This window comes from Myotis nattereri, assembly GCF_964212035.1.
Source record: "Myotis nattereri genome assembly, chromosome: 3".
Lineage (NCBI taxonomy): Eukaryota > Metazoa > Chordata > Mammalia > Chiroptera > Vespertilionidae > Myotis > Myotis nattereri.
The window spans coordinates 11,920,856-11,992,944 of NC_138077.1; the positions used below are offsets into that span (position 1 = coordinate 11,920,856).

Genomic DNA, 72,089 nt, shown 5'->3' on the forward strand with positions numbered 1-72,089 from the left:
CATTAACGTACTACATTTTTTAAATGCCAGTTCATATCATCTGAACAACATCAAGTAGCTTTCAAGACTAACTTATTTTTAGGCAAATATCTTTGACTATTCCACCCATTACTATATGCTGGAGATAGAGATGACAGTACTTAAAAAAAAAACAAGATTTGAAGGATGTATTTTAAGGGCCAGTGAGCAGTACCTTCAATAATCTTCAGAATGTGGAACGCGATTGTGTGTGAGTATAGCAAGCAGAGATCAGGTCTGAAAATGAAACTGAAAAACAATAATTTCCAGGGGGTGTAGACTGTTTTTATCCAAATGTCAAAAGAATGTAAAATAAGAGGTTTGAAAATGATTTTCTCCCTCAACAGAGTAGAGACTATGCTTCATTTCACAGCTGCCTAGCTACAACAAGGTAGCTGTGTTTGCAACACAGTGGATGGTGGCTTAGAAAAGAAATGCAATAAAATCTATGCCAGAGCCAAGAATAAAATCTGGAGAAAATGCCTTTAGTTAATCACCCTAATCACTCCTCCTCCTGTGTATCAGAGAAGGGCTCACCTTTGAGCTCAGTTTTATGACTATCGATTATTTAAATTATCCAGGAGAAGTGTTGTAATGCTAAGCCCATATCCCTAGTTTTAACTTGAAGACAAGAGCTACCTTTTTTTTAATGCTTTCCACTTTTTCCCTTCTCAGTTGAAGGCATAATAATAATTTGTAAGGCTTTCAATTCACGCTTCAAAGTTTTTAACGACCATTGTATTATAAGACATAAAATTGTTTGAAAGGGAACAAAAATGAAACAAGAAATGTGAGTCCCACTGTGATGATGCCATTGTGCAGAATATGGACAATGGTGATACTGCAGCAACTGAGTATTTAACTCCTCTATGGAGACATTTATTGCCAAGAAGGCAAATAAAACCAGAACTCATACATATCATTTTTAATCAGAAATTAATCCTACATGAGCATATCTGATGGCTAGAGACCATTTTGATCTAAGCAAAGGAGAAAAATCCATTGTCAAATACTTTGGACCTTGTGATGCTGCTCATTTCTCTAACACGGCTCTGTGGAAATGAGGCCGTATGATGTTGTGGGGAGTCACTTGCCAGGTACCTCTGGGATTCAAATCATGATACTAAAGAATTTTAAAAACCCCAAATGCTTATACAAATATTGTGGCATCTCAGACAGGCTCCACCACAAAACACTAGGATTTCAGTATCACCTGGAGAGGGGAAAAGGAGAAGTCCACGCATGAGACCATTAGATACTCAACTCTGTTGTAAGAGTAGCCAATAAATTGATATATTTTGTTTAGGGTTATGTAGAGAAGTCCCCTTATGCCCACAGGCTAAGGAGGGTCAATAGAAAGGATGGGAGATAGACCAATAGGAACATAAACGACAAAACTGTTTCCCAATGATGCCCAGAGGGGAATGACAATCCAGTAGCTGGCAGTACAGGAAGGATGATAGAGAATCATGAGGGAGTCGAGGGAGTCATCGGTGCCTGGGCCTCATAGCTGGAATTCAGGGTTGGGTTCCAGGCGCTACAGGAAACTGCAGTGCTAGAGACACAGAGACACAAACCCAACCCCACGACCTGGGCTGCCTCAACAGAAGGATGCACTGGTTGTCCAGGCACAGAGATGACCAGGACAGTGTCTGTCATAATTATATCACATTCTACTTCCTGGTGGAACTAAATCTCCCAATTTACCCTTCGGCTGAATCAGAATTGGTATCAAGGTCAGGAGTAAAGAATGCTTGCTGCTACTCACTTCAGTCAAGGAAAGGAAATGCTTGAAAAAACACAAAGAGCCTGGTCAGCCTGACTCAGTGGTGAGCATCGATCTATGAACCAGAAGGTCATGGTTCAATTCCCAGTCAGGGCACATGCCTTGGTTGGGGTTCAATTCCTGATGTGGGGAATGCAGGAGGCAACCAATCAATGATTTTCTCTCATCATTGCTGTTTCTTTCTCTCTCTCTTTCTCTCTCTCTCTCTCTCTCTCTCTCTCTCTCTCTCTCTCTCTCTCATCTCTATCTCTTTCTCTCTCCCTTCCTCTCTGAAGTCAATAGAAATATATTTTTAATTAAAAAAACACAAAGAATAACTAATATATATATATAGTTTACCTTACATTTTTAAAAGTGCTTCTGTACTTTCCTTGAAAGTACTAATGTAATCTTCTAATCTAAATTCAATACATAAGCACTTCAGCACCAAGCATAAATGAGGTCAGTATTATTATTTCACTTTGACAGTATATAAGAAATTAGATATTCAAGGGTTAAAATTAAAAGAAAAGACTCTTGTTTAAAATTATTACATAGTTAGAAACCAAAATAAATATAGAAATCAGTTTGTTCAAAGTGTACAATAATTCATCATTGTATAAAACATGTTATATTACATGACCTTTATCTTCTGACTGCATTTAAATTGCACCCACCGGTGCCTTCGCTGGAGTGTGAAAATGGATGGTGCACACCATTCATCTTTATTACTCTTCCAGTTACGTGACTCAGTAGGTTCCCCTTCGAATAATGGTCTCCGACGGAATACATTCAAACCGAGGCTGTGACATTGATGAAAGACATTAGCTTTATGATCAGTAAGTTATTGACAGTAGGTTTACTGTACTGAAACTATGGCTATTCTAACCACGTTTGATCAATAAAGCCATAACATTATTTACAAGTGCAAAGCCCCCTAGGGCTTCAGGAATTCAGTTTAATTTATTAAATAGAGGGAAAAAAAGTCCCAAGAAAGTGATGGTGAGTATAGTTCTAAAATACTTTTATCAAATTGCAGCAATAGACCTTTGTGCAACTGATTGAAGGTGGGTTATTTTAACCAAGCAGGAGCTCTCTGGTTTCTCAGAGTCACAACCACTTCTTGATTCTGAGGTCTGTGTTGTTTGCTGTTTGTTACTCAGGGTGTGTTATTAAACTCAGCCGGCCCAGGCCCCACAGTTTGCCCCTGCTCTCTATCCTGGACCGAAGAAAGATCCGGCTTTGTTTTGCTAGTGTCCTTTCATAGTCCTTGATGCCTCTCACGTCACTTGCAAAGCTTTGGTAAAGGACACATGGAGCTATGACAAAAGCAGGGGACACTCACCTAGCCAGCCAGACCAACCGCCTCAACCCACACTGTCAACGGGAACAGCGACTACGCCCTTTATTCGTGTTTCATGTGCAAATATCCATGAAATCAATATGCTGTTTTTAAATGCCTAGAGTGATGTCCACTATATATTTTTTAAATACCAAATGTATTAAGAACCAGTTATTCTTTTTTTAATATATTCCAACATTTTTCAAGGAAAAAACTAAAGGCGTTTTAGTATCATGATGTTATTATTTATCATAACTTCATAGGCTAGGTATGTAGTTTGCAAAACAAAACTCAAAGATGAGGTCCTTGTAAAGTAGAGATAATAGCCCCCTGAGAATACAATATTTTGCTGAAGATTCCTTTTTCTGGAAGCCTATTTTTCTTCTTCACTGGCTTTGATTAAAATTCTAGAAATAGATGTAACCTTACTATAGTAGGCAAAATGTAAAGCAGACCATATTAATTTGTCACCAAGCTTTAAATATTTCTTCTCTGGTCTTGTACAAAACAAGTCTCATCTACCATGTGTTTTCATTCGTCTGGCTCCTTTCAGGTATTGATCTTTGGGTTCTTTCTTCAAGCACATGTATGAATTAAGTCTATGATGCATAGATGCTGCTTTACTCAGCTGAATATGTCTTTAATACACTTCAAAGTGAATCTTTTAAAGAATCTTCATTAAAAGCTATTTCCCATGATCACTCCTAAACTTACTGGTACTTGATAGCCTTGTACAGTTTTACAACTTGCACTAAATATAAATGAACAGCAAATAAAAATAAATATTACACATCAGCAGTGCTCCTAAAACTACTGTTTAATTGTTTTGTCCTCTAACCAAGGCCAAGAAAGTAACACCTAAAATCCAATTTTTAATGTTCTACACTTTCTATAAAAATCTTATGAATGCTCCCAAGTGAAGGCCATATGCTTACTCCAACATTAGGCAATTCCTTTTATCTCCCAATAAAACAACACACCAAAAAAAATCCAGAAACTAAGCAAATCTCAGCTTTAGCTTTTTAGTAGCAACCTTTTGAATTAGGAAGATAAAGTGTTTTAATATTAAAAGCAAATTATTTATTCCCCAAGGGATTTATTTTTACATAATATATACCAAATGTCCTGAACACATGAATTTTAAATAGTCGATGGGTCTCTTGGCCCAAGGCATAAATACACACCATGATATTCTAAACAACCAAGAAACAGTTACTTCTCTTAATAACTTACAATGGCTTCATTTTCTATTAACACAATGTGTTAATAAAAGTAATCTAATCTAATAAAAGAGAAACATGCAAATTGACTGTACCTCTGCTACACCCACAAGCCACGCCCACCAGCCAATCAGGAGCAAATATGTAAATTAACCCAACTAAGATGGTGGCGGCCACAGAGCTAGAGCAAGCAGGAAGCTTTGGTTGCCCCCGGCAATGGAGGAAGCCAAACTTCCCGCCTGCCTTGCTGGCCCGGAGCTCTGTTCAAGGCTACAAAGTTTCAATTATAGAAGATAAATAAATCCCAGATACCTGCTTCCAGCCCGCGGCCGTGGCCAGCCTGAAAATGGCCATCAGCCCCTCTCTTAGGCTGGTCAGGCACCCCAGTAGGGCCCCCCACCTGATGGGGCTGTGGCCAGCCTGCAAACAGCCCTCAGCCCCTCACCCAGGCTGGCCAGGCACCCCAGCGGGACTCCCCCCAACCCTGAAGGAGCTGTGGCCAGCCTGCAAACAGCCATCAGCCCCTCACCCAGGCTGGCCAGGCACCCCAGTGGGGACCCCCACCCTGAAGGGGGTGTGGCCGACCTGAAAACAGCCCACAGCCCCTCACCCAGGCTGGCCAGGCATCCCAGCGGGACTCCCACCCTGATCCAGGACACCCTTCAGGGCAAACCAGCTGGCCCCAACCCATGCACCAGGCCTCTATCCTATATAATAAAAGGGTAATATGCAAATTGACCCTAACAGCAGAACCACTGGGGATGACTGGTTACTATGACACACACTGACCACCAGGGGGCAGATTCTCAATGCAGGAGCTGCCCCCTGGTGGTCAGTGCCCTCCCACAGGGGGAGCTCTGCTCATCCACAAGCCAGGGTGATGGCTGCCAGCACAGTGGTGATGGTGGGAGCCTCTCCCACCTCCTCAGCAGCACTAAGGATGTCCGACTGCAACTTAGGCGTGCTCCCCGCTGGCAAGTGGACATCCTCCATGGGGTCCCAGACTGCAAGAGGGCACAGGCCGGGCTGAGGGATCCCCCCGAGTGCACAAATTTTTGTGCACCAGGCCTCTAGTCAAAAATAATTTTAAAAAAGAAAATATGGAACAGTTTTTATACAGATCACAAAATCCAGTGGAATGAAAAAGGGAAACCTGAGTAGTTGGGGGGGGGGGGGCTCAAGCACTAATCTTTGGTGGCCAACTTCATATAAGTCATTTATTCTCATATTCATTACAACAACATAGATGGACTGAAACTTATGAACGCATGGTGTTTGCCATAGGGAAGGGTTGGGGGGAGAAAGGGACCCTAATATGAGGTGACAAGAGAAGATTTGACTTTGGGTGGTGGGCACATGGTGCTATGTACAGATTTTGTAGCTTAGAAATCCACACATGAAACCTATATGTTCATGTTGACCAATGTCACCCCAATAAAATTTAATTAAAAAATAATAATATGGATATGATATTAACACTATATAATAACAATTATATTAAAGTATATAATATTAATAATTTATCTATAGTAATAAATCTTTTATATACCCATTCAAAGGACTGTGCATTATGAAAGCAGACAACATAAAAATAGTTTTTTATTCAAACAAACATTTTAAAAACTAAAATTAAGATAGGAAAACTGAAGAACCAGAGTCAAATCCACAATATATATAAAGATGAACACAAAATGCAGGAAGATTTAAAGTTCTCTGAGAAGAAATCAGTGCAAAGAAAAATTAAATTTCCTCCATGAAGGAGTGACTATTTCTGCCCTTGATGTGCATGAGTAAAAAGTGAAAGAAATTTTCAATAAGTACATGCATTTTATGAGAGGCTATCAAAATAGCTAATAAGCATATGAAAAGATGCTTAGCGTTATTACTTAATACATCAAGAGAAGTGAAAATCAAAACCCAAAATAAGATTCCACCAAATACCTACCTGAATGGCTAAAACTTAAAAGGCTAACAATTCTAAGTGTTGACAAGGATGTGGAACAAGTGGAACTCTCATATATTGTTGGTGGGAATATGAAATGATACGATAACTTTGGAATAGTACTTGGTAGTACCTATTAAAACTACATATATGCCTACTACAACTAAAGAATTCCACATATATTCCCAAGAGAAATGAATGCAAGTGTCCACTAGAAAACAAGACAAGAATTCATAGCAACTTTTTTCATAATCAAACACTAACATCCCAAATGTCAATTAACAGTAAAATAAGTAAATATTTTGGGGAATATTCACTGGACTAGCAGTTAAAAAAAAAGAATTACTGTTTAATATAACTAACATGAACTTTTTAAAAAGATATAATCAAGAGTAAAATGATTCAAAGGAGTAGAGCATGTATGATCCCATTTTGATAAAGTTTAATAACTAATAAAATTAATCTGTCTTGGAAAAAAGTCAGAAGATTTGTTTTTGGGAGGGAAATTGTGGACAGGAGAATGTTGATAGACTAGATGCAAAGGGGAGCTTTCTGGCATGCCGAAAATGTTCTATAGCTTCATGTTGGTGGCTGTTACATTTACTCAAGTGTGTGCATTACATAAATATGTAAAAATTCATCACTTGAGATTTGTGTACTATTTTTAGGATGTGTACTATACTACAATAAAAATTAACAACTAAATATTTTACATCTTGGAAGGAGAAGTAGGTACAAGACTTATCAGAGTTTTCCTTTCCATGGAAAGCACAAGAGATGAACAATTCCAATGTTTTGTTGTCTTCTTCAAGGCCCAGCATGACGAACCAATAACAATGGGTCATTTGTTTTCTGTAGCTTATTGCTCTCTGCCTTTGTGACATGTGTATTAGTTTCCTGGGGCTACCATAATAAATTACCACAAACTTGGTGGCTTAAAATAACAGAGAGAAATTTATTATCTCACAATTTGGAGACCAGAAGTCTGAAATCAAGGTGTCAACAGGACTGCACCCCCTCAAAAAGCTCTTGGGAGAATCCCCCTTGTACTTCCAGTTCCTGGAGGTTCCATGTGGCTTGGCTTGTGGCTGCATCATTCCAATCTCTATCTCTGTAGTCACATGCTTTCTTCTCTGTGTCTTCTGTTACAAGGACACTTGTTATTAGATTTAGGGGTCATCCAGATAATCCAGGATCATCTCATTTAGAGAGCTTAAACTTAATTACATCTGCAAAGACCCCTTTTTCCAAATAAATTCACATTCACAGGTTCTTGGTAGTAAAGCATGGACGTATCATTTGGGTGGCCACCATTCAACACACTACAATATGTATAGATTTAAATGAATGCAATTTCCCATTATAATAAATATAATGTGTAATCTCTAACCAGATAAGAACAATAAAAATGTATGTTTGTTTTGTGTTTTCCAGATGTCAAAGGTGTTTTCATTTTTTAAATCTGATTTGACCTTCATAATCAGACTCCATACAATAAAAAAAGAGATTTACGGTGGTAAATAGGTTATATTTACTCATCATCTCTTTGTTTACTTAACCAATAGGAACCCTGCTAGAGGGAGACAACGTTGACAGTTTTAGTCTTAGTTCATAAGGAAGAATTGGTTTATGTCAATTTTAAAGAAGTAGAGAATGAATTTAACTTCTCACTGACTAAGACAAGGGTTCAAAATTACTTCAACAGTAACAGTTATGGATATGATGGCATGTGATAAAAGGACAAAATTCTTCAGTTAAAACTTCCTAAGAAACAAGTTTGATGTGAATATTATGGATATTTTTTCAAATATCAAATATATTTGCAATTTTAGAAATACCAGTCCCTTTACAAGCAGGCATTGTTTCTATTCTTCCTGAAATTATGTTATCAATTTGTGTGATTTTATGTGTATTATGTATGTTTCTTTTTTAAATGAATTCACTATTGTAGTTAAAGAGCTGAATTCATATTTATAAATAGTATTGAACAATTATTTATATGAAATAGACATTTTACTAACACAAAATATCCTATAAGTAGCCTATGTGTATTACATATTTAAAATGTAAATGTGATTTCACTTACAAAAAAAAATTTGATTTTCATACATGTATTCATCTCTGCACAGAATAAGACTTATCTGTGTTTCTCATTTAAAATGCAGTGGTTATTGCATTATAAGAAACAACTTTGGCTTTCACGGGCATTGTGATTATCTCAAACCGAATACCCTTAACTATTCTTTTGTCCTCTCAAACTTAAAAGGGGAATTTCAATTTTCTAAATTGCTGCATAGAAATGGAGAATTGCCTTTTGTTGTCGAGCTAAAGACAAGATTCTAAGGAAACCGCAAGGAAGCATTTCCCTGCAATAGCATATTATGAGGTGTGGACTTAAAAAAGCTTTTCTATTGCCAATATTGTAATTGGGCAGATGTCTGCTGCATATACCATGTCTGCATCAAGAGCCAGACTTTCCTAAGAGTTAACTATTAGAAGCATTTTAGATTATAGCACAAAGTACTCCCTGATCATTTTGCAAATGAAAATTTTAGTCCCCTGACAATTTTGTATATGTTTGGGAAGATGGCCTTTAAAATGAAAAGCATAGGTAATAGGATAAGATGCAGCAAGCCAGAAACAAGAACATAATGGAGAACGGCAGCAGCTGAGGGCTAGACCTTTTACAGGAACCAGTAACTGTCCTGCTTTGGAGGCATTTCCCTGAAGACATGCTGGATTCCGAAGGGTCTCACAGGATTGGGAAGGATGCCGGAAAGTAACCTACCTGGAGGAACCACTTGGTTGTAGGTGCAAGCTAGGGGCATACAGTCAACACTATAGCAAAGTTATAGGTGTGCTTAAATTTCAGGCAAACCCAAATGCAAATAATATAAGTAGATGATTATGATAGAGATGATAGATAGATAGATATAAAGATAGATAAATAGATGATAGATAATACATAGTCAAATAATTAAATAACAATGAATGGTTCTAGCTGTGTGAAAGAATCTAGTAGAGAATAATAGGAGAGAGTAGCTATTTTAGTGTCTGGAAAGACCTCTCTGATGAGGTGGCATTTCTTACCATCTAAACAATTGGACAATAACCATGGTAAATTCTGTTCCATGTTCAGAATCTAAACATAGTAGCCGTAAGGTACAGTGCAAAAATAACAGACTTCTTCAACCAAACCAAAGTTGCATGCCTTATGTCCCTCTAAAAGCATGAAGATCCCTTGCACACAAAATTTCATGTAAAAAGAAGACAGTTGAGTAGACTGGTACATTGTCTTCTAGTTTTATGGAATTACAAGTTCACTGAAAACAGCTTACAGAAACAGACAGTTCATTGGGTCTGGTGCCTGGCAAAATTTAGCGCACAGCACTTACTCCCAGCCAAAGCACTGCTCATACCTCCAAGTCTACAAGGAGAATGCATTCCAGCACTCAGTTATCCGTTCTGGTCACTGTTTATAGAAACTTCTCATTCACTTCCCCAACTCAGTAAATAGCAAACTTATTATTTTTTAAATTATATTTCTTATTGATTTCAGAGAAGAAGGGAGAGGGAGAGAGAGAAAAAAAATACTTCAATTGTGAGAGAGAATCATTGATAGTCTGCCTCCTGCATGCCCCCTACTGGGGATTGAGCCACAACCCGGGCATGTGCCCTTGATCAGAATTGAATTGAACCCTTCAATCTACAGGTTGATGCCCTATCAACTGAGCCAGACCAGCTAGGGTGCAAACTCAATTCTTACAGTTTCTCAGCCCAAACCCCGTAGAACTGCCCATAACTCCTCCCCTCTGTCCTCCATCAGCAAATTCTGTCATCTGCACCTTCAGAATATATCCAAAATTGAACATTACTCCACACTTCCTCAACTAAGACTCAGGGTCCAAGCCATAATCATCTTGCACCTAGATTGTTGCATAACCTCCTCCCCAGTCTCTGCTTCCATCCTATCCTACTAAAGACTATATTATCAGAACAGCAGCCAGAACAATCCTTTTGATGAGATTTTTCTTTTAAAAACTCGCTGATAATTTCACATCAAAATCAAAGCAAACACCAAAAACCTTCAAGTTCCTGTGTAATCTAGGACTCTGTTACCTCTCTGAACGTATTTCTCTTCCTCTCCTCCCTCACCTTGCTTCAGACACCCTGGCTTTCCTAAGACTCCTTCATGCTCCAGGCATGCTCACACCTTAGGGCCATCTATTTGCTGTTTCCTCTAATGGACTATTTTTCTACAGATATTAACATGCCTCACTCCCTCAACCTTCTTCAGACCTTTATTCAAATCATTCAGGTCTCCCCTGACCATGCTATCTAAAACCACAACCCACTTCTTCCCCCTAGCATTTCTTAACTCCCTTACTTTTTTCTCCTTAGTACTTATGAAGTCCAATATCTTATTTATTTATTGTGTTCACTCTCTGCCTGTCCCACCAAAACAGTGACGGTGAACCTTTTGAGCTAGGCGTGTCAGCATTTTGAAAAACCCTAACTTAACTCTGGTGCCGTGTCACATATAGAAATTTTTTGATATTTGCAACCATAGTAAAACAAAGACATATTTTTGATATTTATTTTATATATTTAAATGCCATTTAACAAAGAAAAATCAACCAAAAAAATGAGTTCGCGTGTCAGAGGTGTCATAGTTTCGCCATCACTGGCCTAGAATGTAGCCCATGATGGCCAGAATCTAAGTCTGTATCCTCATCCATTAAAAGAGAGTACTCAATGCCAAATTATTAGGTGCCAAAGCCTCATTTAAAACTATTTACCGGTATTCAACACACTACAAACCTGGTTTAGGTATAAACATATACCATATACAAGTAGGGTAGTATGTATATATATGTGCACTAATATATCTGAATAGAAAAGAAAACACTAGAAAGAAGTGGAACAATATATTAATAGCAGATCATTCTGCATGGTTATCCAAGTAGTTATCTGAGTAGTGGGAGATAATTCAAGGCACTTTTAACTGTGTTTTAACCCTATTCAGTATGTTTTGAATTTTTAGATATAAATTCATAAATAATTATCTTTAAATATATAAGAATCAGTAACAGTTTTCCCAAAATGTATAACCTAATGGAAAAATAAAGATCGAATTACCATACTTTAAAAATCCTAAGAGCAGTATCAGAAATTTATACATAAATTATTGCACCTTAACCTCAATGATTCATGGTTTTTTTTTGTTTAATGACAGAGGATTGCTAGATTTTCTGAAGATAAACAAAATACCAAATAATTGTATTCCTTCAATTGAGACCCCTAGCATTTTTAACTAACTGTTTTTGCTGCATTTGGAAAAACTAATGACTAACCTCCCTCTGCTAAAACTAGAAATTGAAGTAAATCAATAAGGAAGAGGTAAGGTGAGCTACTGAGTTCTTAGAGGAGGGTCCTATAGGCTACATTGATTGTGAAAATTCTTACGGGCAAATGAAAAGCAAGGCAGCAAACTCTCTATTTAGTACAGATTCTTGCCTCTAGCTACATTATAAGGTTCTCCAAGATGCTCCACTTCGGCAAGATCCCAGGGAAATCTGTCTGCAAAATCCCTCTCTTGTCAGATGGGGTCACTGCATCAGACTGGGTTATGAGATAAAAGAGTCAGCCTTAAGCAAAATTTCCACTCCAGTATATGTGTCTCCTGCACTGTGCCACACACAGTAAGGTGCACAAACCTGTCTTTTGCAGTTTCTCCTTCCACTCTATGCCTGAAAGGGCCCCGTGTCCTGCACTGAACACCCTCTCACTCCAACTATCAGGACGGACCCATGTAGATCATGCTGTCTTCCCAGTAGTGGCTTGACCCATACTTTAAAAATCGAATATTTTTATTGATTTCAGAGAGAGGAAGAAAGAGGGAGAGCCAGATGGAAACATCAATGATGAAAGAGAATCATTGATTGGCTGCCTCCTGCCCACCCCACACTTGGGATCAAGCCCAAAACCCAAGCATGTGTCCTGACCAGGAACGTGACCACCCAGTTCATAGGTCAGTGCTCAAACACTAAGCCATGCCAGCTGGGCCCATGTGACATTTTTTGTTCTCCCTCCATGTATGTTCATAATCTCCAACCAATCTGGAGAACTAGCTTGCCCTTTAAAAAATAATTTAATGGCTGATGGGCATGAAAAAAATTGGTTATGGTGGTTTTCTTCTTTCAGGCAGCACACCCAGATTAACAAGGCCCTTCCAGAGGTCATGAGTCAGACAAAAAAAAAAAAAAAAAAAAAATGGCTGCAATAGTGAGGACTGCAGACCTTGTTTTCTAAGCCTTTTGCGCCTCACCATAGAGACAGCCACCCACTCTAGTAGTGCCAAGTCCTCATCGAGGGAGTAAATATCTGCAAGCATTTTTGCAGCGTTCTGTTGGAATTAGTGGGAGAAATAAAAAGGGGAGAAGAAAAAAGAGACAAGGAATGGGCAAAAGTTTCACATCTGAGTTAATGGACATGCCCAAGGGACCCCATAGAAACAGAAAGTCAAGTAGTGAACTCAACAGCTGTGAGGCTGTAAAATCATCTGCTGTAAAGCTGGAGTGGAACCTCCCTTTCCTTTGCCCAAGTCTTCAGGGAGGTAGGCGACACTCACAAATGTCTGTGTGCTCAATGTTCCTCTATGGGAGCAACTCCATGAGGAAAAGGACCAGAATTCTTCTTGAGATGATTAAATGAGCCATTTCCTGAATTTCTTCAGCAAAATCAGAGTCTTTGAGACAAAAAAAATAATGATTGGGAAAATGTGAGCCACACTTCTCCCTTGGAGCTTTATATGATGCTCAGTGTCAAGGTCTGCCACCGTCAGTGGGAAGGAGTTCTGACCAATTTCATCAGATTCTCAAAGGTCAAGCTGTCTCAAATGACATGAGCTACAGGAAGCTAAGGTTAAATATAATTGACATCAGTGCCACCCCATGGTCTCAGAACATGGCCAAGACAAAGGGATCTCAATGGACCAGGTATTTCCCATGACAATTACTGAACGAAAGCTATCAAGTCTTGCTGTTGGTCATTTCACTTAGGCTTTCCTGGACTAGAAATCTTACCAAGATGTATCTGAGCAAAAGTCTCCCAGAAATGGTGAATCCGGGGAAAGTTCTGATTAGTACATGATGGCAAGGATACCCTAAATAATTGGAATGGGCAACTGGTCATTATGTGGCATCTTAATGTTCCTGATGTAGACACAGAAAACTATCACTCAACTTAACTGCTTGCTGATTGGTTCAAACAAACAGCATCAACTTGGAGTATGCCAATATTTTTAACTCCTTCCTGGACAGTTGCAGTTCCTCTCTCTTCCATCTCCCCTGAACCCAAATAAAAGTTATAATTTTTCTGAACCTCTCAATCTAAATGCCACCCTTAACTCACCAATGGTTCACTTGCAACCTAAGTTATAGCATTTATATGTGTCTCCCCTACTTCTCCAAAACACCTTGTTACATCAAGGATATGACTTACATTTGGCACTGAGCTTGGCATTTAAAAATTGCTCACTGCCCGGCCGGCATGGCTCAATGGTTGAGCACTGACCTATGAACCAGGAAGTCAGGGTTTGATTCCCAGTCAGGGCACATGCCAGGATTGCGGGCTCCATCCCCAGAGTGAGGTGTGCAGGAGGCAGCCAATTAATGATTCTCTCTCATCATTGATGTTTCCATCTCTCTCTCCCTCTCTCTTCCTCTCTAAACTCAATAAAAATATCTTTAAAAAAAAAGAAATGCTCTCTAATGTCTATTGGAAAACATAAAAGGCCCTTTCCTCCTTCAGGGGCTTTGTTCTTCCACTGAATCTTCTTCCCCTGGCTTTCATTTATTTTTAGGTCTTTGATTCAACTGTCACTTTTTATTGACTCTTCTCATTACTTTCTCTAAAGCAGGCCTCTGCACCAGTTATTCTCTTAGGCATCACCTTATCGATTTTCTTCATAGCAATGATCATAATCTGTGATTATCTTGTTTCTTTCTGAACTTTTTCATTAATGTCTGTCTCATAAATTTTCTAAGAGTGGGAGCCTTGCGTGCGCTGTTTACAGCTTCTTCCTGGAACACAGAAGGCACTCAAATTTTTGTTACAGGGATGACTCCAGGTTTGGGACAACAGCAGAGTTCTGTACTGGAGTTTCCCGCCCAGGACACAAGGTAAGAAATACCAGATAGGAAGGCAGTGGTTTCTGAGTGGGAATGTTTTTGCTTGCATGCTAGGTTTGCACTTACTTGTTAGGCCTGAGAGGTGTGGCATTTGACTCAACAGCATGAATCCTACTGACCTATCGTGCAGGGTGTCTGTGCACAGTACACCAGGCAAGCCCACTGGCAGGGGTCCAAATTCTTGTCAGAGCTCTTTACCCACCAAACAGGGCACACAGCTACAAAAGAATGCTGACAATTTTTTTTTTTTTTGCATATAAGTCTTTGTTGCCTTTTGTTGACTTTGTTCTGATATATCCAACCCTTTTCCTATTATTTTTCTTTTTTTTTTTTAGGGAAAGAGGATTTGGTTGTTATATCAAAAATGTGTTGTCCAGCCGGCATGGCTCAGTAGTTGAGCATCAACCTATGAATGAGGAGGTCACAGTTCAATTCCCAGTCCGGGTACATGGCCAAGTTGCTGGCGTGGCTCCGTGGTTGAGCATCCACCTATGAGCCAGGAGGTCACGGTTCAATTCCTGGTCAGGGCACATGGTCAGGTTGCCGGCTTGATCCCCAGTGTGGGGCATGCATGAGGCAGCAATCAATGATTCTCTCTTATCATTGATGTTTCTATCTCTCTCTCCCTCTCCCTTCCTCTCTGAAATTAATAAAAATATATTTTTTAAAAATGTGTATAAATCTTTTATTCACTTAGCATAAAAATAGTTATATTTTCTTTGTATTGAATTTATTGGGGTGACATTGGTTAATAAAAATACATATATTTGATCTGTACAATTCTATAAGACACCAACTATATACCACCCAATGTCAAGTATCCTTTAATCACCATTTATCCCCAAGTAATAAAGTTTATTTAATCTGTTGAAAACTTTACAAAAACAGTGGTGATTTTAGGGAGGAAACATATTCATGTTTAGGACTGCTTATCACTTTAAGAATCTGAGTAAATTTGCCTTTTAAGCTCTGCATGTGCACACAGAACCTTGGAATAACTAGTGAAGTATGTTAAATTTTTTTTTTTTTTTGGAAACTACAATTTATCTTGTTCCAAATGTTTTGCTATTTCTTAATCACTGCAAGTCTTCTTTTATTGATCTAACTAAAATTCTAGATAACATCATCATGGAAAACTGGCATTACTTGCATTCTCTTTACCAAAAAGTTATGGCTTTGGAACATATGTTTATTTTCCTTAAGAACATAACAATTCTTGATAAAAAGAAATTTTTTGTCCATGAGAATATCAATTTTTATATAATAATTGAATAATCATTTCAATTTTCTGTCAAAATCTATTATGTAAAAAAATTTTTATTGAGGCCAAACAATATTTTCTTCTTTTTTTTTTTCTTTTTGTATACAAATGTCACAAAACTGGTTAGTCAGGAGAAGTGAATTTGTGATCATTTTTTAAATAAACCATTATCTGCTTGGAAGTAAAAGCAAATTATTAGGCGGGGGAGGGGTGCAAAGCCACGCCTTCTAACATAAGGTTTGATGCAAACTTTTGTCAATAAGCATTCCACATTGAGTAGATATTTTTGTCAATAAAATTCAGTATTTTTATCAAAGCCAATTCATTAATATACTCCAGTGGTCAGCAAACTGCGGCTCGCGAGCCACATGCGGCTCTTTGGCCCCTTGAGTGTGGCTCTTCCACAAAATACCACATGCGGGCGCACACGTACAGTGCGATTGAAACTTCGTGGCCCATGTGCAGAAGTCGGTATTTTGTGGAAGAGCCACACTCAAAGGGCCAAAGAGCCGCATGTGGTTCGCGAGCCGCAGTTTTCCAACCACTGGTCTACTCAATTAAGAGAAAGACCATCCATGATAAAGTCTCTCAACCACTCTTCCCTCTACAATTCATCCTTCCCAGTACAGCAAGGACTCCCTCAGCCTGGCCCAGGGTTCTCCTAGTCCAGCACTTGGGTCCTCTCCCACTGCTCTTACACACAATGTTTTGCAGCTCACTTGCTCTCCATCCTCAGATCAGTGGCATGAACACTCAGATTTCTGTGTTTTTCTTCATGGTGTTTCTTCTTTATCCTTCCCAATTATTCAACCTGGATAAACAAATCGTTCCTCTTTGTTCCCATACAATTTGATGTATCTAATTATCGAGTTAACTAATGACTTGGTGCATGGATTCATGCACATTGAAAGGAAATTAATCAGAAGGTGGCCAGCGGGGCAGGACTGGGCAAGATGGGCCTTCCCCCCATGGCATCTGCAGAGTGAGCAGGGTCCCTCTGGCAGGTGGGAGTCCCTTGGCCTGGCCTACGGGGATTGGGCCGAAACCGGCTCTCCGACATCCCCCGAGGGGTCCCAGAATGTGAGAGGGCACTCGGCAAAGTAGCTGTTGTACAGGGTGTGAAATGCAAATACAAGTGTGCAGTAAACCAGATTTGGGGCCAACAGTGCCCCAGCAACAACATAAACCACAGCCGAAGGTGGAATTGCATGGCCCCACGAGGAATCAGGTTCTCTCCTCTCCAGTTTCGGGGTGTGTCACCCAAGAACCACCGCTGCCAAGTCATTGCAGCTTGACAGCTCCTGCATTGAGCATCTGCCCCCTAGTGGTCAGTATGTGTCATAGCAACCGGTCAGACAGGTGGAGGAACACTTAGCATATTAGCCTTTTATATATATAATAGAGGCCCGGTGCACAAAAATTTGTGCACTTGGGGGGGAGGGGGTCCCTCAGCCCGGCCTGTGCCCTCTCGCAGTCTGGGACCCCTCGGGAGATAACGACCTGCTGGCTTAGGCCTACTCCCACGTGGCAGAGGGCAGGCCCAATCCCTAGGTGCAGCCCCTGGTTGGGCTCAGAGCAGGGCCGATCGGGGAGTTGGGGCGCCGCCCCCTGTCATGCACAGAGCAGGGTGGATTAGGAGGTTGTGATGCCACCCTCAGTCACGCTCAGGGTAGGGCTGATTGGGGGGTTGGGACACCACCCCCTGTCACACTCAAGGCAGGGTCGATGGGGAGGTTGCGGCATCACCCCCTGTCACGCACAGAGCAGGGCCAATCCGGGGGTTGGGGTGCTGCCCCCTGTCACGCACAGAGCAGGGTCGAAGAGGGGGTTGGGGAGCTCCGCCCTGTCACTCACAGAGTAGGGCCGATAGGAGAGTTGGGGCACCGCCCGCTGTCACACACAGAGCAGGGCCGATCAGGGGGTTGGGGCGCCGCCACTGTCACACTCAGGGCAGGGCCGATGGGGAGGTTATGGCTCTATCCCATCACACACAGAGCAGGGTCAATCAGGGGGTTGGGGAGCTCCGCCCTGTCACTCACAGAGTAGGGCCCATAGGAGAGTTGGGGCACTGCCCGCTGTCACACACAGAGCAGGGCAGATCAGGGGGTTGGGGCGCCACCCTCTATCACCCACAGAGTAGGGCCGATCAGGGGGCTGGGGCATTGCACACTGTCACACACAGAGCTGCAGGGTGATAAGGGGGTTGGGAGCTCCCCCCTATCAGGCACAGAGCAGGGCTGATCAGGGGGTTGGGGCGCCTTCCCCTGTAACACACAGAGCCGCAGGGTGATCAGGGGGTTGGGGAGCTCCCCCCTATCAGGCACAGAGTAGGGCTGATCAGGGGGCTGGGGTGCCGCCCCCTGTCACACACAGAGCAGGGCCAATCAGGGGGTTGGGGCGCCTTCCCCTGTAACACACAGAGCCGCAGGGTGATCAGGGGGTTGGGGAGCTCCCCCCTATCAGGCACAGAGCAGGGCTTATCAGGGGGTTGGGGCGCCTTCCCCTGTCACGAACAGAGCAGGGCGAATAGGGAGGTTGTGGCCCCGCCCCCTGTCACACACAGAGCCGCAGGGTGATCAGGGGGTTTGGGTGCTGCCCCCTGTCACGCTGATCCCAATGCCAGGAGGCCTCGTGGCTCCGCTGATCCTGGTGTTGGGAGGCATTTTACCCTTTTACTATATAGGATAGAGGCCTGGTGCACGGGTGGGGGGCGGCTGGTTTGCCCTGAAGGGTGTCCTGGTTCAGGGTGGGGGTCCCCACTGGGGTGCCTGGCCAGTCTGGGTGAGGGGCTGAGGGCTGTTTTCAGGCTCGCGGGTGACTGAAGCTCCCAACCGCTCCTTTTTTTCTTTTTCTTTTTTTATTCTGAGCCAGCTTTAGCTCTGGCTCCAGCTCTGAGGCCTCTGCTGCTGAAAGCAGGTATCTGGTTTGTTTGTGTTCTATAATCGAAACACTGTATCAACTCCAGCTCTGAGATCCCGGCTCGCTGAAAGCAGTTTTCTGGGGTTTTGTTTAGCTTCTATATTTGTAACTATGTTTCAAACTGCAAGCTCAGAGGCTGGCAAGGCAGGCGGGGAACGTTGGTTTCCTCCATCACTGAAGCAAGCAAGCCTCATGTTAGTTTCAAGCTGCCTGGCTGCCGGCCCCCCTCTTGGCTGGCAGTTAATTTGCATATCGCCCTGATTAGCCAATGGGAAGGGTAGCGGACGTACACTAATTACCATGTTTCTCTTTTATTAGATAGGTGCCGGGAGCCAGTCCATGCTTGCTGTTTCAAGGGACCTGGCATATATGGCATACTGTTCTTAATATGTTTGCTCACCTTCTAGGCACTATGTGTTTTAACCAAGGTCTCTGAGAAAGGTTGTTTCCCCAGGCAGGGATTTTCCCCTGAAGTTAGGGAGGGAATAAAACCTCTTAACTAAGTGCCAGGTGGGTAATTAATCACTTTAACTACGAACAATCATGCTTAAGCTACATAATCTTTACTTCCTGGAATGGAGATAAGAAACACCCTAACCTTTGGAATAGAGATTGATAGGATTGGAATCAACTGGTATAAATACAGTTGTAACAAGACAACAGCAGACAGAACTTAGGAGACAGAGAGAGAGACAGAACCTAGGCACAGAACCTACACAGAACGTTCTCTAGAGACAGAAGAACTTCGCTGGAGAGAACATGGCAAAAGATCCTGGACAGAAACTGGCCTCAGAACCTAGAGACAGAACCTAGCGAGAAAACATGGCAAAAGATCCTGGACTGAACCTGACTACAGAAATTGGCAAGAGAACCTGACTAGAACCTGGTGACTGAACCTGGCTGGAGAACCTGGACAGAACCTGACTGGAAAACCTAGCGAGGGAACATGGCTACAGAACCTGGCTGGAGAACCTGGAGAACCTAGCAAGAGAACATGGACACAGAACCTGGCTGGAGATCCTAAGCAGAACCTCTCTGGAGATCCAGACCAGAACTTGGCTGGAGATCCTGGCTGGAGATCCTGGCTAGGCTGCTGATCAACTGAACACTGTCTCCGTGTCCTTCCTTCTTCGCCGACTCCGTCTACACCTTTGGGGACCCCTGGACCCGCTGGGGTTGGACCCCGGCAGATAGGACTAGAGGCCCAGTGCACAAAATTCGTACATGGGGTGGGGGTCCCCTCAGCCCAGCTTGTACCCTCTCACAGTCCAGGAGCCCTCAGGGAATGTCCTACTGACGGCTGCCAGCCACTGCAGCCACCAAGGTGTTTACATCAACATGGACTTCAGTCCCTTTACCACAAAAAAATGACAACTTTTTTAGGCATTTTCAAGATGTCTCTTTCATAGGATGTTTCTTTTTGTCTTTTATCCTCACCTGAGGATATTTTTCCCTTGATTTTTAGGGAGCATGGAAGAGAGAAGGAAAGACAGAGAGAAACATCAATGTGAGAGGGACACTTCAATTGCTTGCCTCCTGCATGAGCCCTGACCTGGGCCCCAGCCAGGGAGGAGCCTGCAACCTAGGTACATGCCCTTGATCAGAATCGAACCCAGACCCTGAGGTCCACAGGCCAAGGCTCTATTCACCTTCATTTTTTCCTCCAGGAGTGAGGTGGAAAAACCCTTGGATTCTTATTACCCAAGTTACCAAGAACACTGTGAGTGACATATAGGGAGCTTAGCCAATGAGCGGTAAGAAATGGTGTTTCCTCTGCAACTCACACACAGAGGCAGGACTGCTGGTGTGCTGTCTCCCAGCGGGGGCAGGCCCCCCTGAGTGTTGTTTCTTCGCTCTGGGCCTGCACGGTGGCTGCTGGGGCCAGGGGCAGGCCCCCCTGAGCGTGCAGCCTCCTCCTGAGCTGGTTGTGACTGTTATGGAGTCCTGGATAATTTGCATATTAGCTTTTATATATAGAGAGAGAGAGACTAGAGACCTGGTGCACAAAATTCGTTCATGGGGGGACGGGTCCCCTCAGCCCAACATGCACCCTCTCCAATCCGGGAACCCTCAGGGGATGTCTGACTGCCTGTGATTGGGCCTAAACTGGCAACTGGACATCCCTCTCACAATCCTGGACCACTGGCTCCTAATCACTCACCTGCCTGCCTACCTGGTTGCCCCTAACTAGCCCCCCCTGTATGCCTGATCACCTCTCACTGCCTCTGTGTGCCAGCCTGATCACCCCTAACTGCCCCCCTTGCTGGCCAGGTCGCCCCCAACTGCCCCCTCCCTGATGGCCTGGTTGCTCCTAACTGACCCTCCCACCGGCCTGGTCGCCCCTGTTCCCCCCCCTGCTGGCCTGGTTGCCCCCAACTACTCCCCCTATTGGCCTGGTCACCCCTCATAGCCCCCCCACCAGCCTGGTTGCCCCACACAGCCTGCTTGTTCAGTCGTTTGGTCGTTCCTCACTAACCCCCCTGCCGGCCTGGTGAGGGCATGAGGGTTAATTTGCATATTACCTCTTTATTATATAGGATATATAGATTGTTCATGCATCTGTCTTCCCATCTCACCACCTCCTCAACTCCTCCAGAAGAGCAATATTTTCTGATAATGCCTAATGCTGGCATACTCTGGCCTAGGCAAGCATTCAGAGGTAGTCTGAACTTTGTTAATTGTTTAAATCTGCTTGTATATGTTTCCACATTGATCTGATTTTTCCAACTATTACCAAAAAGGAAGAAAAGTTACATCTAATAAAAATGTTATCCCCCCCAAAAAAAATCCCTATTTTCAAAAAATATTTATTGACTATTTTTTAAATCATTTTTTAAAAATTCACTATTGACTGAGTGTCATCTCATATCATTCAGGTAAGTTGTTCAATTCAGTAACGACATATTCCCTTTATTTTGTTTGTTTTGTTTTTGAGGGTTTTTTTTCTCATTAAACTTTGTTACTTTAATGGGTCTTCAATTCTGTGAGAGATTTTTGGTCATGTTGTTTCCATTAAAAAGTACTGATTTTAAAAACTAATAACTTAAAAACTGCCACACACACAAAAGAACCAAATGGTCCACAAAACATTCTCTCTTTTCTTTCTGAAGATTTTACGATGCATTGTAATCATTAACCAGCCTTTCACTATTAAACTTAAATAGCCAATCGAGACACACAGTTCTGAGCCCATTCTTCCACCACTGAGTAAGACTGGAGTGGCAGGTGTAGGGAATAATATTCATTTAGCCTTCTTAGCTTTCTGGGCCGACTTGGTGACTCTGCCAGCTCCAGCTGCCTTCTTGTCCACGGCTTTGATGACACCCACAGCAACTGTCTGTCTCATGTCATAAACAGCAAAATGGCCCCGCGGAGGGCAGTCAGAGAAGCTCCCAACACACGTGGGCTTGCCAGGAGCCATATCGACGATGGCAGCATTACCAGATTTCAAAAACTAAGTAGCACCATCTTCCAACTTTTTCCCAAAAGGACAATCAATCTTTTCCTTCAGCTCAGCAAATTTGCAAGTGATATGAGCTGTGTGACAATCCAGCACAGGTGCATAGGCAGCACTGATCTGGCCTGGGTGGCTCAGGATAATCACCTGAGCTGTGAAGCCAGCTCCTTCCACTGGTGGGTCATTTTTGCTGTCACCAGTCACACTGCCAGAGGAATATCTTCGATAGACCCCTTCTTCATATTGAAGCCCACATGGTCCCCAGAAAGAGCTTCACTCAAAGCTTCATGGTGCATTTCAACAGACTTTACTTCAGTTGTAACGTTGACTGGAGCAAAGGTGACCACCAGGCCGGGCTTGAGAACACCAGTTTCCACTTGGCCCACAGGGACAGTACCAATACCACCAATTTTGTAGACATCCTGGAGGGGCAGATGCAGGATCCTGTCAGTTAGACCAGTTGGTGGCAGGATGCAATCCAGAACTCCAGCAGCGTGGTTCCACTGGCATTGCCATCTTTGCGGGTGACTTTCCATCCCTTGAACCAAGGCATATTAGCACTTGGCTCCAGCATGTGGTCACCATTCCAACCAGAAATTGGCACAAATGCTACTGTGTTGGGGTTGTACCCAATTTTCTTAATGTAGGTGCTGACTCCTTTAACAATTTCCTCATATCTTTTCTGGCTGTAGGGAGGCTCATTGGAATCCATTTTGTTAACACCCACAATCAGCAATTTCACACCCAGTGTGTAAGCCAGAAGGACATGCTCACGGGTCTGCCCATTCTTGGAGATACCTGCTTCATGTTCACCAACACAAGCAGCAACAATCAGGGCAGCACAGTGAGCCTGCGATGTGCCTGATGAACATGTGCTTCATGTTTTTGATGAAGTCTATGTGTGCTGGGCACCAATGATGGTGACATAATGCCTGCTGGTCTCGAATTTCCACAGGGACATATCAATGATGATTCCACACTCCCATTCAGTTTTCAGTGTATCCAAGATCCAGGCATTCTTGAAGGAGCCCTTCGCCATCTCAGCAGCCTCCTTCTCAAATTTTTCAGTGGTTCTTTGTGGATTCCCCCACATTTGTAGATCAGATGGCCAGGAGTGGTAGACGCCAGAATCTACGTGTCCAATGACGATGAGTCGATGTGATTCTTTTCCTTTCCCATTTGGGGTTTGATTTAGTGGTGGTTTTCACAACACCTGTGTTCTGGTGGCAAACTGGCAAACCCGATTCGAAGAAGCCACATCTTCCATTTAAAATAGAAGAGGAATTTTGTGCATTATTTCAAGCACTAGGAGAAAATATCAAGATTTCTCACTCCTTGATAATTCTTACTAATTTAAATAATCTGTATTATGTGATTAAGTCACTGAACCAGGAGTATACTGGGAAATCAAGTGAAGAAGAGCATGTCTGCTCATTGCAAAGAGGATAAATTTTACCCCAAGAAATGATCAAAGTCTATTATTGGCAATCTATGATTTATATCCAAACAAAAGGATAGATCATATTGGCTGTCTCTGTCAATCTCCTACCATACTCTCTACCTTTGTTCAAAATAAAATATTCATCTCTCTCTGATACAAATGAAAAATTACTTAAAATCCAGCTCTTTTTGCTGTAGTCAGATCTATTAATATATACAGAAGTGATTTTTATGGCTGTACCTCCATGTCTTATGTCCTTGAATTACAATGACCCTGATGAAAACAGTGGAGTTCAGGGTTTTGCAGTCATGGGGTAAGTGAGGTTCTCTGGGGCCATGCCAACAGACCGACTCTAAAGCCAATGTAGTTGTAAGGGAAGGTCACTCCAACTGGGACTACCATTGCTTTGCATTTCCAGCATTCTCATATTTACCAAATACATAAAATATTAGAACTCCTGTTTTGTGTACATCTGAATGTGCCCCAATGTTTTTTCTACATGTTTACTAAAAGAATAAGTTGCATGACTCCACCAACCCTCAAAGTCTCTTGTCATCATATTGTATACATCCTTAAACTAAAGGTAGCCTTTAAAAGTCGAACAAGTACTCGCATGAAATAATGTAAGGGAGAATTAGCAGAAGAATGGGTAGAAAATAAGAACTACAGTTTAGATGGTGAAAAAAATCTATCTCAAAAATCTCAATAAGTCATTATAATTAAAAGAGAAAATACAACTTCAAAGCATTGTAATTGCTGCAAAAAAAAAAAAAAGCTAACATTTTTCATTTTTTCAACATCCAAAAAAGGACAGGAAATCTGTAAGGGATGGCAAAAAACTATCCTCTGTGTGCATGTTTTCCTTAAAAGACTTACCCATCCAAACTGAAAGTGTTCAATTCCTTAAGACATTTCACATTATGTATGAAAAGAATAAGATTTTCAAATTATTTAAAGGATGATGCAGCTAATGTATCTCAATGTATCTATTGCGAAATAAGAAAAACATATTTCTATAGTGGAAAATACCTTTTGTTTATTCTATGCCAGCAAGGATGGCTTTGAATTTTAGAACATTGTAACATTCAATGATGTTTTGCTCAACGTTCTTTTCAGACCAGTTTTTACAGAAAATATTTGAGGAAAAGAATGGGAAAGAAATAAAGCGGGAAAGAATAAAGTAACAATTTCAACTACTGGTGCACAGTAGTTCTTAAATTAACCTCTCAGAGAAATGAAAAATGACACAAGAAAACATCCACTTTAGAGAGAGTTCATGATGATATGCAAACTGCTGCCAAGTTGGACTCTGCTCATTAAAGTTTTAAGACTATCGTCTGTGGCCTTTCTCAGAGGCAGCACCCCGCACGTGATGGCTGTCTCATGCTATTTGTACACACATTAATTTGTAAAGAGATCCAAGTGAAGCCTGAAAGGAAACAGTGAAGGGTTAGAGCCCACTAATGCCTGATAGGATCTTTTTCCCCTTATGGAACCAACACAAAATCCTTAACCAAGTTAGGGAGTTAGGTTGTGTATGCACAAAAGTTAAACAGATATACGCTTATACGTACACACATGTGCACACACACACATGATATGCTGCTCTTCTTTTTAAACATAGTTTCATGTTCTAGACATCCTCAAGATGAAAACGCTACCATGCTAGCTATAGTCCTCTAGGGATCAGAATGTGCACTCTGAAGCCAGACTACACAGATTTAAATCCTGTCTCTTCCATTAAAGGTGTATGAACTTGAGAAACTTAACTTCTCCATTTATTAATATTCTCATATGTAAAATGAGAATAAGATCTACTTCTTTCAGGCAGTGCCCTTGGTAGTCCTGGATCTGTCTCCTGCTTCAACAGTGTTTGGATGGAACAGACCCAGGGACACCCTTCTCCCAGCCTCCGGCCTCCCTCCTGCGGCTCATCCAGTCACCACCTTCAGAACCACCTCCAGGACCAGCCAACACACCGGCTTCTTTTCTACCTTAACTCCTTATTGCCAAACAACCGTGAGCTCCCAAACTCATCAGAATTATTCCACCGAGGTGGAGCCTGCTCCCACCGCCTGACCCCATGCCTCTGCGGGCCTCCCACACCTACCTCTCTTGGGGCTTCTATTGCGACCATGAAGTTGTGGCTCTGGCGCTGAGCTTCTCTTAAAGTTGCAAAACCAGCGTGATGGCCGCATTCCCTTCCAGGACGTGCTGAAGCCTCCCAAGGTGAGTGGGCAAAACTCAGGGCCCATGGAAGCCGCCCTGGCCTTGGAGAGGAGCCTGACCCAGGCCCTTTGGAGCTGCAGGCCCTGGGTTCTACCCCCAGACCCTCAGCTCTGTGACTTCCTGGAGGACCACTTCCAGGGTGAGGAGGTGAAACTCATCAAAAAGATGGGCGACACCTGAGTCACCTCCGCAGGCTGCGGCCCCCAGGCTGGGCTGGGCGAGTATCTCTTTGAAAGGCTCAGCCTCAAGCATGACTAGGAGCCTTTGGAGCCCAGAGGCCTTTGAGGGGCCCCTCTGCATCCCCTGGTGTCTCTGGCTTTTACCTGAGTCTCCCCCAAACTAATAGCCATTCTTTTAACCACCCAGAAGCCCTCTCTCATGCGTTGGACCAAACGAAACAATAAAGATCTACCTCACTTGGTTCTTGAGAAATAGCACTAGAAATATGGAAGAAAAAAAAAAGCAGTACATAAATAGCAAAGTATGTTATGAGTATCCCCTTTAGTTCCTACTCAAAACATTTGGGGCTTTTTTGTTGTTTTTTCCCCCAGTTTTATTGAAATATAATTGACATTTGGCAAAATATGTATAATATTTTTCTTTATCCATTCATTTGTCAATGGACACCAGTTGTTTCCATGTCTTGGCTATTTGGCTATCCTATATAATAAAAGCCTAATATGCTAAGTGCCCAGTCGTCCAGTAGGCTGTTCAGCCAATCAAAGCATAATATGCTAATGGTATGCCAAGGCCGCTCAACCACTCGCTATGATGTGCACTGGCCACCAGGGGGCAGACACTCCAACTGGTAAGTTAGTTTGCTCCTGGGGTCTGGCCAATCAGGACTGAGTGAGACAGGCCGGACATGCCCTGGAGCCCTCTCACATTCCCTCCCTCGCTGGCCAACCTTCTGTGTCCCTCCCCGGCCCCGAGCACTGGTGGGGTCCCTCGACCTTTCCGGCACCCTCTTGTAATCCGGGACCCCTTGGGGAATGTCAGAGAGCCAGTTTTGGCCTGATCCCGCAGGCCAGGCTGAGAGACCCCACTGATGCACAAATTCATACACCAGGCCCCTCATTGTTAAAAATATTGACGTGAAAGTTGAATGCAGTTATATAGTGTTTTCATTTTCAGATATATTCCATAAGTGGAATTGCTAGATCATATAGTAGCTCTATTTTTAATTTTTTCAAAATCTCCATACTGTTTTCCATAGTAGCTATACCAATTTACATTCTCACCAACCGTGGACAAAGTTTCTTTTTTCTTCACATCCTCACCAGCATTAGTTATCTCTTGTCTTCTTGATGATAGGCATTCTATCAGGTGTGGGGTGATAGTTCATTGTGGTTTTGTTTTGCATTTCTCTAATTATTAGTGATGTTGAGCAGCTTTTCATGTACCTATTGGCCATTCATATATCTCCTTTGGGAAAAAATGCCTATTCAGGTCCTTCACCCATTTTTAATTGGATTATTTGTTTTTTCTGCTAACAAGTTGTATGATTCCATATGGCTGACAAGGGGTTTGTTTTTCCCCCATTCCATAGGTTATCTTAGCATTGTGCTGAATAATTTTTTTTTTTTTTTTTGCTGTGCAGAAGCTTTCTAGTTTGATGTAGTCCCACTCATTGATTTTTGTTATGTTGCTTATGCTTTAGGACTAATGTCCAAAAATGCATTGCCAAGACCCATATCAGGTAACTTTTTTCTATGTGTTTTTTCTAGGAGTCTTATGGTTTCCAGTGTTACATTTAAGTCTTTAATCCATTTTAAGTTAATTTTTGTGAATGGTAAAAGATACACTACTTTTGCAACTTCCTAAAATTCTATAATCATTTTAAAATAGAATGTTAAATAATGTTGGCTAACTACAAATACTTGAAGGTTTTCCAAAGCTAAGATATGGAAATATGAAGAATTTGTTTCACCCTTAATCTTCTCTATATCTCAAACTTAGAAAGAGCTTTGGAAAAGATGTTGGTATGGGCATTTGTATGTATATAGAGTGGGCAGGGGAAAGTAGACCAAAGGCCAGTAAGGGTCCTTGGACTTGGTGCTATTGAGTTGTTGGATTTCTTGGGGTGATTTTATTTGCAAGTAAGAGAAGACCCAACACAAACTGGCTTAAACTGGAATGCACTGGCTCAATGCAGTACAGAGACTATTTAGGCCTCTGGTATGGTTTGATTAGGACTCCAGCCTGTTTATCTATAATTCACTGAGCTCTGCTCATCCTGGTGCTTCCTTAGCTTTATCCTGAGACTGGCTCTCCTCCTGACAGCCAAGTACCATTAGCAGTTCCAGGCCTCACATAAAGATGCAACATCATTCAGAAGGAGACATAACTTCTCCCAAACTTTGAAAAATGCCACGGGCTTCACCCTGATTGGAACAACTCATGTCATGTGGCATTCTGGACCAATGCCTGGGACCAGGGAGATGGAATTGCACTCTGGGCTAAGCCAATTACAAGCCACTTCTGAAGCTGGAGCTCAGGTCAACTATCAGGATTGGTGGCTTCTTTAGAGTAGAGGAGAAGCAACAATAACGTCCACTGCAAACAAACACATGTACCTAACAGAGGCCGTGCCTGCCTAAAAGTCATGTGGATAGTATTAACCGGAAAGCTTTGTTCCTTCATTTAATGTCCCATCCATTAAATGGTTGGGTAACAGATCCATTCAATCAAATATGCATTGTGAAAGATATTTTTTGCTTAATTAGCCAGCCAGTCGTTTTTTCTAATAACTAGAGAATTTAATTATTATTTCACTACTTTAATAGATGCCTTGATAGTGTGGTTTTCCAAATATCGATTACATTTTATATGAGTGTGCATTTAGACTGTGTTTACCTATGTCTAGAATTTTTTCAAGGATTTTTTTTTTTTTTTGCCAATTTAAAAAATGAATTGTTAAAGCAACCAAGTAGCTTACTCTTTTAGGAGGATTAATCAATAACCAAGAACTAGCACAGTCACATTTTGTCTGCACAATGTACATTCAACCAACTGCAAAGTTGGAGTTGGGGAGTAGGCCAGTATTTTCTTTCTTTTGCAAATTGACATATAACTGATCTATTAGTCTTTTCTCCTGCATCCTCAAACTTACTTATAATTTTATCAAATCAACCAGTTTTGTTTGGCACCATAAAGCCACAATACATATTCATGCTGTTTGCCCAGTAAATTAACTACAATATTATGGAAGCATTTCTCATATGCAAATGTGCACTATGAAGTGCACCAAACTGAACACCAGCAGCAGTTTCCTCTAAAGTTTAAAAATCAGCTCTTAAAATTTATCTTCTTTAACCATCTGGTCACGGTGCTAAATGACTTAGAAAAACTGTCTCACACTTTTACTGGCTTGAGAGAGGGTAAATTTTTGTTTTTAGTATCTTCTATTAATCTTGTATTCAAATGAAGAGCAAAGAGGCCCTGATATTAGCACATACACTGTGTGCAGCTCAGATACCTACTGTGCATATCTCTTATTTCTTTATATTCTAGAAATGTTCTTTTCCACATACTCCCACTTAATATTTCACTGTTACTCTCTTCTAGACACACAGGTTTGTTTTGTTTTAAAAAAGGTTTATATGTACAAAAATCTTTTTATTCCTTTGGTCTTTTGATTTATCTTCTTATCCTGACTGATTCATGGACATCTCCCTCCTTTATTTAATTATACTGTGTCATCCTCTCCCTGATTTTCTTTAGCCTATGAAGTGCCAAGGACCTTGTATTTCCACTGCATCTTTTATTTTAGATTGGCAATTTTTTTAATTGAATGCTCTTCTTCACAAATTTGCAAAAAGAAAATTTGCTTCTCTGTTTCTCTCAAGATTTAATCTTCAGGGAGAGCTGGAACAGAAAAGAGATTTTAAGCCATTCTATGTATAGAAAAAGGAAGTCTGTAACCTGAGCAACTACAAGAAAAACTGTCTAAATGTAATATTTTAGAAATTTCAAAAACACACATTTAGCTTTTCCTCTATTAAATGTAGTTTTATTCTAAATTACAGTTTTTTTAAATGCAAAGCTTATTTCCTAAATTAATATAACATTCTGCAACCAAAAAAAAAAAATGATTTCAAAACAATTTTCACCATTAAAGCTACTTCCTTCAGCTCTTTCCTCTTCTTTCTCCAAATATCCATGCGAGAAGTAACACTACAAGGTGTCTTAAAACAAAAATGCATCGATTCCCAGTGGCTCTGGTAAACATTAACACCTTCTCTTACTCATATAATTTAATGTTTAACCAGAAAAAAAAAAGCGGGGGGGGGGGGGCGGAGGAGGGGAGTTAGGGAGAAAGAAAACTATTGTTTTGCAAAAAAACAGCTTTGTCTTACATTCTTGGGGAGACATAGCCAAGTAATTTAGTAATTACATAACTAAAGGAGTTCAGCATTTTTTGTTCTACTGAAATAACTAACTAACCAAAGACAAATGGTGCCAGAGAAGACAAAGTTAATGTTTTTGCTGTCATGAATTTACCCAGAAGAAACACCTTTGCAGCTGGTCACAGTGAGAAAAGCCATCTGTATTCTCCACACACATTGTCCAACCTCAGTTACACCACAGGGGGCCACCACCCCATCCCACTCCTGCCCCAACACTGCAATGGAGTCACACTGAGTTCTCCATTTGGTTTGCTCAAGATTAAGAAGTTTTCATTCTCATAAGTGGAGGGGAAAAAGGCAAAGAAATAGCATATCTTTAACAACAAAGCCCTTTTGTTTTTCCAAAACTACTCTGGGCTTATAGCAACCTGTTGGTGACTATGAGGTCTTAAATGGACCTAAACATCTTGGTCCTGCCTGAACCTACACAATTTTTCAAAGAATCTAAAATCTGAACCTAAGATTAAATTTAATAAATTATTATTGTATTTCTAGAATTCCTAGGTTCCTAGAATCTGTAACTTTTCACTCACTGATTATTTTTTTTAAATATTTTTTATTGATTAAGATATTACATATGTGTACCCTCTACCCCCCCTCCCCCTGCTCATCCCCTCACCTCCCCGTTGTCCGTGTCCATTGGTTAGGCCTATATGCTTGCATATAAGTCCTTTGGTTGATCTTTCCCCCTTGCCCCCACCCTCCCCTACCTTCCCTCCAAGGCCCGACAGTCCAATCAAAGCCTCTCCGTCTCTGGATCAGTCCTTGTTCATCAGTTTATGTTGTTCATTATATTCCACAAATAAGTGAGATCTTGTGGTATTTATCCACTCTCCAGTTCCATCCATGCTGTGGCAAATGGTAAGAGTTCCTTTTTCTTCTTCCTCTTCTTAAAGAATACCTTTCAGCATTTCATATAATGCTGGTTTGGTGGTGATGAACTCCTTTAGCTTTTTCTTATCCGTGAAGCTCTTTATCTGACCTTCCATTCTGAATGATAGCTTTGCTGGATAAAGTAATCTTGGTTGCAGGTTCTTGCTATTCATCTCTTTGAATATTTCTTGCCACTCTCTTCTGGCCTGCATGGTTTCTGTTGAGAAATCAGCTGACAGTCGGATGGGTACTCCCTTGTAGGTAACTGACTGTCTTTCTCTTGCTGCTTTTAAGATTCTCTCTTTATCTTTTGCTCTTGGCATTTTAATTATGATGTGTCTTGGTGTGGTCCTCTTTGGATTCCTTTTGTTTGGGGTTCTCTGCGCTTCCTGGACTTGTAAGTCCATTTCTTTCACCAGGTGGGGGAAGTTTTCTGTCATTATTTCTTCAAAAAGGTTTTCAATATCTTGCCCTCTCTCTCCTTCTGGTACCCCTATAATTCTGATGTTGGTACGCTTGAAGTTGTCCCAGAGGTTCCTTACACTATCTTCGTATTTTTTGAATCTCTTTTCTTTTTTCTTTTTCGGTTGGGTATTTTTTGTTTCTTTGCATTTCAAATCTTTGACTTGATTCTTGGGATCCTCTTGTCTGCTGTTGGATCTCTGTAAATTATTCTTTATTTCAGTCAGTGTATGCTTAATTTCTAGTTGGTCCTTTTTCATGACCTCCATGGTCTCACTATACTCCTTGAGGGATTCATTAAATTTATCGGCGGTTTCCATAAAATTCTTGAAAAACCTTATAAACGTGGCCTTGAACTCTATATCCAGTCATCTGGCCTCCTCCGTTTCTGCTAATTGTGACCTGTTTGTCTCCGCATTTTGGCTGCTTCCCTGTGTTGATAGAGTGGCCTGCGCGCCAGGTGTCCTGTAGGGCCCAGTGGCTCAGCCTCCCCAGTTACCCGGGGTGGACACTCTTGGTGCACTCTTGGTGCCTTGGTTGTTGTAGGATCACTGGGAGGAATTGACCTCCAGTCCAATTGGCTGTGGGAAGCAGCTGTGTCTGAAGTGGGAGAATGGACCCCCTCTGACCACTGGGTACAGTGGCTCCTGGTTCTAAGGAGGTGCTAATTCAGCCCCTGCCTGAGGCCACAGAGCAGGAACCACGAAGAGGCTCAGCTGTGAAGCAATGCAAGCCGCTGCGGGGCCTTGGGCCTTCTCTTGGAAGTTCCGGGTCTGCTTGGCTGGGCTATAGTTAGGTACATTCACATGCAAAAGCCTCTGCCACAGCCTGGGTGGGGCGGGGTCTCAGGGAGTCAAAGGGGCGGAGAAAGACGCTATGGCTGATTCTCCGTGCCCGGAGTCGCGTGTCTCAGTGTCCCAGTAACGGCTGCAAGCACCTCTGAGGGAAATCCGCCCTCAAGTTCGCCCGCTGCCGCCTGACAGAATCGCCTCTCCCCGTATGAGACCTGGGTCCCCAGAGACTTCCCGGAACCGGAGTTCAGAGCAGTCGGGAGCTTGTGATTCAAAAAGACAACCGCGTCCTCAGGTGCCACCCCCTTTCTGCGCGCGCGAGCCGCCGCCATACCTCTGCACTCAGCCTCCGCAGCTCCTCTGGCTCTCAGCGTGCTCTTCTTTTCTTCTAGTTGTAGAAATTACACTCAGCCAGCCTTCCTGTTGTTTTGGACGATGTTTGCTCCGTCCTTTGGGATAATTTTCAATTGTTGTGTGGGGCGACTATTTCCCAGTGTTTATCTATGCCGCCATCTTGGTTTCCTTTCACTGATTATTTTTATAGATTTAATATGATCTATATTTAGAGGAATCTTTACATTAGTTCTATATTTCTTTAGTTTTATTTTTTGTTCAAAAAAGAGAAGTGATTTAAACCCTAGTTTATACTTATTCACTCTTGTTTTGCTTACAGCTGACTGCATTTTCCAAATATGGCTGCAACAATAGCTCCCACCCTGCTTGTTTTTCTCTTACAATGGGATCTGAACATACCTTCCCATAAAGTTCTAGTGCCAATGTCGCCCAGTCTTTGCAACTTATTAGACCCTCGTGACTTCTGAAATGGGAATTTTTAGGGGTGAAATAGGTAGGCTTAGGGACTTTTTAAAATTAAGTGGGTCCATAGAAAAAACAGCAGGCTACAGAGTTGCAAAAGGGTACATTTTTATAAGACAAGGGAGTTGGGAGAGGCAACAGTTACAGTTCCATAAGATAAGGGAGTTGGGAAAGGCAGCAGTTACATTTCCATAAGACAAGGGAACTGGGAGTAGCCAAAAGGTCTATATTTACAAAATAAAGAAGGAGGGAGAAAGCCCAGAGGGAATAGAGGAACAATGAGGGAGGAGGACTTCACATGTCCCATATGAGGTTTTGCCCTTTGAGCTCAGGAGTTACTATAGTGGCCAAATCAAAGGGGAATAGCAACCAATCAGAGGGGATATCAAGGCACAAAAACTGCAGCCTTTAAAAACCATGGAAAAAGGAACTCGGTGGGACTCTTCCCCCATCTCCCCATGTGGGAGTCTATACTTATTCTTCAATAAATTTCCTTTGCTATACCACCTTTCGTTCATGATTGCATTCTTCGACTTCACCAGACAAGAGCCTGGGAGACCATCGGCCCAGGGAAATACCATGCATTTCCAGTCCAAAAAATCCTGTATCACTCCCTTATCCAAGATGATAGCAGAAATCAGACAACCTGACTTTCAAGGCTGGAAGATAATAAAATACCATGCATTTCAGCCTTGGTTTCTTGGGATTTGGTTCTTGAAACCCAGTTGCCAGGCTGCAAGGAAGCCCAAGCAAGCAGAACAAAGGCATCCATTCACTGGGGAAAACTATCTAAAAGCCAAAATTGAGTTAGGATCGCCCTTATACACTTTCATTATACTCTGTATTTTTCTTACTTGTCCATTACAGAAATAGTGATGAATCCATAACTCAAAAATTTTTTCATTTACAGGCATCTTTTCCCTCTAGATTTTAATTCCAGGAGAGCATCAACTGAGTCTGTCTTATTCTTGTCTCCTTTATGTCTAGAATGCCTGATGGTCAAAAGGTGTCAACTGAATTACAGAAGGAATAAAATTGCCAAGTAACTGGCAATGCCTAGCTAGCATCAGGTATTTGACCTTCCGGATGAGGTCCAGCTCTTACAAAGGATTTGTGAAAGCCTACAAAAGGATCGTGACTATTGGACTAAAAATTAAATGCTAATAAAGCTCAAATCTGAACAAAGCTGGACATGCAGGAGACACTTATAAGCATTCCATGTTTTCCCAGATCACAGTTATCTGGCTCGCCACCCGCCTTTCTTGGCAGGAGTATCTGTCTTCACTTTGAAGCCCTCTCTCACAGAGCTCTGGAGTCCTCATCAGGATGTTTCAGATGTGCCTGTGGAATGGATGAGCTCATTTGTCCAGAAACACCTGCATATTTCTCCTTTCTGGTTCAAAACCACTATAGTGATACAGCCATAAATTCCAATTAGTCATAGATCTTGGTGCTATTGACATTTTGGACGGGACAATTCATTGTTTTGAAGGGGAGGAGGGGATTGCCCTGGGCACTGTGGGATGTACAGCAGCATCCCTGGCCTCTACCCACCGGATCGAGGTAGCAACATCCTCCATCCCCCACCAACGCCCCCGCTGTGACTCCTGAAACTGTCTCTGGACATTGCCAGATGTCCTCTGGCAGGAAAAACTGCCACTAGTTGAGAACCACGAATAACAGAGAAAATACGGAAAAGCTGCCAGGCAGCCTCCTAGTCCCTGCCTAAGGGGCATAGTGCTTTTTGTGTTGACACCAAGGCTCAGTGCCCAATAGCATGGCTGGTGGCCTTTTCAGTTTCCCTCACAGCCAAGTCCAGGTGGGCCTGACCGGACATGACACCACCTTACTTTGTTCTGTGAGGGGTCTGTGTGCCTCCTGACCTGTCAATAGGCAAGCACGCGTCACCCTCATTTAAGGCCATCCCTTGCAGTAAAACCTCGAAGCAATATTTCGTGCAATAAATACCATGCAGAGGTTTTAGACCACTCTTTAATATGTGTTCTATATTTTATTTTAACTCCTCTTTCTAGGGTCCAGGATAAGGCCAAGTGGCCCAGCCAGGGTACAGGTGATAGACACATACTACTCTCAGGGCCTCCACTACCCTCTCAAAGAGCACCTTCAGGATTCAAGTCATACCCACAGAGGATGAGCATGGCTGAAATTCAGCCTGGGGCCTTTACCATAGCCATGTATGAAATAAGTAGTGCTCATAGCAGGACGGAGCAAAAAATTACTACATTAATACTTGGCCTTTCTGTTCCCAAGGCTGGCTGGAAACGATAGCTAAAACCATTCGCTAACATTCCAGGCAAGTAAGTGTCATGAAATGAACATCCCTCCACATTTCTTGAAGTGGCCCAGGCTTTTCCAATGGTCACATTGCAAATAGCATCCCCTCCAAGACAGCCCCACATTGCAATGCATTAAAATTGATGTTGTCTCCAGGGTCCCAGCCAGTAGAGATGCAACAACTCACATGGCTTTCTGCTCTCCTGCTGGTCTGTTTATAGAGGAGGCAGCCTGCTTACAAATTACTGAAACAGAAAAGCCAGATAATGATGTGTTCTGAGAACAGCCTCAGAAATACGGCTTGTGCTCCCTCCCTCTTGTGTTTCAGGGCTTTCTCTAGTCTCTAGCTGTGGGAGTTCTAGTTTAAGGGGAGTGATACAGTTGTTGCCCAGCCCCCACATAGCTCCGTTTAAAAAGCAGGGATCCCTGTGCAGAGTATTAACACTCCCAGGAAACATATGATGGCCATCCTCTGTGATTTTGAAGCTAGTGTTGTAAATATTCTCACCTAGGATTGAAAAGTTAGAACGTTCCTTCTCAATATTTCCCAGTGCTCCAGAGATTAATTTAAAGGGTGTCTTCCAAGACTGGTTAAAGCACCACCTCTTCTTCAGTTGCTATGTGGAATATTTGAAAAAATTTTTATGTTTAGAAATTCAGAGAACTCGTTCCAACATTGGGGGGGAAATTTTTTTTGGGGGGAGGAGGAGTTGCAACTAAAATATTGAGAGTGAGATTTGAGGTTATTTTCCACTATGGCAAAATGGATATATGGGCTGTTCTTATTGCATCTATGAATAGGAAGGTTCTAGAATAATAAGTAGTCTGGGCCATAAATATGCAGGTTATTTATGATGAAACAGGACTCATCATTCACACAGATGCCAATGACTCTGACCTACCTGCCCTTGATAATAGGAACTGTCAGTGATACACTTGGGAGGCAGAGCACGTGCTTCAGCAGATGACACAGCAGAGCAAAGCCTCAAGTAAGACAAGACCCGGTTCCTTCACTAAGTGGACGGGGAGTCCCAGGTCACCAGTCAATACAGTTTAACCATCGCCTGTATCTTTTCTTTGAGCAGAAAAAGAAGGTTCTTTCGCGTTAGTAATTGTTTCTGCCAGCCAATTAAAATCCCAATCCAACGGGAAAACTATTCAGAAGATAGTGGTCTTTGATTCATAAAAAGAAAATGTTTTTTAAAAGTTCACAGCAGATCATGATCTTAGCATAATTTTCAAGGAAAAGATGATAATAAAATGTTATCCAAACTGCACAGCCAATCTGTAGAGCAGATGCCAAGCCAGCTCAACTAAAGCATTCATTCGGGTGAAGCTTAACAGCTTTGCCGTTTTATCTACTAGATTTTCTACCTGCTCAACAGTGCATACTAGATTCTGCTTCAACACTCTCTAAGGCAAGAATTGCTGAAATTTTCCACCTAGCCTCTTTCCGGAGATCCAAAGCAGGTAAGCCTCATTAGGAATATGAAGGAGAGAAAAACGTAATGCAGAAGTCATGGTATTTGCAGTCACTAGTCCATGCTTGGAGTGGCATTTGGGGTAGACTTCTGACCTCTTGTGCTTCTATTTATATTGTCAGCTAACTGCAGAAAAGTAAATGTGGTAGAACAAATGAAGTGAAAATGGCAGAGAAAGGAAATTAAAGAAGCATATTCTGAAATGCTCTCAGGAACAGCAGGAGCTGTGCCAAATAATAAGCATAAACAAAATGTTACATTTCATGTAGCTGAAACTGTTGGAGCTTTTAATATTTATTTGAACGTTCAGTTTTACCATGGCTTTGACCAATGTTGGAAATATCTGGTCTGTGAACTGAATGGAAATTGATATGCAAGAGAAAATGTATTCAGGTTCCAGTGTTCATTCTAGTTCATCTTATGCATTCTCAGTAGGATGTTATTAACTGCACTGCAATCTGGCCCTACAAAGCCTTTCAGGTTTTAGATGCATACAGGGCCCCATTTGGGGAATTCTACTTTGACCTATTTGGCAGGTAGCAAAGAAAGCTGGTAGCTTTGAGAGAAGCTAAGAGTATGTCCAATATATGCTTCCCACAGCTTGGCAGGCCCTATGGTCCTAGAGAGGTATGTGTGTGTAATGGTAAAAAAAAAAAAAATACCATGTGGAGTTCATGGTAGTTCCAAATAGGAGAAATGTAATAGAGATACACAGGATTCTAGAGCAAAGCTATTAAGTCTGCAGTAAAGAATTATAGCCCTAGCTGGTTTGGCTCAGTGGATAGAGCATCGGCCTGTGGACTGAAGGGTCCCGGGTTTGATTCCGATCCGGGGCACGTACCTTGGTTGCAGGCTTCTCCGCAGCCCAGGCCTTGGTCAGGGCTGGTGCAGGAGGCAACCAATCGATGTGTTTCTTTCACATCAATATTTCTCTCTGTCTTTCTCTCTCTTCCACTCTCTCTAAAAAATCGATAGAAAAATATCCTGGGGTGAGGATAAAAAATAAAAAATGATGATACAAAGACCCCAAGAAATCATGTAGTTGAACCATCAAGAACTGGGTGCTATCATAGTCACTAAGTTAAAAGATTGGGCAAGTCCAGCAACAGACCACTATAAAATGAAAATGGTAAATCCTGGATCATGTGCAAGCTAGGACAGTGCACACAAGTAAGCTGCTTAATCAGGTGACTTATGATGATTATTGCTGCATCACCTCTCCCACAACTTACACCTTTGGCCACTTGGAAGGGTTCTTTATGACCAACTGACAGAGGAGGAAAAAATCCAAGCTTATTTCTTAGATGGGTCTGCTCAGTAGATAGGTATGATCTCACTCAATCCTCATCGCTAGGTTGAAAGCTTTATGAGATCAGAAAATTTGTCCGTCTTGTCCACCATTTAATCACCAAGGGCGAGTATAGTGTCTATATGGTAGGTAGTCTTTCAAAAAATATTTCTTGATCCGATATGCCAGGTTCTGGGCTATGTAATAGGAGTATAGCAGTAAACACTTGAGTTTATTGAATTATAGTAGAATCAATAAATATTTGTTGAAGAATAAAAGAATAACAACCTTTTAGCATCCAGGGTTCCACTAGGAACCAGAATCCAATTCTAAAAATTCAGAGACCAGAAATAGTGGTAAGCCTTTAACACACCTAGTCCTAAAGATATAAGAGCTGGGGATGGTTTCAGAGGCTTAGAATTGGAAGTATGAAGCCAGAACCATCAACAAAAACTGTAGATGAGTGGCTGAGCCATGACCATAAAATATGGCCTACAGCAAGAAGGAACCTGGAAGAGATATCTCACCGCTCTCTTCCTTCACCCTCCAATCCCCACCACTGCCTCTCTTTGACAACAACTAGAAGCCAACTAACTGGCAAGGAAACCCTGGTGATGTGGTCTGCAGGGCCCTGTCTCCCAAAGAATTGATCAGATCACAGAAGATGAAAAAAGGGGTGTGAGAGTAGGGGATAGAAAAAAAATGAAGAAAGCAGAATAAACACTTTGAGAGACATATCCTTTTTCCCATCTTTACAGATGAGAAATCTGAGGCTACCCCTGATCAGACAAGTAAAATTGCAGATGTAATTATTTGGTACAATTTTCTTGATAGAAAAGCAAACACAGAGAAATGAAATGACCTGCAACCAATTTGTGACAGAGCTAGGGTTAGAACCTGAGTTTCCTGCTCCCTAAGTAATGTTGCCACTCAATACACTTCTAGAATTCTGCTTTCCTTCCCATCAGGAGCACCTGATGCAGGATACACACATTAATTAAATAAATGAACAATTCTCTTCAGAATAGAAGTGCCAACGTGGGAAGAAACTGCTCAATTGCTTTTCCTTAATGGACTTCAGCTGGGACACCAATGGGACGAAATAGGATGCAATCCCGGGAGTCTGAAGAGTTAGCATGAGTCACAATAATATCTTGATTGGCCACAGGTGATTTCACAGCCTCAGGCCAGCCATTGAATTGGAAGATCAATTCCACCCCAGCCTCACACAGTGATCACATTTGTCTTCTGAAATGCGTGTTCCTTGAGCTTCCCCAGCTCCTCTTTCTCTCCTGCCAGACTTCAGCCTGACATCTCCTGGCTTCCCAATTTGTCTCCCTTTCAGATTTAATTAGCATAGCACTCTAGGGGAGCCCCTCAGAGAGGGACAGTAGCAATCATGTCATTGATCCCCATGACGTAGTTCATGTTCTCTGCCTTACTTTCTGGTTTTGTTGTTGTTTTTATTTTGTTTTTGCTATTCCAGAGAAATTCTATTTCTCTTTATAGCTTAACTAAAGATGTTTAGCTGCTTTGGAGATCAGAGGAAGAAGGGCATGTAAATTACCTCTGGGAGTAGGTGAGGCAAGGCATTCATGTTTATGAGATTCCACCGACTTTCATCTGCAATGACTAATGGTGCTAAGCAGACTAAAATGGAAAACTATGTTAATAGCAAAAGAACCGTCCATGGTAAGTAGCCAAGAGAGCTGAGGATAAAAATCACTGAAAGAAGTTCAGTGACCATTGATTTTGAGTGGATGGCATTAATTGATGAGAAATCAATACTCTTTTAATTGGAATTTTGCTGTCTGTGGATGCATACATAGCACAGTCTATTAAGGTAAATGATAAGTCACCTTTGTTTTAGAGCTTCTAGCAGGAAATTAGAGATGAGATCTTGGAATGGGGCCTATTTTCCACTCACTTGTATCATTTAACTATGAAATAAAATCAAAGAAGATGCTCTATTTATAACAGAGATTCCAAATCTAAACAGGCATCTCTCCCTCTGTTTATATAAATGCTGCCACTCCCCATCCCTGCCTCACCACCTTACTATCCACTGTTTCAGAGAAAGCAAAGCCATGTGCTTCAGGGATGGAGTTGTGTTTTGGTTTTTTGTGGTGTGTTTTTTCTGCTTGGGAGATTAGACACTAGAAAACTCTATGGACCAGATTTCAGATTTCATTCAGATACCATCACTTACCATGGATGCACTCTCTCTGATCTTCAGAGCTTCAATTATAAAATCAGAATAATAATATCAACTTCCTTAACAAAATGGTAAGGATTCAATGGCTGAAGCACTATACAATGTCAGTCATGTGATGGCATCTGCTAATGAACTCTTCTGGGTGAATGTTTCATTTGCTACCCTTAAACGCTCACCTGCTATTAAAACAGAAAAGTCCCCAAGAGTTTAGAGACCATGTGGTTTCATGGACAGTACATCATAATTACCTCCATATCACATCTCCGTGACATCTCTTCATGTCACTTCACAGGCCACTCCCAGAAGAAAGCCAACAGTCTTCTGAGCTGGTTGAACAATGTCAAATCCTCTTCCAAGTGCAGACCAACTGACGCAGATGTGGGAAGTTGCCCTCAAAACAAGAGTGGGAAGATGCTGGAGGGGCTTGCTGTTCTGGCCGGCCTGATTCTAAACCCTGAGTGGACATTTTACACACAATCTCTCCCTTCTCAGGACTCATGTTCCATAGAGCAACGTGTGAGAGGAGAAGTCCCTACAAAAATTATGTTTCAGCAAAATTCTGAAAGTCTTGAAAATGAGGGAGAAAACTGCCAGAAGGAACCGGGAGCATGTTACGCCCAAATGCATCATCTGTTCTGACAGGCAAATTTCACAAGGAGCCAAACCTTGACAATTCTCCTCCCCTGTTTTTTAAAAACTGCTTCCCTGGCAACCCCTTACTAAGCTGCGACAGCCACACTACATTGCAGGAGCCCTCTTTGCTGTCACCTCCCTCTCCGTGAGGCCAATTTATTCAGCTGAACCGTGCAGGTGGGCAGCAGACGACACACACCTCCGCTGTTCCCCAGGATGAGTGCCCAGGCCTCGGAGAAGACAGCACGTCTTCCCCTTATGTGCAGCTCTTATCACTTACAAATTTCCCAGTTCTGAAATGGATGAAGGGGTAAGGAATTAGATTATTTGCTGGGGGGGGGGGGGTCCTTTTCTTTGATAGCAAGCAGGAGAATAAAACAATGCCTATTCGCTATATAGGGTATTGACATATTTTAGAAACATCACAAAGGAGCTAGCAACATAATTGCCATATCTCACACAGGGAGCTTTGTATATTTATTTTCCAGATCAATAATTTTATTTTTCTAATATGTTCATTTTTTAAATTTCTTTTTAAATATAGTTGGCATACAATGTAAGTTTTAAGTGTACAAGAAAGTATTGTCTATTTAAATTGTGATAGTGAAAAAGAAGTTTCAAAATAAATAAAAACTACAAGTGTTGCCAAGATTGTATAAGATGTAAACATACACACACACACACACACACACACACACTCACACACACACAAGTTTAGCAAATATTAGACCACCATAGAAAAGGAAATCTATCTTTAAAATCTACTATTTTAGCAGCTGAAGACATAGAGCTGTGAGATATTTTAACAAATATTTACTTAAAATGGCTACCCATGGTGAGAAAAGGTTACGGACAGGGAGCTTGCCTTTAGGCATGGCTGAAATACTACAGGCAGAAGCTAATTCCGTTTTCCTGTATATTTTCGGCAATAAGAGAAAACAGATCTCTCTACTGATCTATGTATCTCTGTTTTAAGCTCTAAACTACCTTCAGGGTCTTGTCCTAGAGGTGAGGTAGAGGCCGAGCCAGAGTACCCCACAGAAACGTCTCAGTCCTCGGACTTCTTAAACAGCTTGCCATTTGTCTCAAATGGTAACTGCTTGCTTAAAAGGACAAATGCTAAACTGAGGTGTTTTCCTGATAATTAAAATAAGTTGAATCTTTTAGTCCAGATCCCAACTCCTCTCCCCATATGGCTCACTTAGTCAATAAACATTTAGTTAAGATTCCAGACCAAGATGGCGACACAGGAGGCTCCTGAATTTATCTCCTCCCAGAGACGCACCAAATGTATAGCTTCACAGGAAGTGATTCCCCCTGAGAGAAACTCAGAAACTCGCTGAGGGATGCCCACACATGGATGATTGAGAAAATGCCCACATCAAAACCGGTAGGAAAGGCTAAGATACCTTCTCTCCATATACCCCACCCCACCCCCACACAGGACATACAATCAGGAGGGTACCCCAAACTTCCAGCTTCTCCCTGGGGAGAAGGGGGTGTGCACTGTACACCTAACTCCCTGCCTTTTCAGACTCCCGCCGGAGGGATGGCCTCCCTAAATCTTTTAGCTTTGACAGCCAGCGGGGCTTTCAACCACAAGTCCCACAGGACTAAAGCAAACAACGTGGCTGTTAATATGGGCCATCTCCTCAGGGTCCAAAGCAGAGAGAGAGGCAGAAACGCCCATCTCCTAGTCTTCCCCTAAAAGGGGTTTGATGCATCCTTTGCAAGCTGCAACCTGAGAGTTCAGCTTCTAATGAGCCTGCCTGGAGGTGATGACTGTGATCCTCCCAGAGCCTGAATGAGCCCGTGGACACTGCCCCCTCTGCCTCACTCCAACAATAAAACCAAGTCTCTGACTGACTTATTTCACTTAGCATAATGCTCTCCAGATCCATCCATGCTGTTGCAAATGGTAGGAGTTCCTTCCTTTTGACAGCAGCATAGTATTCCATTGTGTAGGTGTACCACAGTTTTCTAATCCACTCACCTGTTGATGAGCACTTAGGCTGTTTCCAAATCTTAGCTATGGTAAATTGTGCTGCTATGAACATAGGGGTGCATATATCCTTTCTGATTGGTGTTTTTAGTTGTTTGGTATATATTTCTAGAAGTGGGATCACTGGGTCAAATGGGAGTTCCATTTTTAACTTTTTGAGGAAACGCCCTACTGTTCTCCACAGTGGCTGCACCAGTCTGCATTCCCGCCAGCAGTGCACGAGGGTTCCTTTTTCTCCACATCCTTGCCAGTGCTTGTCATTTATTGATTTGTTCATGATAGCCATTCTGACAGGTATGAGATGGTACCTCATTGTCAGTCAGAGAAAGATAAATATCACGTGATCTTACTCATTTGCAGATCATAATAAACAACATAAACTGATGAACAAAAACAGATCCAGAGACAGAGAAGCATTGATCAAATGCTCAAACCTCAGAGGGAAGTAGGGGAGGGTGGGGGTAAGGGGTAGAGGTCAACCAAAGGACTCGTATGCATGCATATAAGCATAACCAATGGACACAGACACCAGGGGAGTGAGGGCATAAACAGGAGTGGGGTGGGGGGGTATATGGTGAGGGTATAAGGACACACATGTAATACCTTAATCAATAAAAAAAATTAAAAAACAAGTCTCTAGCATCTCCTTGGAAGGAGCTTCTCCAGCATCTCCTTGGAAGGAGCTTGTCCACATAGCTAGTGCTCCAACCTTCGGCTCAGCCACCAAGGGAGGCTCAAAGGGACCAGTCTGAGAGCCAGCAGGGCCTGCATTCCCAAGTCCCCCAGGACTATAGCAAACAAAGAAGCATTTTTTAATCAAGTGCAGGAGCACACACTCCCCAGCCCCTGCAGCTACACACCTGGGTACAAAGCAGAGGGAGCGGGCAACAGTGCCCACCTCCCTGTCTCTCCCTGTTCCTCCTGTTTCTCCAGCATGGAGAGGGACTGTATTCTGTACTTTTCCAGCTATTGCTTGCATCGTAAGCGAAAAGCAGATCAAACCACAATAAACATCTCTCCTCACACCTGTTAGGAATTCTCCCATAAGAAAAACAAGAGATAACAATTGTTGTCAAGGATGTAGAGCAAGCATGTCAAACTCAAAGGCTAACACGGGCCAAATAAGTGAGGCTTGCGGCCCCTGGGCTACGAGTTTGACATGCTTGATGTAGAGAAAAGGAAACCCTTGTGCACTGTGGATGGGAATGTAATTCGGTGAAACCACTATGGAAAACAGTAGGGAGACTCCGCAAAAAATTAAAAATAGAACTACCATATGATCCAGCACTTCCATTTCCAGGTATATATACAAAGAAAACAAAATTGCTATCTCAAAGAGGCATCTCTACTGCCATGGGCATTGCAGCATTATTCACAACAGCCAAGGCATGGACAGCAGCCATTGTGTCCTTCCACAGACGAAAGGATGAAAAAATGTGATAGATGATAGGTAGGTAGATAGATAGATAGATAGATAGATAGATAATAGATAGATATCCTCACTCAATCGAATCTTATTTTGAGCAGCAGTGTAATATAATCAAATGTCTGGGTGTGACAGATGTGGCAGCCATGGGGCAGACAGATTAGTGTAGGGAGGAAGGAACCAACCGAAACTGTTTAAGTAAGTGATCATAAAGGGCCAACATATGGCAGTGAGAATGGAAATGGAAACAGGAAAAGAAGGGCTAGGAAAGCAGACTGGGCAGGTGTTGGCATCAGTTGGGGCAGGAGAGAAGTTAACCGGGACTCAGTTTCTTTCATAGAAGACCCAGAAATGCCACCGAGTGGCCCCATCAGGAAGATATGGCATGAATGAGGGTGCCAGGGCTAACCACGGCTGGGCTATGGTAACCATTGCCTGTGGGGAGAGTGTTGCGAGGCCACTGAAAGCAGAAATCGCAAGTGTTCACACACTAATATGCACACACATACACACAAAGCCACAGTCGGTGGAAACAGGTATTGACATGACCGAGTCGCAATTTGCTTTCAGGGATAAACAGTGGAGCCTCCCTGCTGGGAGCCAGTCACAACCTGTCACGGGGATCTCAGAGAAAGGCCTGAGGAAGGCTGGTGCTCCTGCTGCCTGGCGGGGATTGGTATTGATCCAACCCCCTGGAAAGCTTTTGAAGGTAAAATGTCCTTTAAGTTTTTCATAAAATGAGGCCACAGTATTTCACTTCTAGGATCATAGCCTAAATAAATAATCCAAATATGGCGAGGCTTTTTATAGGCATTCGTTACTGCATTATTAAAATGAGTCCAGTTAATATTCTCTATCTGATTGGGGTGATGGTTACTTGGATGTAAACATTGATCAAAACCCATCAAATCATTCACTTAGGATCTGTACATTGCCCTGTAAATTATATCTCAAAAAAGTAAACAATAAATATATATACATATATATAAATTAGATTTCCTTCTTAAATATAAAACAGCCAACTACCAAATTAACCCAAATGGCCCAACACAGGGACATATTTCCTTTGTAGGATTCATTTGATTATATCTTCTGATGTTATTAAAGTAAGGATTTAATCATAAGTGTTTTTAATCATATAGAAAATATTTTTTTACTACGTAAATTGAAAAATAAATACAAAATACTATAAAGAATATAATCACAAGAATGTTAAACTATGCATAAGGAAAAGACTGAAAGTTAATATATCTAAACAGCAACAGTAATTATAAGATTGTGAATGATTCTTTCCTTCCTTTTATTTTTCTGTGTTTCCTATGCTATATAGTAACCCTTATTACAATAAGAAAAAATTTTTTTATTCTTTTAAATAGTGAATAAGGAAGGTGCCACTCCCAGTCACTCCCTGTTCCCTCTCCTCTCAGCTCTTGAGCAAATAGCAAGCCTGGATGACACCATCCCTAATCGAGAATAAAAATTAATCAAAAAGGATCTAAAATTAAGTCTGTGCCTAAATACAATCCAACACTTCCTCCAAAAAGGAATCCAGTTGGCAAATTCATAACAACATTGGAAACAAGGCTCACCACCAGACTGTAAAAATAGGGGTTTCTAGAAGTAACAGAGCAACAGCAAAGAGATTGGCAGCATGTCCCAAATAAAACATCCCAAAATAGTGCTCTTCAGAGCAGAACTGCAGATAATGCCACCATCAGAAGCAGTGGAGGCAGGAGAGAGAGTGTGGCAGAGTTTTCAGTAACTCCCTGGAGAGTGGCGCCGATAAGACAACAAACAGAATTATGAGTACCCCCTCCTAAGAAGTCTGACAGGCGAGACCACCGGGATGGCTAATGAGCAAAAAGAAAGGGAGAGTTTCTGTCTGCCAGGAGGAACCTACCAGGAGCCTTCTTCTCAGAATAAAAGCCTTCTTCATGCCCTCCTAGCCATGCTGTGGAACACTTCTCCTATAGACTCACCAAAGGTGGTAAGAGTTTGCATCCACTGCCAGATAAACAGGGATCCTCATTTGGGCTGAAAAAATACACTGCAAAAGCAATGAACAGTTCCATCTAGGCTAGAACCTCAACCACAAATAAGAGCAAGGAAGAAACACTTAGCATTTAAGGACTATAACACCACAAAAGACACACTCTGTACTCATTACTAGGAAAAGATTTTTACTAAAAAAATGTTTAAATATTTTTTAAAACTAGGTATAATATTAGAAAGAAAAAATAAAAATATTATTATCAAACGATGTGAGTGTTCATCTAGAACACCCAAGAGATTCTACTAAACTTTTACAAGAGAAAATTTAGTTGGGTAAGCATGAGATCGACATAGAAGAATTCATAGTAGCTTTTTTTATACCTGAAATAACCATTTAGAATGTCTTTAAATTTCCCATCATAACAGCAAAGTAAATAACATAGTTAAAATTAAATCCAATAAGAAATATGCATGTATGAAGAATGCTGTAAAACTGTATTGAAGAAAGTAGAAGAAGCTCTAAATTAATAGAAGGGCAAAACCATGTTTCTGGATGGGAAGACTCAATATTAAAAGACATCAGATCTCTTCAGCTCTCAGGGGAGGGAGAGCTGAACTGCAAGTACAATCCAATCTTAAACTTCTCTTTAGAGCCATGAAAGCTTAAGTCATAAGATAAATACTTGTATGCTGTAGATTTGTTTAAATAAAAACTTCTAAAAAAAACCCATATTAAACCAATATCCAACATTATTTCTGAACCTGAAAGAATAAAATAAGACTTAGAATTCCAGAAAATCACACAGTTGTTTCATTCTTACAAAAGTATATGGAGAAGGCCCTGATGCAATGGCTTAGTTACTCCATAAAGAGAAGGTCATATTTTCCATAAAGTTATTATCCTTTGGTGGAAAATTCTGTAAAACTGAATCACAGACATCAAAACAGACCCAAAAGTATATGTATCAAACAATGTGAACTAAGAAGTTTCTCTCATTCTGGAACCAATGGCCCATGTTCATTAGCAGACCCAAAAACATCAGGTGTTAACAGGTCATATATCAAGTGCCAATGAACATACATTTTGGTTGTGTTCCTGATTGATTTTGGTAACACGTTAATGACCTTTCTCTACTCAAACAACCTTACTCGTTTTTCTTAGTCACCTTACGACAGGCTTGCAATCTCTAACTTGTCTAATTTCTCACATCTATCCAATGAGTTAATTTGATGATAGAACCACCATTTGGGATACAAGATAGGATGCCCTTGCATCCTTGCAAATGTGTAAAGGGAACTAGGCTGGAGTTGGGAAAGCCACAGAAAAGCAGCTGAACTACAAATGGGAACCAGAGACTCAACCAATGCAAAACGACTTTCTAACTAATAATCCCACTTAAATCTTATGGAAGTCAAAGTGCTTTATAGCAATTATCAAATGAGCCACCCAAACATCCTTGCACACCAGGAGGGAGAATGTATCATAATAATCACTGAATGGATTGGAAAAACTGCACTGCAGAAAGGTGAATTACCAGAGATTACAAAATGAGTCAGGATTAGAACCCAAAATGGTCCTCAATGACCCTAATGGAGTCAACAGGTGCGAAATGTATGTACAAGGGTATTGCTGGCATTCCACATAATGGCTAAAGCCACAGGGAAGTGGTTCAGTACATCTCCTGGGGAGCCAAGGAGATAGTTCTTTTGTTCAGCCAACCTGCAGCCAACCCTTAATCTGGCAGCACAGTCGCATCACTGGCCGTCGTGAGTGAGGGAGTGTCCCCAAAAGGAGTCACTCACACATGTTTGTGTCTTTCCACAAAGGCAGCTTTATGAGAGGAGACCTCCCCACAATAAGCCAATAGAATCACATGCAGGTTACACAGAGAGAGAAAACTTAGTGGTAGAAGCAAGCAGAGCGAGCATTTGGAGTTAAGTCCCAGTACCTGGTGGTCCCCCGGTGGAGAAACGGGCATCCATCTCAAGCCAGGCAGCTGCAGCGGTGGCACATGTCCATGGAGTGGAAGTCCGGCAGGACTCCAACCGTGACCCATAGTACAGGCAAGTTCGCTGGGTGGTCTGAGCCCTGAATTCTTATAGCCACCAGGGGTGGAGGTCCCATTCATATCGGTGTCCAGATGGAGTCCTTATCCGAGTGTCCAGACTTGTAGTTTTGGGTGTTCTGGGCCACTCCTAAGGGCACTCCATTACACGCCATTACCTCAGTCTTGACATAGCACTTGACAAAACTATCATGGCTGAGAGTGGTTCTATATTGGATTGTCAAAGGTGTTCTAAGAGTCCTCTCTGCTCTTGCTCCATATGCACTGGCTCACCAGTGTAGTCTACTCTCTTCTTCAAGTGAATATCTCTCTAAGGTTCTTGGGGTTCTTTCTTGTCTGCAGCCCTTGATCATTGCAGAGGTTTACTTAACACTGATTTTGAAAAAAAAAACTAGTACCTCTTTCAGAAAGCACTGGAGTTTCTTATGCAAATTATCCCACCTAATTCTGCATACCAAAGGAAAAGGCAGCTGGTAAAAGTGACACAGCCCTTTTAAAGTGGCTCAGATTTAAAATATCACCTGTTCTTTCTCAAAATACTGCTCCAATGATGATTTAAAAAAAAAAAATCACCTGCAAAAACAAGATGAGAGGAGACAATGGCAATAAAGCCTGGAAGTAGATGCAAAGCTGTAACTGAGAGAAAAAAATAGGTCTTATCCCCAAGTCAGGAATCAGGAGGACATCTGCCTTCTTAACAGAAGTACCCGGAGGCTAGAGAACAATAAAGCAATTCCTTCAAAATCCTGAGAGAAGATGACTTCCAACTGAGAATTCTACATTAAGTCACACTCTTATTAGAATATGAGAATAAGATGAAGATTTTTCCAGACATGCAATATTTCAAAAAATGTTGCTTCTAATTTACCTTTACTCAGGAAGCTACCATAGTGGGTGCTGCCCCCAAATGACACAGTTTACCAAAAAGTGAAAAACAGAAATGTAGCATCTATTCAGAACCAGCCACATAATTTGCGGGACCCAGTACACAATGAAAACATAGCAGGTCATATTCAAAACTTATGAAGAATTTCAAGGTGGCCACAGCAGAGCACGAAACCAAATGCAGGGCCCTTCTAAGTGTAACTGCACAGGATGAAGACCCCATGAAGCTCAGCCTCTCAGGATCCAATCCAGGGGATGGAAGAGGGAATTCCCTGGATGCTGGTGAAGAGAGAAGTCTAGACAATCAATCACCAGTCCACACTGGAGGCAGAAAATGGAATGTTCCCAAAAAAATAACATCTTCAGGGAAAAGGACGGAATATAAAGATGACCTGATGAGTTCTAATGTACTGAGGGGATATTTCCATTTCTTGGGGAAAGTATAAGGAAGCTTTAATGGTGGTGTTAGTGGGGTACTCTCTGTGTTCCCATCTATTGCCGGTGGAAGGAGAGCTCTTGGGGTACCACTGGAATAAGAACTTCCAGAGGCCCCACACGAGGATGAGTTCTCATGGAAAGTTTTATTTCTGCAGAATTAAACCCCTGAGTTCTCAAGGTCCCATCTCCCTCCATCCCACCAAGGACAAAGTCCCATTTCGTCTTCAGCAGAACTGGGATGAAAGCCAATGCGAGAGTTTCCGCTCCATCTTTGCACAGTCCGGCCCAGCATCAGGCTAGCTTAGTTTGTGTTTCCAGCTGCAGGCCATTGAGTGTTGAGTCTGCATGGCCAAGGGCCATGCAACTTCAAGGGGAACGTGGCTGGCTAGTGCTGGTCGCAAAACAAGAGACTGCAAGGGCAGGCAAGGGGGCAAGCGAGGGGAAGTTTCTTTGGGGATTTTAACCTTCCAAGGTTTCACACACTTGCAATGGCTCCACCTCCTCCAGCCAATTGTGTTTTTCCCAGGTTAGTCTGACAGGCAAGTATTTCCCTACACAAACCCCAACATTACTGTGCATGCATCTATCTTCCCTTTGTTGGATCCCTTCCCCCAGCGATCCGCAGGGAATGGACCAGTGGGTCCCTGGGGAGTGTGAAACTGCAGCTTCCTAATGAAACTGCCCAGATGACCATGCTGGCCTTCCCTTAGCCCCCTTTCTATTATTAATGTTAATAATTAGCTCATTACTTCTGTGACAGTGGGTTCAGCTAAAGCAACCTTCTAACAAATCAATGACTGGCAAGTGTCAATATTCCATGACAAACTTGCTGAAACCATGTTGATAGACAAGCAAGAAGCTGACCTCTAGGCACAGTCTTGGGAGATGTAGATGTGTATCTAAGCCCAGAGAATAACCTTGGTAGGACAGTGGGACTTTTCTAAGAATTTAAAATGGAAGGAAGCCCTTGGCCAAATACAGAACAATATGTACGAAGTCATGACACAGCACGAACAATTCAGAACAAGCCTGGATGAACTGAATGCTCTTGGATGATGTTGAGTGCCAGGATAGGAAAATGTTCTATATTCCTCTCTCATCATCCCCCACAAATTTCCATTCAAAGGTAGATGTGCTAGAATCATATGCTAGCAAACAGTTTCTATTTGGGACCCTATTAGGACCTGTAAAACAAGCACATTTTGTTTTGTGCATATTGATTCCCATGTATTGATTTTAATTTATCTGCTGTAATTAAACTTGTGTAATTATTGCAAGGAAATTCAATGAAAACAGGCTCAGACATTTCTGTTACACCAGCTCTCTTCATGTTGCTCTAGTTTATTGGGTTCTCTTGTGGCTTGAAGGTAGGCATTCCAGATGAAAGTGGAATGCTCCTAAGAGGAAGGGGAAAGTGTAATAGGCACAGTTCAGAGCAGAATTACTTTCTCTTGGAAGTAGTTTTATTATTGTTCTTATGCATGCTGATTTTTTTTGTTCTAACAGTAAAGAAAATCTGAAAGAAGAAACAAAAAAATAATCCCAAATCCCTGTACTTAGAGATAAGCACTGTTCACTTGTATGAGTAATCCTGCTGACATCTCCTTTTATACATATACACAAAGGGGAAAAGATGAACACTTCAACTAACAGTTACACAATTACAAATGGCGCTCTGTTTTGCTCAGTGGATAGAGCGTCGGCCTGCAGACCAAAGGGTCCCAGTTTGATTCTGATCAAGGGTACGTACCTTGGTTGCAGGCTCCTCTCAGGCCCTGGCCCTGGCCCTGGTCAAGGCTCATGTAGGAGGCAACCAATCAATGTGTTTCTCTCACATGGATGTTTCTCTTTGTCTTTCCCTCTCTCTTCCACTCTCCTTAAAAATCAATGGAAAAATATCCTCGGGTGAGGATTAACAAAACAAAACAAAACAAACAAACAAAAAAAAACAATTACAAATGGCCAGTAAGCAAATGAAAAGACACTCAACTATCAGGAAAATGCAAATAAAAACTACAGTGAGATATCACTTCACACTCACTAGCATTGCTATAATCAAAAAGTTAGATAATAAATATTACTAAGGTTATAGAGAAATTGAAACTCTCATACACTACTGGTAGGAACGTAAATTGGCGCAGCCACACTCAAATAGAATTATCATATGACCCAGAAATTCCACTCCTAGCTATATATCCAAAAGAATTGAAATCAGGAATGCAAACTGATATTTGTATGCTAATTTTCATTGCAGCATTATTCACATTAGCCAAAAGGTAAAAACAACCCAAGACTCTATCAACAAAGGAATGGATTTTTTAAAGGTGTTATATCCATACAATGGAATATTATTCATTCATAAAAAGGAATGAAGTTCTTTTCTTTTGCATTTGCATTTTCTATTGGTATCCAGTGGACAGCTTACTGGTTAGACAATCATATACTTTACATAATGTTCCCCTCAATATTTCCAGTGCCCCAATTGGCACCATACATAGTTATCACAGTATTATTGGCTGTATTTCCTAAGCTTTACTTACTTCCCCATGACTATTCTTTAACTACCATTCTGTGCTTTTTAGACCCTTTACCTCTTTCACCCAGTCCCCCAAACCCTCTCTCATCTGACAACCATCAAAATGTTCTCTATGAGTCTGTTTCCATACGGCTTGTTCATTTATTTTGTTCTTTAGCTCCACGCGTAAGTGAAATCACTTGGTATTTGTCTTTCTTTGACTGACTTACTTATTTCACTGAGCATAATACCCTCTAGGTCCATGCATGATGCCACAAGTGGTAAGATTTCTTTCTTTTTTATGGCCAAGTAATATTCTAATATATATATAGAGATAGATAGATAGATAGATAGATAGATAGATAGATAGACATAGACATAGACATAGACATAGACATAGACATAGACATAGACATAGACATAGATATAGATATAGATATAGATATAGATATAGATATAGATATAGATACCACCACTTTTTGTCCACTCTTCTATTGATGGCACTTGGGTTGCTTCCATACCTTGGCTATTGTAAATAATGCTGCAATGATCATAGGGGTGTATATATTCTTTCAAATTAGTGTTTTTGGTTTCTTTGGACAGATATATACCCAGAAGTGGAATCACTGGGTCAAAGGGTAGTGCCACTTTTAATTTTTGAGGAAACCCCATACTTTTTCCACAATGGCTGTACCAACAAGTGCATGAGGGTTCCCTTTTCTCCACACGCTTGCCAACACCTATCTTTTGTGAATTTATTCATGTGAGCCAAGGAATGAAGTTATAATACATGCTACAATGTGGATGAACCCTGAAAACATTATATAAGTGAAATAAGCCAGAGAGAAAATAATAAATATTGCATTATTCCACTAATATGAAATATCTAGACTAGGCAAATTCAGAGACAGAAGGAAGATTAGAAGTTGTTATCAAGGACGGGGGGGGGGGGGGGAGTTATTGCTTAAAGGTTGTAATTTATGTTTGGGTTGATGAAATGTTTTGGTAATAGCGGTGATGGTTGCATGATATTGTGAGTGTAATTAAGGCCACTGAATTGTGGATTTAAAATGGTTAATTATGGCACATCTTATGTTATATAATTATACCGCAATAAAAAAAAATTAAGTAGGTTCTATTTTTAAAAAAGGAATGCAGTAGTGATACATACTACAGTATGGATAACCTTTGACAACATTTTGCTAAGCAAAATAAGCCAGTCACAAAAGATAGCATATTGTATGATTCCAATCTATGTAAAATGTCCAGAAGTGGCAAATCATGGAGACAAAGTAGATTAGAGGTTGCCTAGGGCTGCAGACCGGGAGTAGGAGAGGGTGGAAAAAGTAGTGACTACTAATGGGTATAGCATTTTTAAGGTTGAGGGTGAAAATATTATAAAGTTAATTGTGGTGATGATTGTACAACTTTATGAATATACTAAAAATCATTAAAATATAGATGATTGATAGGTTAATGGTATGGTATGTGAATTATATCTCAAGAAAGCTATCTTTTTAAATTGTGGCTTTCTCTGATGATGGATGAGTTGGACCATTTTTTCATAACTATTGGCCATTTGTGTTAACCCTGTTGTAAATGGCTTGTTCGTGTTCTTTGGTCTGGTTGTTTTGTGTGTTTTTGTGTTTAACAGTGCAGAGAACCACTCGGAGTCTATATTGACAAGTATTTTGCAAGTACTTTATGTCCTTGAAGTTGGTTCAAAACGCTGCAGGTGGCATGCCTCGAGTCAAAAGAGGAGACCAGTTTTGAAGATGCTGACATCTTCTAACAGGTTGCTAGAAGTCTAATAGGTTGAGTTGCTTTTATTTGTAACAGAGTAAACACAGCATGGAAGGGCAGCACAAGAATACTCTTTGAATCTTCAGTGCCATACCAGGCGGTTTCCAAATCTGATCTCACATAATCCATCATGCCTATTTACAAAAGAAAGCAGTCAATAGCCCCAGGTTACACAGCCAGCTGTTGCAGCTGAGATCTGAATTTAGTTCTCTCTGCCTCCAAAGTGCTGGTCCATCTAACGTGCCTTCTGAAGAGTATTGGTCACACATGCATGACCAATTATAGGAAACGGTGACGATGCCCTTGGTACTTCTCAGTCCCAACACCGACAGCTAGAGTCCTGCTGAGCAGCATTTTGAAGCTGGAGCTGTCAAAACACACATTTCCTCTATTGTCCAAGGGAGGCCACGCAGAGAGTTTTACCAACACAAACATGAATTCTCCAAGGTCCTGTGAGGAATTCTGAGCCTCCCGAGGTCATAAGGATTGCACTTGGCCATCTCTGCTCAGCCAAAGCCCTGATTCAGGATGTAGCAGTAATAGGTCAGAGGTCACACACATCAGGAAATGTCAAAGTCACAAAAGGAATGGTACACAGCCATCAAAAGAGCTAATGAATATTGTACTAGGGAAATTAGTTTGGAGATTCCTTAGGGTTAGATTATGCATCTGTGTAATTATGGATAGTGTCATCTGAGGATCAAATTAGTGAACTTAGAGTTTATCTACTCAAACCTTTTGCTTTACAGCTGCAGAAACTGTAAAGGTGAGATCCTGAGATTTTAATGAACTATTTTACTTAGAAAAATAGCAGTGAGGGGAAGACAACACGGTTTCTGCTGACTCCAAGCTCCTAGATTTCTTGCCCTTCCTCCTCACTCCGAAAAACCTCCAAAGTCAATTTTCAATGGCAAAACCCGTAAAAACTGTGAATTTAATATTTTCTAGCTCTCTGTGCTGCACTGGGAATTGTTCAACTCAAATTCCCTTTAGCTCTGAAGACTGGAAGAGAATATAATTCTCAACACTGCTCATGTTTTCAAGTCACATGTCTTCAGGTTGCTAAAAATTTCTGGTCTGCGAAACATAAAATGAAATGCCAGGATGCTATTTCTGATTGACACCGAAAGCAAGGAAGCAGATTTCTATCCACTGGCAAAATCTTACACTGATAGAGAGAAATTGCTAGTGATGAGCTATAAATGTTACCACATTGCACTGAGGAAGATTCCACTTCTCCTGTTGATTGAAAGGAGAGGGCTTCCCTTTGGCCTCCTAAAGCCAGACTCTAATATTCCAAAATAAGACATTTGACTTTACTTTAAACTTCATTGTAAATGTAATTGTATTATGCATATGATTCAGCAAAGAAGAGTACAAAAAATGCAAATAGAGGTCAGGAAACACTTGCTTTTCTATCATCTTCCATTTCATTTGTATTTGTTTTCCTTCATTTGAAATTTAATTGTTTTAATATAATTTAATTTTTGAAATATTTATATAAATGGGTATGCTCAGAAATGCATATGAATTCGTTTTGCAACTAGATATTAAATGACACAAACCTAGCACAATAACTATAAATATATTTTTTGATCTTTATGTGTAATCTAGGACAATAGAATGGATTGCTCTAAAAAGAAAGTGTTCATTTAACTTTTAGAAAAATATTTGACATGATATGAAAATATCAATCAACCCTGTGCCACAGGCAATTCAAGATAAGCACACAAAATGTAACATAAGGAAAGTACTTAATGTTTAAGTCTGAGCACATATACACAGTGATATAGAATGCTGCTTCACTCCATGGTTAATGAACACAATGGTCAGACCTAAAAATAAGTATTTAGTTTATATTTTTATCTAACACATTTATATAACACTAGAGACCCAGTGCACAAATTCATGCACAGGTGGGGTCCCTCGGCCTGGCCAGTGATTGGGGCTGATGGGGGCCAATAGGGGCCAGTCGGCTGGGGGAAGGGACTGCGGGAGGTTGGCTGTGGGAGCACACTGGTCATTTGGTCAACTGGTCCTAACAATCGCTTAGGCTTTTATATATATAGATATGATGCTATTAAATAATATGTACTTTATTTAATATATATATTTCACCATCCCAGAGTGACAGCTCACCAAATCACAGCCAATCCTGCCAAGACTCCATGGCGCAAAATGCGGCCCACAGCCCAGCTCAGCCCTAAAACAGTCACTGTGGGCTCTGGGTAATGACATCGCGTAGCAACGCCTGACTTCCTCTCTCTAGCAACTAGCCTCCTTGTAGTTTGTTCAGCCCAGGAACATGACTTGCTTTATAGCCAGGTGAAAACATTTCACACTTTAACCAAATGTCTGTGAAACATTTTCCCGTGCCTCATCTCATTTGATCCTCACAGAAGTCCTGGAGTAGGTAGATAGGAGACTCAGTGGAATCCTATTTTCTTTTCATTAGCTAGAAAATGGAGATTTAGAAAGCTTAGAAATTTGACCCGCTATTTAACTGCAGCAGTGTTTGACTATATTGTGTACACTAAGAAAACCAACTGGGGATCATTGCAACCCGGGCATATGCCCCTGACCAGAATCCGGGACCCTTCAGTCCGCAAGCTAACATTCTATCCACTGAGCCAAACTGGCCAGGGCAACAACTGGTTTTCTTAGCCCAACAAATTTCAGGATATGGACATGGTTAATAACCACTTCACAATGCTATGCCAGGAAAAACGATTCTTACCTAAATGCCTGCCTAGGATCATAAAGCACCTCTGTGTCATTGACAATTCATCGGTCTACTGATAATTATAACTCACCTGGATATTTTCTGGCTCTCACTTTTCACTCACACTGATGCTCACATCCTTTGATTTTTGACGTTCCCCACACACGCACGCACACTAATGCACGCATACGTGTGCACGTTACACGGTTGAATATATTCTCCTCCAGGTGGAATGTTTTCATTAGACTGAAACATTTCATTTTCATATTGATCTATGGGGCCTTTTAAAGCTACTCCAAAGCCTCTTTATGCGACACACTGGCAATCAAACCACTTCATCTCAGAATTCCAGAATGTTTGCAAGATCACAGCTAATGGGTTAGCTTCCTGCATGGTGCCATGAGACTCAGTTCCCAGAACCAAATCTTATCTGTCAGCTCTTTTCACAGCAGCGCATGCCTTCTCATTTGGTGTAGAGGGTCATGCTGTGGCCAGCACCGAGCAGTGGAAAACAGCTCATACCAGGACATTGCTGTCATTTTTCCTAGATGGCTACACGATGTTAAGAAAGAACGTTCACACCTGCCAATTCTGCCAAATTTCTTCTCCTCCTGCCGCGCACCAATTAGTTCTATATTCTCTCGAGGAAGTTGAGAATGTAAAAACCTGTCTTTGGCAGCAATGTGACTGTCCTCTGCTACCTCAGAGGATGGTAGCATTCATCTTCTCTGGTGGATGGAGAAAGGTTTGAGATGCGATGGGAAATCGTTCCTGAGACGTGTCAATTCATTGTTAGCTCAGTAAACACACCAACTCATCTCCAGGTGGGCCAGACTCCTCGTGCCTCTCAACACCACCTCCTGAGACATTAAATGACCAAGCAAAAGGCAGAAACTTGGTCACGGTGTGACTGCAGTGAGAAAACCAACAGGGGATCAAACCCGCAACCCAAGTTTACACCAGTTGGTTTGGGTTACACCATCCCCAGCTCATCTGAAGAGCTGAGGTGGTTTACATACCCCGGGCTGGCCAGGTTAAATGGCACAAGGAAATTAGTAATTGTAGGAAAATTAGTCCACTTCAGCTATAGTGCTGCCATATGAACCACAGCTTACAATTCTGATTAGAAAATGTACATTTGGACCATTTTCCGGAAAATGACTAAGACAAAACGCACCGATTGCACCTTGGAATTGGGTGCAGAATTGGAGATGTACCTTTGGAGGAGAAGAACCTGAGACCTAGAAGTTGTGAGCTTTTCTGTGTGTGGATGCAAGTAGTGGAAGATGGATATAAGGGTATTGGGAGGGGCTGGGGAGAAACAAACATGAGGGGTCATTAAAAACAATCTGTGATGAACGGCCAATCTTTCTTCTAAATTGTATTTAAAAGTAAAATAAAACCCCAAAAGTCCAAGACATATACAATATAAACCCACAGATTCCATACTCGGTTGTTATAGCTATATTAGATCACTATCAAGCTATCTGAATGTTCACTCTCAATCACTGGCCTAACACCTAAGAAGAAATTCACAGGCCAATGCCTCACCTCACCTGCGAAAAAGCAGCTATTTCCTGTTGGCCTGTTGGCATGATAGATCTGGCAGGATTTTAGGAACTGAGCTGTCGGTCTTTTCTATAGCTGTGACTCCCAGAGTTGCTCTGGGTTGCTGTATTCCAACTCTGCAGCTGCTCTGGCTCCGGGTGAGCCAGGGAATACTGATTTTCAGAAGTGAAAAGCCTTTCTCAACCTTTGCCAACCTCTCTTGCACTCTTCTATTAGTAGAGATCTCTATGGTCCTGGGGCCTGGGGTTGTGTTCTCACCTCCCGGCTAGAGCAGCTTCCTAAATTATGTGCTTGTCTATGAGCTGCTGGTTTCACTGCTTGGAGAAGCTCTTTCTCTGGGCTTTTGGATACGCTGAAATGTAAATTTTATGGGGAATAAAACGATGGACTCCATGATCTTCATTCCACTCTCTCCCTTTAACACTTTAGATGTATTCCAGAGCTTACTCGTGGGCCCACTTCTGCTCACTGTGGGTTTTCAGTCTCAGAAATGCAACCTTTGGTGGACCCTGAGAAGAAAGATTCCCTTGATGTAAACTTGAGAAGAATTTACCTACTGAGCTGGACTCCCATGGTCAACTGAGGGCTCAAATGTTATAAATAATGAGAGTCTAGTTGCTATTTCCTGACGGGGCTCCTCGTGCACTCTGCATGCAGGGAAGAACCGCAGGCTGAACTCTCGGCTCCTGCGCGATGCCCACTTGCTTACCTTGTCGGAGTCAACCTGCAGGGAAGCCCTGGTTGCCTCTTTCCACTAATGAACGGAGACCTGCCATATCCAATCAGAACTGCTCCATAACAACCACCCAGAACGTGGCCTGTCAGCACTGTGCAATTAGGAAACATCAGAACCCTGCGAATTTGGAGACCTCATTTACATAAATGAACCTAATCGGGAACCTGGGCGGGAACTCTCTGTTTAAAAAATGGCCTCCGCTTTGTCTCAGCCAAGCGCCCCTTCAGTTTCCACCCGAGGCTGAGTTACCCTGGTTTGCAAACTGTTTCACATGAATAAAGTCTCTCCATTTTCTAATGTTCTTTGGGGGGATTTTGGGTTACACTGTCTCCAGCTCATCTGAAGATGATTTACATACTCTATTGACCAATGCTGCCCTGTCCCAGTCCAAATCGAATTTCACCCCTAACTGCAGGATGCTCATACTTGCCACCCACATCAAACGTGGGACAAGAACTTGACAGCAGAAACCCTCCCCAAGCATTCAGGAATGTAAACCCTGGAGAGCTGTTCTCTCACATCCCTTCAGGAGGGAAATGGAAGATTCATGGACTGTTGGTGGGATTTTTCCTGACTCCCGGTGACTGGCTAAGCAGAAAACAGGGCCGATTTATTTCTTGGCTGGGCCTCCTCCGTGCAAGCTCAGCCGTCTCCAGCCCAGCTAATGAGAAAGGTCAGTGGTGCCTTTTGAGCAAAGCAGAGAAATAGACCTCAGCCAAACTGCCCATGTGCCTATGACTGAGGAGATGCCGCACTGAAGCAGAAGGAGGACGAAGAATAATGCTCAGGCCTAGTGAGCACCTCGGTGAGAAGTGTTTAAGGCCAGGGAGTGAATGCTGCTGCGGGAGAGGTCAGCTGTCAGCAGCTTCTGTGCAAAATTAATGACATAATGGGGACGGTATCATGCTGCACTGTTCCTGTAGGAGGGGCTGGCTGCATGGAGAATAAAGGACGACTAGAGGAATAAGAAAGAAGAGGTGAAATAGGACAGGTTCCCAGCTCGATAACACCATGGCAGAGCACACAGAAGCCGCAAAATGCCGCCTAATTCCTTCCTGCAGTGCAATGAAGGGCGTCATATTTCTTAAGCAGTCGGTATGTTCCAGACATGGCATGAAGGTGATTTTCTATATTATGGAGGTAATATACTATTATCACCTTTTTATAATTGAGAAAGCAGTGATGCAGAGTAGTTAAATAATATGTCCAAGGTCTACAACCAGCTTTTCCAAACCAGGAAAAGCTGGAACCAATCTGTATCTGAATCCTAAGCCCATTTCCCATGTACCCATGACCACTGCAAATCAGATGGGTAAATGTCCTTTTTTAAATATGTTTTATTGATTTTAGAGAGAAGAAAGGAGAAAGAGAAACATTGAATGCCTGCCTCATGCATGCCCCCCACTAGGGAATGAGCCTGCAACCAGGGTATGTGCCCTGGCAGGGCAACCTCTCAGTGCAGGGATGATGCTCAACCAAATGAGCCACACCAACCAAGGCCAGATAGTAAATGTCTTTGATACAAGACCACTGTACACACTAGTATCACTTAAATCCTACTACTTCAAAATTATAGTGTGAATTCTTATTACATTAGGTTATAATTAAAGCACTAAGACAGTGCCTAGCCCAGTGATGGCGAACCTATGACACGCTTGTCAGAGGTGACACGCGAACTCATTTTTTGGGTTGATTTTTCTTTGTTAAATGGCATTTAAATATATAAAATAAATATCAAAACTATAAATCTTTGTTTTACTATGGTTGCAAATATCAAAAAATTTCTATATGTGACACGGCACCAGAGTTAAGTTAGGGTTTTTCAAAATGCTGACACACCGAGCTCAAAAGCTTCACTATCACTGGCCTAGCCCATATTTGTTAAATAATACAACATAGGAATAATATATGAAGCTTAAATTCGTGGTTCACAAACACAAATCTATTTGTCCTAATATTATCCAAAGAGATGTTATCTAAACAACTCTGTGGAACTGTATTCTATTAGATGACATTCCAATGCAAGAACGACAAGTACACTCCGAGCCTCAGCACATCTATTTATCTGAGAGAACTTGATGAAAAAAATGAAATTTATCAAGAACATATCAGGTTTTGAGAACAACAGGAAATTATGCCAGCATTGGAGGTCAGAGTATTTTATGAAGCCCTTTGCTACCGATGTGACTGCAGTTTTATCTCCAACAGGAAGCTCTACCGAATATATCCTAACCAGGAACACAGTCTATCCAGTCAGGCCGTCCCCAACGCCAAGCCAACGCAGGGCCTTTCACTTCAAACAAGGTTCGCTATCAGATGTGTTCTGTCTCTTCCTTGTTTTTACGTTCAGCCCATAAAAGCTTCCTGCCTCTTGCCCCATTTTGCAGTTCTCTGAAAGAAGACTATGTCCTTCCTGAAGTTAAAGGTTGTCTACAGCACCTGAATTGTCTTCTTTAATCATTTTAACACAAATAAACCAATCACAATAACATTGATATATAAGTTTAAATTATGTTTGCTTTAAAACCAAACTATTTTTCACATTCAGGAGAACCAAGATGGCGGCATAGGTTAACGCCGGAGATTGCTGCCTTGAACAACCAAATCAAAACACACCTAAAAGACGGAACGGACATCATCCAGAACCACAGGAAGGCTGGCTGAGTGGAAATTCTACAACTAGGAGGAAAGAGAATATCATACCCAGACTCAGAGGAGGCGCAGTGCTGAAGTGAAATACTCAGGTACGGAGTGCGCGCAGAGCGGGCTGGCGGCGGAGGGCGCGGTTGGTGCTTTCAATCGGGAGGGAGTCTCAGATTCTGAGCTCCGGATCCGGGCGAGTCTCTAGGGACCCAGACTCAAACGGGAGAAGCGGGACTGTCTGGCTTCAGTCGAAACTCGAAGGCAGCTTTCTCTCCGAGGTTTGCAGCGGTTGCTGGGACTCTATGAGGCAGAGCCCCTAGGGACGGAAGTGAGAGCCGCCATAACTGCTCTCTCCGGCCCACCCTGTTGATCCCGAGCCCGAGCGACCCACCAGCCCCGCCCAAGCCCTGCGCAGAGCCATTTGCCAGATAGCCTCAGGCAAAGGCTAGATTAGCACCTCCCTAGAGGACAGAAGTTTTCCCACTGCAGACACAGCTGGTTCTCACAGCCAGCTGGCCTGGAGGTCAAACCCCCCTAGTATTAACTACAACAATCAAGGCTTAACTACAGGAGGACTGCACACAAAGACCACTAGGGGGTGCACCAAGAAAGCATAAAAAAATGCGGAGACAAAGAAACAGGATAAAATTGTCAATGGAGGATATTCAGTTCAGAACCACTCTTTTAAGGTCTCTCAAGAACTGTCTAGAAGCCGCTGATAAACTTAATGAGATCCTCAACAAATCTAATGAGACCCTCAATGTTATGATAAAGAACCAACTAGAAATTAAACATACACGGACTGAAATAACGAATATTATACAGACTCCCAACAGCAGACCAGAGGACCGAAAGAATCAAGGCAAAGATTTGAAATGCAAAGAAGCTAAAAACACCCAACCGGAAAAGCAAAATGAAAAAAGAATCCGAAAATACGAAGATAGTGTAAGGAGCCTCTGGGACAGCTTCAAACGTACCAACATCAGAATTATAGGGGTGCCAGAAGATGAGAGAGAGCAAGATATTGAAAACCTATTTGAAGAAATAATGACAGAAAACTTCCCCTACCTGGTGAAAGAAATAGACTTACAAGTCCAAGAAGCACGGAGAACCCCAAACAAAAGGAATCCAAAGAGGACCACACCAAGATACATCATAATTAAAATGCCAAGAGCAAAAGACAAAGAGAGACTCTTAAGAGCTGCAAGAGAAAGAAACTCAGTTACCTACAAGGGAGTACCCATACGACTGTCAGCTGATTTCTCAACAGAAACTTTGCAGGCCAGAAGGGAATGGCAAGAAATATTCAAAGTGATGAATACCAAGAACCTACAACCAAGATTACTTTATCCAGCAAAGCTATCATTCAGAACTGAAGGTCAGATAAAGAGCTTCACAGATAAGGAAAAGCTAAAGGAGTTCATCACCACCAAACCAGTATTTTATGAAATGCTGAAAGGTATCCTTTAAGAAGAGGAAGAAGAAGAAAAGGTAAAGATACAAATTATGAACAACAAACATGCATCTATCAACAAGTGAATCTAAGAATCAAGTGAATAAATAATCTGGTGATCATAATAGAATCAGGGACATAGAAAGGGAATGGACTGACTATTCTTGGGGGAGGGGGGAAGGGGTGTGGGAGATGTGGGAAGAGACTGGACAAAAATCGTGCACCTATGGATGAGGACAGTGGGTGGGGAGTGAGGGCGGATGGTGGGGCGGGAACTGGGAGGAGGGGAGTTATGGGGGGGGGGGGGGGAGAGGAACAAATGTAATAATCTGAACAATAAAGATTTAATTAAGAAAAAAAAAAGAAAAAAAAAAGAAAACCAAACTATTTTTTTAAATAACAATAGCACAAAGGCCAGCAAAAAGAGAAAGAGACTGGTAACTACCGAAGATTTAAAGATATTTAAGAGCTCTAGCCCTAGCCGGTTTGGCACAGTGGATAGAGCGTCAGCCTTCAGACTGAAGGATCCCAGGCTCGATTCTGGTCAAGGGCACATGCCCGGGTTGCGGGCTCAATCCCCAGTAGGGGGCGTGCAGGAGGCAGCCGATCAATGATTCTCTCTCATCATTGCTATTTCTCTCTCTCTCTCCCTCTTCCTTCCTCTCTGAAATCAATAAAAATATATATTTAAAAAAAAAAAAAACTCTATTCACCTAATGCAATGTGAGGCTCATATGGATTACCATATAAGCAAACCAACTATGGGAAAAGTAGTAAAATTTGAACACAGATTGGACTTATATGATGCTAAGTAATTATGAAGTTTCAGATGTAGTAATTTTATTAAAATTAGGTTTAAAAACTATCAAAACTATTGTGGATGAAAAAGGGGCTCCTTACACCTGACAAATTCAGGGGAAGCCAATAGTGGTTTTTACAAACCCAGAGTCCAAAAGTAACCACACAGGGTGGTATGAACATAAAACTTTCTAACTAATAACTGGTCATGGTTGATAATCACGACCTAGGCCTGTAGGCTTCCTTAGCAAAGGTTCAATCTTTGCCTTTGTGTCCATCATTAACTATCCTGCACTCACCAATGTAAAAGGAGTGTGTGTCTCTCCCTCTGCTTTTTATCCAGCCCCAGAGATTGCCCTACATTGCTTTCTCCTGCATCCCTAATCTTCCACCCATGGATTTAATGTAGCCCTCCTTACAGCTCCTCTTTTGATTCTATCATATACAAGACTGCCATTCTTCAGAGCATTTTCTCAATCCATTGAGATCTTGCTTCCTAGCAACTGAGGTCGATTTGGCTCAAATAAACTATCAAACTTTTTCCTAAGGCTGGGTGTTCTTTCATCAACACTATTAAAGATAAACTTAATAGAGATGCAGTATTATCTCTGGGATTGGCATCAAAACAATGTGAAGAGAGATGGAGAGTGGGTACAGGTCAAATTAAAATTGGCTGTGTACTGATAATTATATGATTGTTGGAGCGGAGTGATGGGTACATGGAGTTCATTACACTAGTCTCTCTCTTTGAATCTGTTTGAAATTTTCCATTATGAAAAGGTTTTGTTTTTTTAGTTTATTATTCAGCATTAGTTCTAGCACTTACCTCACCTTGTGCCTCATTTTCATTCAATAAATATGAATAAAAATGTTAATTCTAAAAATAATAATTGAAATATTATTATAAAATAATAATTATACCACATACAAGCATTTTCACTCTGTTTTAATAAATCATACCCTTTTATTTCTGTTAACCTTTCCAGGGAACAAGCCACATCAGTCTTCATTGTTGTCCCTCTGTCGACATCCTCTCATTATTCATTTCTTCCAAGTGCCTGTGGACAGAATAGGGCATCCCTGGCAGAAGGAACAAGTCCAAGGAGCCCAGCTACCTGTTGATGTGTGCCCCCTGAGGGGGCCAGAATGAATTCAGGGTTCCTTTGGCTGCTCTGAATACAATCAAGGTCTCCTCTACTCCTGGGCATCACTCACTGCCATGGACACCCAGCCTTAGTCCTGTGTGATCAAGAGATTCTGAATAGAGTCTATATCATCCCCACTGTGTTGGGCTGATAGTTCTTCATGTGTGATTCCTGGGCAGGGTGACTCCAAGGACTCTGAGTGATTCCTAGGAGATGTATAGAGGAAAATGAGGTTCTATCTCCTTCCCAAACAGAACAGGAAAACTCTTGGCTAGCCACAAGGAGCTATTGGCCTGGGGCTGATGCCAAACAGAAAGAAACAGTGGAAATTCCATTTTCCCAGCAACAAAAAAATATAAGCCAAAATCATGAAGCACCTTGTGGAATCTAATTTCAGAGACTGGCACATTCATTTGTTGCAGAAATTTCTTTGACAGTAATGCCTAGGCCTGCCCGGAAGTGGAATGATCACAGCAGTCTGGAGCCCACACCATGGGCACTCCTTGGATTAAAAAGTGTAATTTTCTATTTCATATTTATGAATAAACTAGAGGCTTGGTGCATGAAAATTCATGCACTTGGGGTGGTGGGGGAGTTCCCTCAGCCCGGCCTGTGCCTTCTACCAGTCCAGGACCCCTCGGGGGATATCCACCTACCAGCTTAGGCCTGTTTCCCAGGGGATCAGGCTTAAGCTGGCAGTCAGACATCCCTCTGGCAGCCCGGGAGCCCTCAGGGGATGTCTGACTGACAACTTAGGCATTCTTAGCATGGCTGTGGAGGTGGGAGAGGCTCCCGTCATCGCCGTTGTGCTCTCCGCTGTCAGCCCTTCTTGCAGCTGAGCAGAGCTCTCCCTGTGGGAGCACACTGACCACCAGGGGACAGCTCCTGCGTTGAGTGTCTGCACCCAGGTGGTCAGTGTGCATCATAGCTACAAGTTGTTCCCCTGTTAAGGTCAATTTGCATATTACCCTTTTATTATGTAGGACTAGTGGCCCGGTGCACAAAATTCATGCGGGGGGGGGGGGCGTTGTCCCTCAACCCAACCTGCACCCTCTCCAATCTGGGACCCCTCAGGGGATGTTCAACTGCCAGTTTAGGCCTGATCCCACAGGCAGTCGGACATCCCTCTCGCAATCCGGGACCACTGGCTCATAACTGCTCACCTGCCTGCCTGCCTGCCTGATTGCCCCTAACCACTCTGCATGCTGGCCTGCTTGGCCCCAACTGCCCCCCCTGCCAGCCTGATCACCCCCAACTGCCCCCCACTGCCAGCTTGCTTGCCCCTAACTGTCCTCCTCTCCTGGCCTGATTGCCCCTAACTGCCTCTGCCTCGGCCCCGCCACCATGGCTTTGTCCAGAAGGTCTTCTGGAAGGTCTCCTGGTCTAATTAGCATATTATCATTTTATTACTATAGATATGCAGCACATTCTGTTTCCAGATATGGCAAGAGGTAAATGTGCTTATCTGTTAACCTCTTTTGCCCAAGGAATCTCTCATTTCAAGAAAGAAAATTTCCACAGGCAAGTTAAATGAATGTTTTAACTTTGGTTGATTTATTCAGCGGACTGTTAAGGCATTCTGTTTTTAACCCTTGTCATTTACTTGTGTAGTTTTGGCCTTGGTATTCAAAACATTCCAAATGCCTACCTTCTTTTGTCTTTCCACACATTTTTAAAGGTGTCAGAGGAATTTCATTAAGCCCAGTAAAATACTGATTGTGCAAATTAACAAGTGCATATTATCTATGATATTGTTGCAGAATATTCAACTGAATTCCAGGAGAAGCAAGTTCTGGTCCCAGCCAGTCCACTCATGAATTATTTGGGCCTTAGCTGGTTTGGCTCAATGGATAGAGCATTGGCCTGTGGACTGAAGGGTCCCAGATTTGAGTCCTGTCAAGGGCACATGCCTGGATTGTGGGCTTGAACCTCAGTACGGGGTGCACAAGAGACAGCCAATCAATGATTCTCTCTCATCATTGATGTATCTATCTCTCTCTCCCTCTTCCTTCCTCTCTGAAATAAATAAAAATATATTTTAAAAAATAAAATAAACTATTTGATGTCAGGTAAATTATTAAATTCCTAGGAGCCTCTGTAAAAGGAAGGATGCAGATTAGATGAATGATGATGGTGATTCAAAATCTCACATCCAATGAAATAGTTATTACCTTAATAACCTTTAGTTTATAGCTATTTGGTTTTCTCTGGGATGATAGAGATTTGAAACATGATATTAAGTCTCTGTAGGGAAGAAAAAATAATTTGTCCTCCTACCCTTTAAGTTCTTCTAGCTGGACTAATGATCCAATTAACCTGGGACAGATAAACAGAAGAAAATGACCAAATTTATTACATATGTACATATGGGGATTACCCAAGGACAGATCAAGCAGTTAAGATATGGCATATGAACCTTAATATGCCATATTGAGCTAAGGAAAGGAAGGTAGGGATGTGGTTTGGGACTTCAAAAGACAAGAAGACTATTCACATGGAGACAGAAATGCAAATGTTTGGTTCATAAATTTTTGCTGAGCCATCATTAACAATGAGACAAACTGAGGGCTTTTATCAAATGGGCCTTGCTAGATTCCTCCATGTCTAGCACACTAGTTCACATGAAACAATACTTCTCTATGATGATATCTCCCTTCCTGGAACAGGCCTTCCACAAAATTCCTTTAGGTAGTTAGGGGGAAGGTCAAAGTTTTTTTCCCTGATCTTTTGTTTCTTAAAAATAACCATCTTGCAATAATCAATACCCTATAAAAGGCAGATTTTGGAATGATCACAGCAGTCTGGAGCAACTCCTCACCTCTAAGAGACTAGCCTCAAACCAGAACTCAATTACGCTGCTCCATTTTATTTGGAGTTTTATTTGAAAAATGGCCATTTGCACATGACACTCCCTTCCTGAGGTTAGCCCCATCGAGAACACCAAATTACAGATCAGACGAGGCTTAATGAACTTGGGATCAGAACATATGTCATTGTGTGGCTGAAAACCTACTTCCTTCTCACTAAAATGGCCTGTTAGACTTCAGCCATTATAGAAATATAGCAATTTACATACTCAACACTAATCAAGAGAATCATAGCATTCTCTTCTGATGAATGCTAGAGAAATGCCTTTAATGTCCATTCCCCACTCCCTATGGCCTGGGAGCCCACAGCTGTGACATGACTTCACCTCTATTATAAATAATTAGGTAATGACTCTGACACTGTTTGCTTTTGTCCCTGTAGTAGATGCTTGTCCTGCCTCAGCCACATCCCTTGGCTCACGGGATTTCATTACGGCTGTGAGGGACAATTCCATGCAAGTGACCGGTAGCCTACCTCAAGCCATGCTTGGTGTCTCTCAAATTTAGGACTTTCTCTGAACCCACTCACTGCAGCACAGCCCACAACTCTCCCAAACAGGCTGAAGAGGTCAGAATTTGCCACCCCAAAATATGCCTCTTTGACATGAGGATTATTTTGAGCTGAAATTAACAGTTTTGAAACTTTCTAAAATTTATAATAAGTACTTAAGCATTGAAAGAATATATACTAGTATAGCCCTAGCCAGTTTTGCTCAGTGGATAGAGCATCAGCCCTCGGAATGAAGGGTTCAGGGTTCAATTCCGGTCAAGGGGATGTACCTCAGTTGCAGGTTCAATCCTCAGCCCGGGTCAGGGCATGTACGGAGGCAACCATGCGATGTGTCTCTCTCACATTGATGTTTCTCTTTGTCTCTCCCCCTCTCTTTCACTCTCTGTAAAAATCGATGGGAAAATATCCTTGGGTGAGAATTAACAACAACAAAAAGAGTAAATACATTTGCATTCATTAAATCCGAAAGTAAATTTACATTTCCCAAACCAAAATTCTCTCAAGAGTTTTTAAGGAAATTTTATTTATATTATTACTTTGCTTTCACTTGGATTTTTTCACTTGAATTGTTTCACCTTTAAATAAATGTCTCTTGTACAAAATACTAATAATGCCCTGCATTTGCATAGCACTTTCAGATATTGAAATGGCTTTAATTTGAATATTTTTAACTGAGACTCAGAAAAAAAAATTTGTGAAGTAATAATAATACCCCATTTTGCAAATGAGGAAATGGAGGCCACCTTGCTAGTCAGTAGCAGTGCCAATATTCAAATCCATAAGCCATAGGTCCCTGACGTATTAACATTTTCTTGAAGAAATGTTATTTTTAAATTGTTTCAGCTATCCCACAGAGTGAAATAGAGGCACACTTCTCAGCAGTGGTATTCAAAAAGGAGTGAAAAGTGGTCTTCTCCCTCATGGAATGAACAACAGAAATAAGTAGCTGTGCCAGTTCATCAAGAAGAGACACTGGTCCCCTCCCAGGCGTCTGGACTCCAAGAAAGATGCTTTCATCGAGTATGCAAGACAACAGCAGCAGCCTGATAAAACACGAGAGCTTCAAAGGACTCATCTTGATTTGTCAAATCAATGATCCATAAAGTCAAAAATCTCTCTAAAGCAGAACTTGACATGATCGACTATAACAATTCTGTTAATGGCATCAAGTTAATGGCATTCTTGCATTTGTTCAATAGAATATAGCAAATCTTAGAGGCACGCTGCTCAGAAAGAAGTGACCATTGATCAATGACACGATGTGGTGGGGGGTTAAACTGGAGCCTCAAACAAGTGCCCCCTGTGGTTCCACCTATAATTCTGCCATGACCTGCTTCTGTGTGATGCTCTTGACTTTGCCGTGCTCCTGTCTGACTCATTAGCAGTTACATTTTGAGGAAGCAGATCCCCATCCCTCCTACAAAATGTTTACTCTGTAAAGTAGTAAATGACTTAAAATGGTTATGATGCGTGCTGACCACCAGGAGACAGACGCTCAACATAGGAGCTGCACCCTGGTGGTCAGTGGGCTCCCACAGGGGGAGCGCCACTCAGCCAGAAGCCCTGAGTGGGGCTCACAGCTGACGAGCACAGCAGCAGCAGCAGCACTAAAGATGTCCGACTGACAGCTTAGGCCCACTCCCCTCTCTCAAGAGGACGCAGGCCAGGCTGAGGGACTCACCCGAGTGCATGATTTTCATGCACAGGCCTCTAGTTTAATCATAAGTCCAATGAATAGGGCCCAGCAACTAGACAAGCAGGCCATCAGGGATGGGGGTTAGGGAGCTGAATGGCCCAGCTCAGGGCAGCAGAAACTGAGGAGAGTGACAGGTTCATGTGTGTAGGAAGGCTACCCAGAGTGGGGTGCCAGATCCTAGAAGAGTGAGAGATCAAACCCATGGAAGGGTGCTCTGTGCAGGGTGCCAATTTCATGATTGTATCCGAAAAACTCAGCCTAATGAATTATTATAAATATTTGGTACATATTAATAAGAGGATCAAATAGATGAACTTTAATTCACATAAAATAAAACTAATATGTGTAACCCATAAGAAATTGCATATCTTTAGTCATATCCTTATTCTAAACACTCTCCTGAGCTTAGATGAAAACTGATTAAAACAAATAAAAATGAATTAATTTATCATATGATATAAATAATAAAGAGAATGGAGAGGAATTGAGCAAATTAAATTTGACTTAGCTATTATCTATCCTCAACCCCACACCTAAGAAGTTGAGAAAATCATTCAATGGAGTGCAGCTCTATTTAGCTTCAGAGCTTTACAAAATGATATCTGTTAAAGTCCTTGTTTTGACCATTCTGAATTATTTTCATACAGATTTGACTATGAAACAAATGAGTCTCGCATCAAATCAAAAGAAAGGAGAGAATTTTATGGTTGAAGAATATACAACCTCTTTCTTTTGTACAGAATTTAAGCATGTGTATAATTTTTTAGAATTTGATTCAATAATTAAATATCACTGATAGCGTTTGCCTCATTATAGCAGTGATTGATAACTGGTAAAAATAAAGGTGCAGATTGCCATTCCAGCTTGCCAAGTCTGAGATGGGTGTTTCAGAATGGTGTTCTCTCCACCAGTCTTGGATAGATCGTTATTTCAGCCCACGTGTGATTACAGCTACCGCTTTTTCAGTTGGTCTTTCTTAACCAATTACACGTAACTGGAATGTGTCCTTTGGTCATAGAAGGCACCTTATGCAATGGAAAGGGTGCAGCACAAGGTCAAGAGCCAGCTCTGCCACAATCCAACCATGACTTCGACAAATCACTTACCTCAGTATGTTCCAGTTTCCACTCCTATAAAATTAGAGTACCAAGCAAGACAGTTTCTAATGTTTCTTTGAACTTATATATTCTTTATTTGCATTCAGGGTATTGTCTTAACTAAATTGCAAATCAACAACTGTAATTTCTGCCCTAACCGGTTTGGCTCAGTGGATAGAGCGTCGGCCTGCGGACTGAAGGGTCCCGGGTTCGATTTCAGTCAAGGGCATGTACCTTGGTTGCGGGCTCATCCCCAGTAGGGGTTGTGCAGGAGGCAGCTGATCGATGAGTCTCTCTCATCGATGTTTCTAGCTCTCTATCCCTCTTCCTTCCTCTCTGTGAAAAAATCAATAAAATATATTTTTAAAATTTTTTTTAAAAAAACACACAAAAAAACCCCTCTAATTTCTTTTTCATTTTTTCACCGTGCTTGTAGAGTTCTTTGTGCTTTGTTTCTTGGGTTTGCAGGGGTTTTTTTATTTTCTTGTTTGCTTGTTTGTGGGTTGGGTTTCTGTTTTGGGGGGAGGGGGGGGGTTTGCTTATCAGAGGACTTCATGTATGTCAACAAACTGTCAGTAACCTGTCTTAAATTGGCAGGAACTTTTTACAGGAGAGAGTAGAAATTATCCACTCCAAGCATGTTATTTCAGTGGATAAGTTTATGGCTTTATTTTTG

At 41.9% G+C, this 72,089-nt stretch overlaps 1 pseudogene across 1 annotated transcript; it reads right to left on the bottom strand.

The window, feature by feature from the left end:
• Window positions 1-21,900: 21,900 nt before the first annotated feature.
• On the bottom strand, window positions 21,901-23,295 carry LOC308516364 (elongation factor 1-alpha 1-like; annotated as a pseudogene). The gene has a single exon. The product of its transcript is annotated as an elongation factor 1-alpha 1-like (transcript).
• Window positions 23,296-72,089: the final 48,794 nt, after the last annotated feature.